Genomic DNA, 63,252 nt, shown 5'->3' with positions numbered 1-63,252 from the left:
AAATGTTGAATGTTGAGTCTCTGTAGTGTTGCATGTGAAATGGACATTATTCAATCTGCAAATGATTGATGCGATCACATCAGATGGCATCTAAAAATCTATTATCATTGTTATTATTTTTAGCAGTCGTATTGTTATAATTATATTATTATCACCATAATAGTGGTATTATTAACAGAACTGTTTAAGGTGTTAATCTGCATGTCTACGTTCTCTCTCCACTAGATGTCACTATGAGCCTTGTTTGATGGTCCCTGGTGAAAGTAATCTTACTGCATGTCCTGGCTCTTCAGGCTTGCATTGAAAACATCTAATTCAACCGATCAGCTACATTTTCTGATGAAAGGGACTAACGCTGCTGGACTGTGGTTGGATCCTGTAACATGTTGGCTATGGTTGTTATTATGAAGTACAACCAAAAGTGCCCGATGGTGTGAAACGTTCCTACGCAGACATGCACACAATTTCTACAAATTTATCTCACGAAAAATAAAAAGTAAAATTGCAGGTGCGCCTCATGAACACGGATATGGGCTCAAAATCACGTAACCAGCACGCGGGGAGGCCAGCGTTCTTCTGAAGCTCCAGGTAGGTGATCCCGCATGTGTTCTTACCAAAAATAACACGTTTTAATGAACACAATTATTTACGTGTGTAAAGAGGGTTTGCTAATGGAAATCTCATCACCTCACCGACGCTCACAGGGCCTGACGTAGGCGGCTAAATAAATACGGAGGATCCCCGACCTGGTTTTACAGGCGGGGACTCCCCACAGGCAGAGGCATTTCCCAGGCAAATGGAGGGGCTGTGGAAAAGCCGTTTGGCAGTCTTCAGGAGAGGTGAAAGGACCCCCCACGAACGTACCCTTCCCTCATACACACGCACACACACACACACACACACGCACGACGCCTAAAGCCACAGGCTTTCACCCGGACCAACGCATATTTGTACACGGATCTAATGAGACGAGGAATTATGTACAAGCAGCACGGACAGGCATGTTTTCGGGGAGATTCTTGAGCCGTGTGTGTTGTTTTGGGTGACAGCATGTGTTTGGACCGCCGGGGGGGGGGGTCAGATCCCAGTCGTGTAACCTCCTCATCCTACTCAGATGTACATTTGGACACTGCAGCGGCTACCTGAGCAGGCCTGGGAGCCTTCACCTGCAACGGTTGACCCGAGGTGCGGAGGAACAGCTGCTGACGGCCCGGCGGGAGAGCGGGGAGCTCATTAACGCCCCGGGGAGCTGGCTTATGGGAGCGCGATGACCGCAAGCATCCAGCGTGACAGCGTGTGGGAAATTAGGGCGGGGAATAAGAGCAGAGGGCTTCGGTGTTTCCGACAACTCGCGGATTCTCCATTCCCAGGGCGAGAAACCGGTGCCAGCGCCGTGAGTGATACCTTGTGCTGTGCGTGTCAGTGGCTGCGTTTAATTGCTCGGCGTGTAAACCCCGCCGCTGTTTTGCAGCTACCGGTGAAGGAGAGTTATTAGCGGTGGGGTGTTCCCTGGAAACTTCCTGCTCTCCAGATGAGCCGGCGGCTGCCTGCGTTTCTTACGGTCAAACGGCTGGCTCACTGTGCCTCGTGTGACATAACGTCCGCGTTTCCTGTGACAACTGTGGTTTTTCAGACCTTCTGAGGGTCATTCTGTCAAAGTCACCAACATCCTTTCAATATTTCAATCAGCTGGAACTTTTCTGGTGAAATTGGTGGAGTTTAACATTCGCCACAGATTAATATATCATGATGAATAGTTGATCTGGTCTCATCTCAACTAAAAACCTTTCTTGCTGATGGCATTTCAAATCTGTGTCCTCCTTATAGACCAACTGCAACATCACCTATGAACCAGAAGACCCAGGTTCAAATCCCGCTTACTACCATTGTGTCCCTGAGCAAGACACTTAACCCTAAGTTGTTCTAGGGGGGGACTGTCCCTGTAACTACTGACTGTAAGTTGCTCTGGATAAGGGCGTCTGATAAATGCTGTAAATGTTAATTAAAACCACCACCAATTGAACAGCAGGGACATCACAAATGGATCAGAAACGGATCAGGAGTGCTTTGAAAGGTGTGAAAGTGATTGTCTATGTCACTGTGAAACACAGCACACGGTGACCCAACAAAACGTGTCCTCTGCTTCTAACCATCGTCCTTGGTGAGCAGTGGGCTCACAGTGTGTACCTTGCTCAAGGGGACCCCAGTGGCACCTTGGTGATTCAGGATTGGAACCCTCAACCCTTCAGTTATGAGTCCGCCTCCTTAACCTCTAGGCCTGGCAGGTCCGATCAATTATCTATGGGATGTGCAAGAAAATCATGCCTTGGGCCCCTACTCACAATTTACCACACGCCTTGACGGACCGGCACGAAGGGGACTGAACATAAGTAAGACCACAAGTAAGCCTTCATTATGCGTACATTTAAAATTTCTTTACTCTCCTAAATGAAAATAAGGCAAACTAATGTCCTTGGGAACACTCTTGGTGTTTAGCTTCATGTATTTATGCATAATTACATTACTCTAAAGGTACAAAAGAGTACATCATAAAGTACATAAAGTACATCATAGCAGATGAAATGCGCAATTAGTATTCCAAAAAGAGAGCAAATCTAAAACGAATGAAAAAAAAAAACCGGAGGGACTGTCGCTAAATGAGGGTAGAAAAGAAGGTGGGTTTATCACAGCCGTCATTAGACGGCCGCTCCGCACCTGCACACGTCTCCTCCAATCAGAGGCCGGCCTGCGTCCCCTGACTCCGCCCCCCCCAGCTGACCGCGGTCCCGTTATTTTAAATCCAGCCTTGCGCTCCGCTGGCAGACCGCGCAAGAAGGACCTCCATCTGGCAGGATGCGGGCCCGGCTTCTGTGGATTAGTCCGGCGCTGCTGACGCTGCTGCTGCTGACGCTGCTGCTGCTGGCCTGTGGGAGCGTCGGCGCGGCGCGGCGGCGGGAGAAGACGTCCCCGTCCCCGTCCTCGTCCCCGTCCTCACTGGGCACCTTATTCCGGACGAGGTGCGCGGCGCGCTGCCTCAGCCTCCACAGCGCCCGCATCTCCACCTCCTCCAGCAGCCGCCTGCAGGTAAATCTGCGCAACTTTCACACGGAGACCTGAGCAATAAACTTGATGAGTAAACAGAGTTCCGATTCAGGGGGTAAATATTGATATATTCATACACCGGCATCATCTTAAACACTACGCACCGTCCGCACGCACGCAGAAGTTTACCTGTATGAAGGTAGAAAAATCATTGACCTATAAAAACATGCTGAAAAGTTGCGACTATTTTGATTTATTATTGTTGATGAGGAGATTTCCAACTCCTCTTTGCCCCCTTCCTGCCCCCCCAGCAGACGGATCGGACTGTAAACACCCCCCCCCCTTTTTTTTTTTTTTAATCCTGATGAGCGTTTATAGGCAGATCCAGCACACTTTCTGCAGGCTTTATATCTCCAATCTGTCTAGATAGTAAGCATTCCATGTACTATAATGTGTATCCTTCAAACCGATCATAGCTGATCATTTGCTGAGCCTTGACCTTGGCAGAGACTTGGACACCAAAAGGAAGGGACCTTTTTGGACTGTGGTTTATGAGGCTTTAAAATGCAAAGGGAATATAAAGCGTTCAAAATAAATCCGATTAAATCTCTTCAAATCATCATATACCTCATTACATTGCTTCGAATTAAGGAATGTCTATAGCACAGTGCTTGTGCGGCTTGGAAGCCCTTTGTGTGAGTCAGTGTGCTGTCAGAGGCTCAGAAGATGTTATCAAAATTGACACTTGTGTCTTCGGGGCTCTTCATTGTGAGGGTGCCTGAAAACGGCAGTGTTCACATCAGCCAGGAAGCCTTTTGGCTACAAAAAGCCAGCTGTGCAGGGGAGCAGACACCCCTCCTCCACCAGTCGCTCAAAATATCTTTGATATCCACCCATCTGCCGCCTGGGGTCCACATCGTCCACGCCCACGTCCGGGTGACCGCCAATAATTTGATATTGAAATGAAGCATTGATGCCTGGATAATGGTGTCACTTTCCGTCTGACCGATTGCTCAAAATGACTAGAGGTATCGGTGGTTAGGGCCACTCTGTGGTCTGTGGCATTCCGAGTCAAAGCTCCTTCAAAGGTCATTGTGTCTGGCCATTTGGTGGCAACTTCACAAGTGGCGAACAATTTCTGTCACTTCCGCTTCTGGATTCCTTCCTGGAACGTAGAAAGGTTGTCATTGGGATGAGACGGTTACTCTGTCTCTGAAAAACACAGGCTTTTTTTTTTTTTTTTTGTCACTCTGTGCTAAATTTGGCCTCTGTGCTGTGATACTTAATCCATGGGTTCAGCGGAACTGGAGTTTAGCTTTGTAGGCAGTAACGTGCTTGCAGCGTATGCTGGCCACCTTGCACCTTCAGGCGGATAATTCGACGTATGATTTTTTTCCAGAGGCTTTAAAAAGATGTCACTTTTTAAAAAGGGAAGGTCAAACATTGCTTTTGGTGTTTTAAGTGGGTAGGATTGGCTGTGCAGAATCCGAAGTCGTTCTGACATTTTATTTCCTCTGTTTCTCTCCTCCTGCAGATCAATGGATCCCTGGGCTGGTGTCAGAGCCATAAACAGTGTGCAAAGGTATTTTCAGCTTGTGCCACATTAAAATTACATTAAAGCCCTCAGACCTGGTGGAGCGCTGTGCTTTTGGACCAGTAATCCCATAGCTCAGTGCAAAAGCATTGTTCCCTCCATCTGCACCATCTATCTGTTTTTTTCCCCTACTTGGATAAAAATTCGTCTCACACGCTTCTCTTTCTCAACACAAATTTCAGCAAAAAGTTGAACATATTTTTGAGTGATGAGGATATTAATATGCTCCAGCAGCCCTTTAATTAAACTGCAATACCACACCCACAGCAAGGGAAATACAGCTGATGTGTCACTATTCTGCATTTAATATGGTATTGATTAGTGATCTTTGCAGCCTGGGTTTTAATTAGTCGACTAGATGCACACTATGACTTTTAGAGTTCAGTCCTTTGTCGTTTCTACATCCTTCGGATTATAATTTTTTTTTGTAATTTATTACAGCATAATACTCACAGACATAAGATCGATATGTCCCCCCTTTTGCCGTAACTTAGCAGGGTTTGCTGTCTGTCAGAACAACCCGTTGGTTGTTCGCTTGCAGGATCCGACCCTTCTCCTGTGACCCATGAAAACATTTTTGCCAGCAGACAGGCGGGCAGGCTTTTACCGAGATCTCAGGAGGAAGCCTTCAGATTTGAAAAGAGACTCGGTCCCTTTACAGAGCCACAATGGCAGCTGGCCACTTGATTTTATTTGGCCTGCATGCAGCATGCTCTTAAAAGCCTCAGTGTCAAATACTAACACCGTTAGTGCTGTGATTTGGATGGAGCTCACCTATTGGGGGGCCCTCAATTTCCTTACTTAATTCATTTAGTGGCATCCACAACTGTGAAATAAAAAGGCCTGTATTGGTCATTAGGAAGAGTCTTACTCTTATTAAGTGGCTCTTTATGTCGGCCATTGGCTTTTAAAGCTCCCCTTGGAGTGATTCACGTCTAGGTGCAGGCTGATTGCTAGAGAGGCCTGGAAGGTTTTCAGGAAAGGTCAGGTGATGTGAATAGCATCAGTGGTTTCCAGTGTGTTGTGCCTTGAGTAATGTTTGCCATTAATGTGAATGCCACCCAAACAGCTTGGAAGTCAACGAAGAACAGAATACTCTTTCCCTTCTGGGTTTTCAAAAATAAGTAGATTTTTATGAAAAAGTAGCTTATAAAAATAGTCTGTAGATAGTACTGGAGTAATAATCAAGGATTTGCCAGCACGCCCCTTCTGCAGAGTCTTATTTAAACATGGCAATGGCAGAGGAGGCCATAATAATGTATTTATTAAGAAGTAGGCGACGTGACATCCCACACACGCACACAAACCTCGCTTTCTCACTTGATCATGATCTTTCATCCCGTGAAAGATTCTAGTCACATCTCCAATGAAGGGTCAAAAGGATGACTGACATGAGGCGCATTCATTGATTAGTTTGCAAGAACGGTGTTCCATCACGGCTAAAAATGCCAGGTGGGTGATTGGAATACCATGACTATGCTTCTGTGTCTTTTGTCCACTGAGAATCATTCATATTCAGGCACTATAGCTGGCGTCATTGTCGATCCATGACCACAAAACCACTGTTGTTAGCGCTCCACTGTTTGCACAACTGGGTCCACTTCAACTGAATTACCCAAAACTGGAGAGCACAAAATTTCTTGGCCCCCAACCCTGTGCAAAATTGAATCTGGAAGACCCCTTGAAAAAGCCAGTGCAATCTGTAGTAAGAAGAGGCATGCACTCGCACTCCCCATTCCTCCAGGGCTCACTCTGGGCAGTGTATTAAAGAGTGGAGTGCACTACACATTTCGCCCAGTGCAATTTTATGCGTGGTCAGCACCGCAGACAGTCTCCTCATAATAAAAAAATTATGGCACATGGGTTTCACTCACGAATCAGGCTCCATTCAATGTCTGCACACAGTGACCCAGCCTTTTCTTACAAAAACAGGTCATTTGTTTCGCTGTGTCTAAAAATTTACCATAAAGGCATGTCTGACCTTTAGTTTAGCTCATCAAATAGAAATATATAAATATATCATCTGCAGAAAAAGAAGAGCCGCCCTTTCCTCAACCAATGGGAAAGGAGCCAAGTCGACCTCTTGCGCTTAGAATCTGTCAGCCTCTCTTAAGCAACGGGATGCTTGATTTGAGCTGAAATGGGGCGGAAAAGCAACCAATGACGAGGTACAATAATAACTTGGAGAGCGGAAGCCTCTGAAAAGTTTGGGAAAGACTGGGTCTGGCATGAAGGAGAATTCGTAAGTAGGGAACATTTTGAAAGAGCAGTATTGTTTTAAATGAGACGGATGAGAATCTTTTTTCTAAGTAAGAGGCATGCAGTGCTTTCCTCAGACCCTGAGGTAATGGGGACAATAAATGGATCTGAGGGCCTTTATGTAAACGCGTACATAAGGGTGGTGAATACACAGATTTGTGTCCATATTTATCAGCTATTTATTAAGGGTACTGTTCAATGTGTCTCCTCATGTGGTTTTGCTTTATTTAGTGCTTGAACAATAGATCATTGTAAAAGGTCCATACAGTACTCGATGCATATGCATAATTGATACTCAGTACGCAGTGCAGTAAATTGTTGGTATTTACTGCCTGGCCTTACAAAACTTGCCGAAACTAACTCTGTGCACCCAAGCTGTTTGTACAGAAAACAATGCAGTGTATGCGCTCATAAGTGTAGGAAACGGGGCACTGGCTGTACGTTCTTGGTGATGGGGCTTGGTGTGTAGCGCTCGGAAGCCCGAGGGCTCTCTCAGCAGGGTGCTGGCAGTCACAACTCCATAAAGCCGGTGCCTCTGCTGGGTTTGAGTGTTGTGGGCTTTCTCCACAATTATTCATAGTTTCCATCATTTCACCAAACAACCTCAAAATAACCATATGTGAAAGGTGTGTTGCTTTTTTACAGAGACACTGCAACTAGACAAAATGTGTTTCCCACTCTCAAGTGGAAACTTTGCCTCAGGAGAAGCTCAACTCCCATCCGTATGCAAGACCCCGCCACCCACCGACTATCAGGGTCCCTGTCCGAAGGCTATAGTGGCTGGGCAGCGTGTAGTGTAGCGGAATGAGTTGATCACCTGACAGGCCGTGAATTAGTGAGCTGGTAGTTGACCATCTGTGGGAGCAGATTGCTTGAGCAACTTATTCTCCCATCTATGCAGATAAACATGTTATTTTCACATCTCCCTGCCACCACACCCCACTCACACCCAACCCGGCAATGAGTTTCATTACGGCATGAAATTGGAAATGTGAATTCCCCTTGGGCAGCTCTGTTCAGTCAAGCAGGATGTGTCTCATCTGGGGATAGAGGACACGGGAAGTGAAGGAGAAAGTGACAGCAAAAAAAAAAAAAAGACAGTGGGTGGATGGAAAGAGGGGAGGGAGGTAAAGGTCAGAAGATCAGAGAAAGAGAGAGATTTGGTCAATGGTATTTCCCATGTCCTGCAGAAACAAACAAAACAAACAGCAGGCCAAGACCGAAATTGAGTCTGTTTCTAGTATTGGGATTAAACCTTGCAGAATATTGCATATATCGTCAGCCTCACAGATGCTAAAATAAGCTTCAAGATTAATGTTTTGGGATATTATCACAACAGCTAAATATGGATTAATGTTACTTCTCATGGTAGGACAGGAAACACTGTACTAAAAGGGTATGTAGGAACTAAGCTACAGTCACTCTTGTTTTATGGTTTGGAATGTTGCCCACTCATAAACCACTGATGTGTTCACAGTGTCTGGAACCATGCAAAGACTCCTGGGAACTGGAGGACCGATCATGCCGTGACCTGTGCGAGGTACATGACGTTTCCTCTGCTGTTCTCACTACAGCCTAGACGACTTTCTGCATGGTTGAGATTTTATGACGTACGTGCTGTGTAGTATTGATTGTACTCGGCGTGTGGTGCAGGGTTGCAGTGTTTACAAATGTTCACCACAACTTTGCTTAATATCCGATTTCACCATTATCCTCCCCCTTTAATCCAAGAAAGCAGGTAAATATGTGTTCCAAAGCAAGGGCAGAGGAACGCATCAAAAATAGAAGACAAGCTTTTCCTCAGTGGACCAAGTTGCCTATTATTTACCAGAGGTTGCATTGTACTTGGAGATGTTTCAAGTCTCCATTTATCTCCTCTGTGCAGGTCATTGGTGCTTTGATTGATTTCCTGATGGCCTTCCCATTTACAGGTGTCATTTCCCAGGAAGCATGGAGAGTGTGTGACCAGCTGCGACTTCCTACGGTCAGTAATGGTCACAAAGCAAGGAGACTGTCCTTCCCCGGAGAAGGCCAGTGGCTTCGCTGCAGCCTGTGTGGAGAGCTGTGAGGAAGATGGAGATTGCTCTGGCCAAAAGAAGTGCTGTCCCAATGGGTGCGGACACACATGTCAGCCCCCCAAGAACCTTTACAGAGGTAAACGAGCCCCATACATGTACTAAACCCACCGTCTCGGGCAACAGGGGCAGTGGTGGCTTAGCGGTTAAGGATCCACCAAGGTACCACTGAGGTGCCACTGAGCAAAGCACCGTCCCCACACACAGCTCCCTGGGCGCCGGTCATGGCTGCCCACTGCTCACTCAGGGTGATGGGTTAAATGCAGAGGACAAATTTCACTGTGTGCACCGTGTGCTGTGCTGCTGTGTATCACATGTGACAATCACTTCACTTTATTTATTATTTATTATTAACTGTGTTAATCTACCAATGGAACTACCGATGCCTAGAATGCAAAAAGTTGGCCCTACATCAAAAAATAGGGCACATGTTTGTATTTTTTTGCACTGTATGTATAGTACCCAGCTGAGTAAAATCATTCACTCTTTATTGAAATTCCTCCCTGTGCGGTACATATATCACATGTATTTTCCAGGAGCCCCCTTGAAGCCCAGGAAAGAGGTGATCTTTGAGGAGTTCCTGGCAGGAGTTCTGGAGGTCCGCTGGTCTTCTCGGTTCAATGTGTCAGCAGAGCCGGTGGTGTACCTACTCCAGCGACGGTGGAATTATGGCATCCATCCCAACGAGGATGATGCTACAGAGTGGGAGGTGGTGGCACAGGTACCCATAAGTTGTAGAATTAATATTTGTTTATTAGAGTTGTATGGTGTTTATTACCTGGTGGCCTAGTGGCGAAGGAAGTGGACCCATAATCGGAAGGTTGTGGATTCAAATCATGAACTGCCAAGGTGCCACTGAGGTGCCACTGAGGTCCCCACACACAAGGCTGCCCATTGATGGGTTAAAAGCAGTGGACACATTTCGCTGCGTGCTGCACTGTTTCACAACGACAATCACTTCACTTTCACAATGGCAGATCTCTTTCTATTTCTGCTTATTCACTTAGACCACAGAAGAACATGCAAGACTGACAGATATACGCTCTGGGCGATGGTATCAGTTCAGAATGGCTGCAGTCAATGTTCACGGAACTAGAGGCTACAGCACTCCCACTAAACACTACCGCACCACTAAAGGTAAGTAAACAGAGATTTCCTTTTGAAACAGCCACTGGAATTATTGAGATGTGATGATGGGATAATCATGACAGCGAATAAAAAAGGAAAAAAGTGCACCTCTTGCATCCTCTTAACTGCAGTATATCATTCTTCCAGATGCTTGCTAGCGACTTGCCAGCAGCAATTACCTGCAATTGCAGATTTGTGATGTTAAGATAGTGCAGACACACTAACCATGTATAAGACTATAGCCTAATACTAGGATGTAGTGTCCATGTGGCAGAAGGCATGGCATACGACTGAAAATCCCATCATCATCTGCTGGCTACACCCTGACATTACGTGGACCAGGAGACAGTTACGGCCTCCACGTTTGGCCAATTATGTTAATGTGCACAGTAGAGCCTGAGAATTAGAAAGGAGCATGTGTGTGCAGTTCAGGTGTGCTTGCCAGAATGCACATAACATTTTTGGAACATTATAAATGTGTCCCGAATTATTATGCGTTTTTGTTTTTATAGCTTATTTACATGATATGTTTCATATTATTATCACTGTGGTATGGACGTTGTCCTATTATTTATGACAACTGTCTGCAATTAACACTTCTAGAGTTAATTGTAGCATATCTGCAGAGGAAAAGATGTAGAGCTGTCCTTTGGGAAATGTGCTGTCTGTTTATGATTGACCTTGCTGAAGGAGTGACTGATGTTCCCTCCACAGATCCCTCACCTCCTCCCAGGCCCACTAATCTCAGGGTCACTAACCTGACCTTTGGGGCAGACTCAGCAGTCACTGCCCAATTGAATTGGACCCTGCCTGCGGACCCAGACCTGTTAGTGCACCATTATAAAGTCTCCTGGAGCTGGTCTGTCACCAGTGGATCGGTCGTGCGACCCAAGGTGAAGAGGAGAAAGAACGCCAATGGGGTAAATCCCTTCTGCAGTTTAAAGACCCAGAGCCTGTTTCATTCGACAAGCCACAACAAATGAGAAATCTCTGCTCTGGGGACTGTAAATAGACCCAGAGTGTTTCCATGGTGCTTTAAACTTAACAAAGCGCAGACTCTGAAATTCTCTTGTAGGAATTGCATCATTCCTTTTTGCAAATTGAGGCATGCAAGGAGCTCTGATGAACCAACCACAGCATGTCATTTCTGTTCAATTTAGAAAGGGAAACCCAAAATATTTGAGAATTGGATCATTTTGAGATCATTTTAGGTTATGACAGCTACACTGTTTATGATTAAGGGGCTTTGTTTTCAAGAGGTGGCAAACGTAATAGTTTTGGATGAATTTCAGCCCGTTCCATTTTGGGTACAGGGAGACCTTCGTGTAGACAGTGTTAGCAAGTTTCTTTCAATGTTCAGCTGGCTATTGCCAGAGGTTAAAGTTTTCGGGATCTTCTTCCTTGCCTTGATCAGGACTCCAGCTCTGTGGACCTGGATGGCCTACGGGCCAACAGGAGCTACACTGTGGAACTACAGGCTGTGTCCTACTGGGGCGACATGCCCCTGAAAGGCCAAAAGGCATCTCTGCACTTCACCACGACCCGCAAAGACCCGCAAAGTATGTGTGACAATACCAGCATGATCTAGTTCGTCTTCCTCTCATTTGCAGGATCTCATTTTCTCTTTGCACCAAGTTGATAGAGATTAGTGATAGATGTTTGCTACAGTTTTCACATTTCTTTTGCATGAGATGGGATGAATAAAAAAACATATAAACAAAATATTTTCTGCTTTTACAGAAGAGGACTCCGCCCTGAGCTCTGGAGCCGGAAAACGAATATCAGACATCATGGATGTAGGCACGCCGTTCTACCAGGATGGCCAGCTGCAAGTGAGGGTGTACTGGAAGAGGAAAGGTGTGTTTTAGCTCAAAACGAAGCCCTAGGCTCATATCTAATTAAAACTGTGAACAATAAAGAACTGAACAGAGAATGTACTTGGGAATATTATAGAAATACGTAATTGTGTAACTTGTTCAGACATGAATAAAGCAATTTGCATCTCTTCCACAAATGACTATCAGCAATAAATGACCAAATATGATTTCTCACGTATTATTATTACATTGTAATTCTGTTTTCTACACTCAATGAAAAAACCGTGGCTACATAAATGAACTTCTTTTCCAGATATTTCTGTGAGTTATTACCGTGTCCAGTGGGCGCCTGAGATATGCACTCACAATGGAACACGGAGCACAGAGAAAATGGTAACCCAGGTAACCACCTCATACGACAACATCGCCATCTGTTTTCTGTTAAATGCCACCCGTCCTTCTGCATGAATTGATCACTTACTGTACAGGTAGACTGTGCTCATGAAGCTCAAGACGCACACCAGAGCGCCTCATTTCTGCTTATCTTGGTGTGCGCTGCAATTTATTTTGAAATGCTTTTTTTTATTGCGCAGGAAAATTATGCCAGCCTCCCCAACCTGCAGTTCTCATGTAAATACAAGGTCATGATTCAGCCTATGGGCACAAGGGGCCACACCCTGTCTGAGAGCACCAGCTTTTTTACCCCGTCCTGTGCAACTATTAGGAGCAAAAGCAGCAAGCACATCCCTTGCCCTGGAGATACAGGTGAGTTTGGATCTAATATAAACAAACCATTCGAACTCTGTGTGTCTAAAATGAAAATTTTATGTGTGTATATTCTAACATAATTCAAAAGCAAATTACCATATTCATGAAGATTGCAGTTGTTGTTTTTGCCCCTTTAGTTGTCACTCAATCAAAAACATCGGCCAGAGCGGAGAACCTGACAGCATCCTTCTCAGTACATCAGGGGAACATCACAGCACTCTTCACCTGGAATGTAGCCAAGGCCCCGGCTCTGCCTCAGGTCACAGGGTTTCAGGTGACATGGACAGAGGTCACAACTGAGAGCAGGACGAACAGTCTTCCTAACAGCCTGGTCTCCCAGTCCCAGATCCTGCCTCCTGTAAGTCACCAATCTACAAATTCTCAAATGCAATTCTTGGCATTTTTGAAAGTTAGACATTTATTTGAATTATATACACTCAAAAACACACAAAAATAAGACATCCTAGATCTGAATGAATAAAACATTTTTATTATGATTAATATTCTTAAATGATTTTGTTAAGCTATCAACAAAATCACACAAAAATGATCGATGGAAATCAAATTGATCAACCCATATAGGTCTAGATTTGGAGTATAGCATAAATGTCTTCATGAGGCTAGAGTTGTCTTGCATTAGGAGAAACCCAGGGACAACCACACCAGCATATTGTCTCACAAGGGGTCTAAGGATCTCATGTCGGTACCTAATGGCTGTCAGGCCACCTCTGGTCCCCAAAAGAAATGCCACCCCAGACCATTACTGACCCACTGCCAAATCTGTCATGTTGAAGGATATTGCAGGCAGCAGAATGTTCTCCATAGCATCTCAAGACTCTGTCACATCTGTCACATGTGTTTAGTATGAACCTGCTTTCATCTGTGAAGAGCACAGGGCGTCGAATTTGTGACTCTGGCAAATGGCAACTGTTCTACACAGTGTTGGGCTGCTCACAATCCTGGCATCCAATGTTCCACCAGTTCAATCCAAAGGGGGGGTGTCGGCTGATAAGACCACTGCCCCAAGCCGATGCCCTGCTCATTGCCCCCGAACCAAGCCACACCCATGCAGCACCAAGCTATGCCCATGCCAAATCAGGCCACGCCCACAAAACCCCTCCCCGGGGGGTCCTCTGGGATCTTCTGAACTTCTTTGTGGCCCTGGAGGACCAAGAACTTGGTGTACATCCAGGAAGCATGTTGTCTCAACCCCCAACAAGCCAGGACGGCGCTGTTCTTCTCTCAATTTGAGTACATACTCTCCTACTGCCAAGGGTCCCGAAACACCAAAGCAAATGTACTGCCCCATTTGCACATTAAGGACAACCAAATATTCCCACCAGAACCTGTCATCCCTTCTGCTCAGGTCCACTGGACCTTGCTTCAGGAGGTCGTGGCAGGCCACCCCACCAGAATGCCTATAGGTACTCTCTGTTATCCGACCATGAGTGCTGCACTGGAGCCACCACAACTCGTTGGTTGGACAACCCCAAGAACTGCCCACAAGGTTGACATGCAGAGACCCCAAGGCCTCCTGGTGCCCCTGCAACAACCACACTGCTCATCTTCTTGGACTTCATCATTGGCCTACCCTCATCCCAGGGCAACACCATTGTCTTAATCCTTATCCACCGCTTCACCAAGGACGCATGTTTGATTGCTCTGTCTGACCTGTCTGCGGCAGCTCAGACCCCAACCCATGTCATCTGGGAAGTCATTCGACAGCATAGCCTTCCCGCGGAACTGCTGTCAGACCGAGGGCCCTAGTTCCTCAAGAGGTTCTGGCGATAACTCTGGGGGCAGTTAGGGATGTCCATCAACCTAACGTCCACCCCGAAACGAACGGCTAAACTGAGCGGATAAACCAAGCGCTCAAGATGTACCTCTGGTACCTGCATGTAATCAGCATATGTCCTCATCCACCAGACTCTCCCCTTTTGAGGCTCCTGCAGCAGAGGGTCTGGTCCCTGCCATAAACCTCCCTCACCGCCAACTCCACACCACGTGGGCCATCATGCATCAAGCCCTGGACTGCACAGCAAAAAGTCCATGAAGTGGCAGACCAACCAGAGACGATGCTCCGCCCTCATTCTCCATCCCGGTCTTACCAGTGCCCTCTCCTGTTGCCTGTCGCCCATTGTCCACCGCCTCCCCAGCTTGTGGATGGTCTCCCGACCTACACTGTCCGCTGGATACTCGACATCTGCCGATGTGGCTTGGCTTTGAGTACCTTGAGTACGCCTCCACTTCTGGCCTAAACCACGCCCATCCGACACGATTACGTTCTGCTGCCTTCTCCTACCAGAACCGCACTTGCACCCCAGGCCCAAGTGATAATATTCATAACAACATGCAAGTCCTGGCCTTTGTTATTGGCACTCAGTAAATAATAAAATGCCTTTATTTCTGTCTAAGTGAAATTGTTCCCCTCTTTGTTTTAGAAATGAACAAATTTTAATTGATGTTCTCTGAATTAACATATGCAAAAATAAATAAATAAATAGGTCCCACTAGTGTTGACCACGACTGTAAATGGAGTATTAATTCTGAAATTTCTTGCTTGATGACTTGAATGTTTTACCTTCTCATCTTATTTTAGGATCACAATCTCCTGCTTGTGTCAGGGCTGCAACCATCTACCCAGTACAGGCTAGAGGTTCAGGTGATTACTGGTGCAGGGGAAGGACCAGCCACCTTTAGGACCTTCCAGACACCTGCTTTTCTCAATACAGCCCCATCATATCGTAAGCAAATGTTTTCTTATTGGAAATATATCTATATATTTACATGCAGACACCTATTAAAATAACAAAAGTATGAAAATCCATGTATTCAAAATCAAGTTTTAATCAGGTTTAACACATTTCACATTTTTAAATCTATCACAGGGCCCCGGCTGAAGAAACACCATGCAAAAGCAGTTGTGCAAAGGCACTGAGAACAAAGTCGAATTGATGCCACAAGTGTAAAGAAAACAGGATGCACTGCCTCAGGTTAAAAAAAGAAGAAGACGAAAAGAGCCAAAGATTCTGCAATCAAGTCGAGCTCTAGGCTCCATCCATGACTCCAACAGAGACCAAGCTGAAGGTCTTGGACTAGACTAGATGGACTAGATGTGAACCTGAAACCATTTGGAGTGAAAATGGAAGGATTTAATAGAAGGAAACGCTAAACTTTTAGTGGTTTGTAGTTGTTGCTCTGGTAAAATGAAACACAGATTCAGCCAATGTGATTCCTGCCTAACCTGATGTAATTGTTAATGGTTGTGCATGATTAAATTCCAGTCTCTGTTGGCATGGCAACTAACCCCTCCCACTCCTTACCATACCAGATAAATATTCAACCAAATGACTGTGATTCAGTCAAAAATTTGAGTAAAAATTAATTTAGTCTGAATTATTGTACTAAACTTGCTGTAAAATACGTGTTGCTATGCATTCATGTAATAATTCCTGTATATACAATATGTGTATATTTATTGCTGTGTGCAGTACAGTGTTTGATGTAATTGTCGGTGTTGTGTATGTGTGATCCACTTTTTTAATAACTGACTACCCTGTGGAGGTGACTTTTGTATATATAATAATGCAGTAGTAAATTTTGTCTTAACATATGTATGGTGTTTTTTGTTATTTTATTATTAAAATGTCCCTGCTTTATTGTCAGCTTTAACATCATATGATGTAAGAGCATATTTACTGCTGCAGATTATTGTGTTGCGGTATTCATGGGTCAATATAAGGGGGCTGTGGTGGTGGTCTCTGTTGAAGTAAGTCTTTTGTTCATTTATTTATTCATTTTGGCATGGTGGCTCAGCATCAACGCAAAAAACAAAGCAGAGCCAAATCCAGAGGCTCATGGGATTTATGAGGCTTCATAACCTGAGCCCAGGCACTGACATTCTCATCAGTGCCGCTCCCACATTTGCACTCCACACTTTTGTGACAGTTAATGTGTTTATGTACATACTCACTCTGCAGTTCTCTGACAATAAGATGGAATTTAGAGGATTGTGGGTGCCCCAGGGGAGCATGGGAAACAGGTTACAGACACTGAGCTCTGAGCAATGTGCAAAAATCTGTGATGTGATGCATATTGCACATAACATTCTTTGAAATGTAAATGGTTAAAATAGGGATGGTAGGTTAATGTATGGTTGTAGTGTACTAGATAGCTTGTGAAGTCTGTGGCGAGTGTGAAAAGGAAGAAAAATGAAAGAATAATAGTTTATATTTGTGTCATGCAAGAACATGTGTGCAACTGGGCTATTGTGAACTGTTGTGTAAGTACAATAGTGGGGGGATTATCCCCCCCAACGCCCCCTATACAGGATTTATGGATCCTTCTAGGATCCAGGGGCCCTGGTTAGGAGGAACAGGAGACAACCTCTACCGGCTGCAACACGTTTATGACACTCCTGAGAGATGGAGAGAAAGATAGGTGGGGGTGGGGGGCAGCAGGGAAGGGGAGAAAGGAACAAGTGATGAGAGAGTAAGCATACATGATTTATATGAATATGGTTCACGCTCAGCGGGGAAATAGTATCACCTCCTTCCTCCGGTTGAAGATCTTTAATGAGATTCTTTGCCACAGTTGGACCCACAAGGAGCATTTATACTCAGTGACAACTAATGGGGATATTAAACTGTTATCTAAAACTGTATCAATTGCTGATTACTACTGAGACAGTAAAACTACTGGGAGGACCTTGATGCCAGTAAAGGTTCTGGTGTAAATAGTTAATTTTATTGTATTGCTGCTGAGTGAAGTGGAACCCACACCAGAGAGCTGTTGAGTTTAGCTCTCAGATGGTGCTTTCTGTGAAAAGATGAAATCTTGTGTGGTTTGGGGGAGTTTTTATTTAAACCAGCTCTTCTGTAACAACTTCAAAGAGCATCTGGCATATGCAGTAATGGCCAATGTGAAATGCATGTTCAAATGAAGCAACATGAACTGACAATGCACAGAAAGCCTGCCAGAGCCGTGCAGGGAAGGGGCAAGTATTTGTTTGTAGGAAGGGATCATTCGATTGCTCCTTAGCAGCAGAAATGTGTGCGTCATGAATGCAGATTTATGAACATTATCTCCGCATCATGCTCAACTGCTGTTTGGGATAAAAACTAATTCACAGAGATTTAATATATTCCAAGGAATATAATTTTCTGAAGCAGAATTCCACATTAGCACTGTACGTTTTTAAATTCTATGGTGTGCTGGAGTGTTTAAACAAGCAGTGGCATAAGGTCAATGATAATCCACATAACAAGGTGTGTATTTGAGGATTTTACACCAGAACACTGAGGCAAAGAACCACCCAACATGCATCTGAAGCTGGGAAATTGATGTTAACAGTGGGCAAGAGATAACAAAAGCATTAAAGACGGGTAGAAATCCACCTGCATATAAAGTTACCAAAATAGAACTTAATACCATATTTACCTTGATTACACAAGGAAAAGCATTGTCTGATAAGGATGTGCATCCATAGTGACTGACACAAAGAGGATGGATCAGAATAAAGAAAGTATTCTGCTGTCTTAATGAATTCAGAGACCCTGAAACGGAAGGTAATTTAAGCACAGCCAAATAAAATGCCCTGTGGATTGGGAATTAACCTCTGGACTGCAATGGGAAATTTTTGCTGCAAAAAAATTGACTCTTAGTAATCATTGCCTCAGCTGACCTGATTTGTATTATTATTATTTTTAAAAAATGGCAAATAATAAAATAAGTAATGTAATACTGCAATATACATGTTTTATGCTTGACAGTGCTGGACATTGCAGGGAGATTTGTGAATTAGCCAAGTCTTTAAAAACATGATGAATGCATTTAAAATTAGAACAGAACTTTTTTTTTTTAAAGAACATGCATTTTTTTATTCTTATTTTTCTAGTCTTCAGCATTGTTTCTAATCACAAAAATACAAAGCAGATCAGTTGAAATATCGGGACACAGCACTGCCTTTGTAACAAGTTGTCTGAGAATTTAACACATTTGAAAGCTCAGAATTGTTTTAATTATGTTCAGGCCTGAATTTTGATTATTATTCATATAAAAAAAATTTTTATTTATAGAATTCTAGAATATAATTTATTTCTGGGGCAACAGCATTTCTCTCTGAACCAACTGATCCAGGGGGCTGGCTGTGTTTGGAGATGCCCAGTGGAGGTAGTGAGTGACAGGAGAATAGAGGCTAAGCTGTCATCACTGTTGGGTTACATCGCCCATCCCAAACATAAAGCTCTGAGCTGAGCTGCTCCTTCAGTAACATGCTGCTGCACCCACTGTGTGACAGAAATCTCCTTCTTTTCAACGGTCGTCAGAGTCTGTGATCACACACACACACACACACACACACACACAAACAAACAAACACACACATGCACACACACACACACACACACACACACACACACACACACACACAAACAAACAAACACACACATGCACACACACACACACACACACACACACACACACACACACACACACACACAAACAAACAAACACACACATGCACATACCTACAGCACATCTGGGTCCTGATGCAACTCTGAAATGAAACTGAGTTGCTATTAGATCATGAGTCTATAATTATATGTGTGCATACGTGTGTGTGTGTGTGCGTGTTGTGCATATGTGCCAGAAAGCAGGACAAATAGGCACTTCAGTGACATGTCAACTGCCCATCAAGCTGCTCTGGCCAAATTAATCTTCGACTGTGTGAGGAGATTTAGCTTTATTTGCATCCATTAAGATTAGTGTGAGTATTTGCATCTTTTGTCTTCGCCCATGTTTTTGTTTTTGGCTCGTCTGAGGCCTTGCGTTTTGTAAAACGCTAATCCTGTTTAGTTTGGATTATGCATCGCATCTGACGGCAGATTAATGAGATGTCTCTGCAAGCTGTGGTCTGGTAAGTGATTTGTTTTTCTGCTGGGTTCTCCCCTGACACAGTGTTCATGGATAGGATATGACAAACTCTATCACTGTGCCAGAGGAAGGAGGTCAAGGTGGAGTCTCGAAACGATAATGATCTTTGAGATCAAAAGTAGCCATAAAATAAAGTGATTAAATACCTTGGCATGACTGCAGCAAACAATCTGCATGATTACCTGCACAATCAACACACACACACACAATCACACACACATATGGACTGTATAGAATTTTAATCTGATTTATATAACAGACTATAATAAGGTAAACATCAGGAACTCTGTTAAGCGGAGAATAAAAGTGGTCACGCTCAGTTAAGAAGCTGCAGAATGAAAGTTGAAAATGATCCTGAATTGGCTGCCTGGCCCTTCGCTTGCATTGTTTTAAATGTCATGTCAACAGTGATCTATTTCCCTGGTCGTGCTGCACTAGTGTTCACAAACAATGGCACACCGAGTACAGCCAGGAGAGCATATATTACGTCACGCAGAGAGACAGACAGGAGGGGAGGAAGGGGAGAGAGACGGACAGATGGGACAGAGTGGACAGAAAAAAGCACGAGAGAGAAAGAGAGAGAGAGAGATGCTGACAGCTTGTGAGATTGGCCAGATAGTGCTGATGAAGCACATATCTTCACTTAATCAAAAACAGGGCAACTGAAATCACTGGCGAGGAGAAGAGGTTTTTTGAGGTAATAAATTAGCAAAGAATCTCCTCAGCCTGTGCTGCCCACAGCACTGCCAGGGGCATTTAATCCTGGCTGCAGGATGAACCCTGTGCTCACTACAGTTGCAACAATGGCAGGTGCACATTACAATACATATATACCTTTTATCAAGTGCAGTAACACAATAACAACAGTTATTATATTAAATGTGCCGTATAATGTAGATGCTGTAGAACTGTGAAGTAGTGGGGAGTCAAGTCCTCACTATAATGATACAGTAATGGAGGTAATGCAAAGGAAAAGATCAGAAAGCACTAAAAGGTTTCATAAGATACAAAAATAGAAGTATAAACATAACATAGAATATAAATGCCAAAAATACAGTATGTATGATATATAAGATAAAACGTCTACAAATGTAATTATAGTGTCAAATTAAATGCAGAATATACATTAAATGTAGAGATATGTGAATTGAAGATTAAAGAATTTAATTTAAAATTTAAAATGAATGCTGTCTATAAAATGTAACCGTGTTGCATTAAAACAAATTATGCAACAGGATTTTTCATTAAACAACTTTATTATTTCATCCTAATGGATGGCTACTCCTATGATATGCACAGATGGATAATCAATATTTAATCAAGTGTACATTTCAGCCACTGCAGAACGTCACATCTGACAGTGATTGACTTCAAATGATATGTCAATCAATTTCAACCATATCTGCAAACCTAATTATTTCACATCACTACCCGTGTCAGCACCATAGTAGAATAGGCTTCATTAAACCTTCATATATATTCATAAACCTTCATATATATATTTGAAAAGATCTCCTGTTGCCAGGATGTTAGAAAAATGGATTCTAGAACACTTTAACAAGGATTTTTAAATAAACAATATATATCCACTCTTTTCTGAAGTGATATTCAATGAAGTGATGCTGAAGTGATGCTTCTATGTTTATTTTGTAGCGCTATATAAACAGCTGCATGTTGGGTCAGTGTACAGAGTGAGAACGCAAGTGACAGATGACAGATTTTATTAATAAATATGGACATGGCCTGGAATGAAAAAAACAAGGAAAGCCAATTCAATAACAACAATTTTTATGACAACATATATGTTATACTGGGTACAGATTAATGTAACATTAAGTATTTTCAAAGATCTAAGTGGGGGAAGAACTATAGCAGCACATGGCAAGTGTTACAAATAATGATTATGAATAATGATGAAATAGGTTCCATCTCGAATTGGAAGTACTGTCACACACAAAGATAACAGCCAGTAGTGATGCTTGTCACTGCAAAATTGCGAGAGCTACTGTGAGGTGACTCTCATGGAAGAGAGTCAATAGCAAACTATAAAAATGAAAGCATGCCATATGACTTGGATAAAAGAGGCTTGACGTTGTGGCCTGCGGTTAGAACCTCATCAAAAGGTCGATAGCACCTTTTCCACCACTGTGGCATTTCCCCTCACCCTTCATATAGACTTCTGTCGATCCCTGCATGGCTTTTGTGTAGATTTAACAGTATTGCTTTCTAGGGGCATTAGTACTTTTTCATGAATGTAGATTTCAACACACATGTATTTAACATTTAATTTAATGTTTGATGTCAAAGAAGTGGATGTTCTTTGAAATATAGTTTTTTTGTGGTAAACTTGGTTATTAACGTATTAATGCTGTGCTGTGGTATGTTTTTATTTTTCGTTTTATTCTCTGTGGTATTTTCCTCGCTCCTACGTCAATGGATCTAGTGTACTGAAATGTACAGTCGTGAAAGTCACAGTTTTGACAGTGACAACATGTTAATGGAAGCACGTTTTATGTACAGCGCCTTTCTTATGCGCACTGGCTGACTGGTCTACTGTGCTGTTCCTGGAATTTGAATGGCCAGTTGCTCAAGTCTTCCCACTGAGGGGAACCGCTAGTGAGATTTGTGGTTCTAGCTGAAACGTTAGGCTTCATATCTGAATGCTATCCCAGCCCTGAGATGTTCAATATCACATAGCATAAATAAAACATTTGACACGGGGATAAACCACCTGATACGTTTTCCATCGTCTCCTCCACCCTGTGGGCTCCACCAGAAACACTCCTACAGATGGTCGAGGGATAAAAAGCACAACATTAGTCTCAAACCTGCATGATCAAATGCAGGCACAAACACACACAGACACACACACACACATGGAAATTTGAATGCATACATACAGCACAGAACTGCAAACATAAGCCTACACACTCCGTTACAAGCAAACGCTGCCCGCTACGGTTCTACAGCGAGAAATGGCTGCTTTGAATTGGCCCTTTGGCAGTTTCTTGATGGTTGATATATACGCCATGGCAGGACCAGTCAAAGCATTCCTCTGGAGAGGGAGTGTGTAACTTCGACCTCTCCGAATGGGGGGGCTACTCCCGCTGGAGATCTGCCTGCGAAAGGAGATGAACCCAGATAGGGGAGCCACGAGAAGGCTCTGGTGTGGGGGCGTCTGGCAGTTAGCACCCATATCAGCTTAGTTTGAGCCCAGTACTGTGTGCCACACTGATCTGGGTATTGATTTATGCTAATATACCAGCATGCAGCAGTGAAAATGCTCATACGACTCCTGGCTAAAATGATTTGCTGTGTCAAACAGCTTCTTAACTGCAGTGATATGGATAGCAAGCTGTCACAGCGTAATTGCAGACTTTTACTTCGATCTGCCTTCACTTCCCTGCTCAAAATAGCAGCAGTGTTAAGACATCTGCAACAATGAGAAGAGGCACTTTTTTTTTTGCATCTAACATATTAGATCTGTGACAAGGAATCGTAACACATTTTCTCAGCCCTTCATTAGGACCTTATGAATATAATTGCACTTGACACTAGAAACAATGGAATTCATATTTAAATGGCTTACAGGTTGAAAATGAATTACAGGTTCTTGACACAGCCTATTGAATCCTTGCCTTCCTCAGTACCCCCTGACATTGCCCTCTGATGCCCACGGCCCGTGGGGTTGAGCGGCTGGCCTTGTTCCAGAGGGCCATGGGCTCAAATCCCAGTTGTGCCTCTCTTGGCCGTCTCTGAGCAGGATTGGCAATCGACTCCTTTTGAGCCGTGGGTGGAGTGGAGAACATGCACTGGTGCTATTCCAGGATGAGCAGTAACTCAGACCATCAGACCATCCATCAGACGAGGCATGTGCTCGCCCTCCCTGGCGAAACCAACAGGGGTTTGCGCCACTGGCGGGGATCTAATGAATCTAATTCAGCCCACGATGAGCTGCAGCACGCATTAAAATGCACCGCGGCATAATTCCCCACTGGCTGGGAGCATTAATAATTACACAGCCAGCACAGCACAGGTGCGGGAGCAGAGCTGAGTCGGCCTACACCATGTGCGTTAGGAGTAGCCCAGAAGATCGCCAGCAGCGCTGTATTCTTGTTTGAATGCAGACAAAAACTGGGCAACACAGAGATCTCCGCAGACACTCCAGTTTTTGATGAGTCTTTGCAAAGGCCCATCAAATGATCAGATTATCAGTGTGACTATCCAGATGTTGTCAGGATTGCCTGAATGTAAAACAATTAGTTTGTGTTTATGCCTGAAGTACTCAAACTGTGCTGAACAGTAACAGTGCAGAAAATGGCCAGTTTTCCTCGACCAAGGCACCAGTATTTTCAAGGACTTAATGTGTCATATTTGCGTCTTGCAAAAATTCAGCAATGTTAAATAATATTCAAATATGTTTCAATGAGTTTCAAATGGGAGGAACTCAATGATTGACAGCTCTCAAGAATCCTACTACCTCATTCTGGATGATTTTAAAAAACGTGCCCATCAGTGCCCTTTTTGTACCAGTTTGAAAATAGTGCCCATTATCTTAAATTCTCTCGGACTGCCAGTTTGTGGAAAAATTCATTGTTTGAATGTAACTGAATTTAAAACGAAATACACACTAGTGTGTTCGGGTTATGCTGAGAAATGTGGTAGGACCTTGTCCTCAGCAACTCCCACCCTAGTAAGTGACACCTGGGTGTGAAGACGCTGGATATCATCTGATAAACGACTTCCTATCAAGTATTAAGACCATAAAGACCTTCTGCATTCCAATCAATGCCAACTGTCATAATTATTGACAGCGCCATAATTCATCCGTCAAGACGTAATGGTTCGTACATTTCAGAGAGGAGGACCCAGTCAGCACTTTCATCCTGCTGAATTTTAGAGCCTGCCATGAGTTAAAGGCTAAGACTTGATGGACTGTAAAACTGTTAAATACGGATGCCCAGAACCTTTCATAACCGCGTACATGGTCAAAATGGTCTGGAGACATCTGGTACATTCTTTTCAATTGGACACTCAATTTTCCAGAACCTCAGCATCTTTCAAAATAATGTTCCTAAAACCTGGGGGGAATACTGCACAGCACACTTAGGACGCGAAAATGTTTGCTTTAAGCAAGCGGTTTGTCACAGAAAAAGCGAGTTCCTTATTCCAGGTACCGTCTGCAAGCCAACAGGAAAATGCTTTTCCTGTAGTGCCACTGGCCAACTGAATTGGTTGGACCGGAATCCTTCAGGAAGTCCAGGCACGTATCGGCGAGTGACGACACCATTGATGCTCCTCTCCTCCACACCTGTAGGTGTGTTTACACCATCCGGGCTTCCCACACGCACTAAGAGACCTCGGATGGGGAAAGCAGGATGCGAAAGTGTCAAAGCAGGTGTCCTTCATCTGTCCGAACGTCCTTCGTCAGTCCTCTTCGCCAGTTAGCGAGAGGCGCCCTGAGGCTCATTCTACTCCATGCATCTAGTCTTTCCGCACAGCGTTATTAGTCCCAAAGAAAGATGTGTATTCACCGGCTGTGACTGACAGGCTGAATGTAAACAGCGATGCTTTAATGCAGCTCCAACCGCTCCCAGCAACATCATCTATTCTGCAACAGCAGTCTTTTCCGAATCTCTTCCAAACAAGCACTTTCACTCTTGAAAAGACGCTCAGTTTGTGTAATTATGTAAAAAAAACCAACAATGCATCCATTCAGCTTGGGGAAAAAACATCACTTCACACTTATAATTTTTTTCCAATTAGCAGATCAGGCATTTTAAACGGTGCAGATTTCCTCCAGTCAATCAGCCAGTCCCCCACTACTGCAGCTCTCCACATTAAAGACAAGCAGGATCTCCATCTCGCTGGGATCATTCCATAAACAGACGTCCCTCTGAGCAAACGAACAATCCGCACCTTCAACTGCAACGCATGGGCTGCTTATCGAGGAGATCAGAGCAGGATCCAAAACTGATTTCCCCTGCCGGCTCTACAAACGAATCCATTATTAACAACGCCTGAGAGTTTCTCAATCAATTCTTCATTACATCTACTTACCAAGCGCATGAGTAATGTCTGCAACAATGGGACAGCTTTCGCTTTTATTTCTTTTTAAGTGAACGTCTTGAGCAAAGGCAGAGGAGGATGAAGGGGACTTTGACGCGGCATCACTTGGGACAAATATGTCAGAGGAGCCGTGACACCACGGCATGACAAGCTATGCTCACCAGATTTTTCTTGTTGTAGAAGAATAATAGAAAATGTCACCACCCGCTGTGTTAATGTCCTCCATTTGTTAGACATTACAGCGCTGGGACTGCGGCCTGAGACGGCGTGGTAGGAATGTCGGGAATCAAACCACTTTGTTTTCTAAATTGGTGTGTGAGATTCGTCACCACACATTAACCAGTTTTTTTGTTTTATTGAAGGGTGCACTATTGATTTTGGTGTGTGTGTGTGTGTGGCCATTTTTTTGTCCACACAGTTTGCCCTTAATTCTGTTGACAAGTTCATTTTCATTCAGCCCTGAGCTGTGTGTCTCTTTCTGGCCTTGACCCTCCTGGGCTTCAGAGAATAATGAGATTTTACTTTCGCCGTGCTGCCTTATGACCACATCATAACCGCGTCCCTGACAGTGTATCCACAAGGCAGACTGGCTCAGTAATAACACACCTATCTCATTTTATATAAGCCTTCCTTCCCACGATACAGGCATTTATTAATCATGAGAGATATTGACTTGGCTTACGTCCCAATTAAATTGCATGGCATAGATCAAGGGAGCTATTTACAAACAGAACATGTGCCCTTATTCATTAATATTCGAAGGTTAAGGAGTCGTACGCTCTGCAGAAATGGTGGTGTTGGTGGTGGGGGAAGGGGTTCAGGGTACATAAATGGTGTTTGCAATTAAGCTTTAATTGTTGCACTGATTACTACTGCCGCACAGCATGGAGCGCTTCTAGGGCTCAAGGTAGACTAGGCTCTTAAAATGACATCATCATAGAATGTGACTACCTGTGCATGGACATTAACAAGCTTTCAGCTCAAGGCTGCTGGATCTTTACAGCCTACACCCTTCCTTGACTGGATTTGACCACACTGGATTTGACCAATCGTTGTATGCCTTGTGGGTCCCACTTGATGTGAGCACGCAGGAAACCACTACGAAATGCAAGGTGAGGCCATTTTTAGTTGTGAAAACTGGTAATTGGTCAAATCCCCAATGGTCTGCAGGTTGCATATTCATGAATCCATTAGGGAGATATTCTTCCCAACAGAGTCCAGAGGAAATCGGGCGTGATCCTCCTCTATGGCTCTCCACTGAGCTCTTTGTAACCACAGAGAACACGTTTAGCACTGGTTCCACGCACATGCGCAAGAAGATTCCATCTTACCCCATCCCATTATTTCACTCAGCGACCCAGCAGAACAGGCGGTTGCAGCTGCTCTTGGAATGGCGCACAAAACCGACAGCATTAGCTGTCTGTTGTGGTTTCCGCACCACTAGAGGGTAGTTGGCAATTTATGCGTCACGTCAAAGTGCTCGCTGGCTGGCGTGACATCAATTGTATCTGAAGTTTCTTGACTTGCCAGTTGCTGTCCCTATTGAGAAAGGTGCAAAACCACTTGAGAGACACTGACTTGCATCTTCAGTCTCATGCACATAAACAGGAAGATCAGCTCTTGGAACCAGTCCAGGGTGTTCTCTGCCTGTAAGGACAGCATAGATATAGAAAAAAAGGGCACTGAATAATTGGTATGTGGCAAAATAGCATAGAATGAATTTTTCCAACACATATTTAAAGCACTGATGTATTAATATGAGCTGACATGACAGCTTGACAATATTTCCCTGTTTATTCAGTTCACCATCTGCTCAGTGTAGTCTGAAACCGGAAGGAGGTGATAATGAAATAGATTTTCAATTTTAATTTCAAATTATCAGTTAACTCGTCAACTCATTTGCAAGTTCATAATCATGCCGCTCTATCTTCCTGATAGAATTCTGAATACCAACAATGGCAACGGACAGTTATGGTTTGTGGTTCATGGTTTGTAATACTGCATTTTAATATGTCACACATTCTGTACAATACAATAATAAAGTTATTATTATAAGTGGTTTGGGCTTTATTAACCAAATATTTAAGCCACTAATTATCCAACAATGTGTGTTCTTTAAAATAAAGAGGTAACAACATGTATCATATAGCCATGTTGTATTCAACACATGTTAATCGGTTCAAATAATGCCCGTCAGAAATTTTGTCTCTGACTTATAGCACTCTGGGAGGAAAATGTCCATTTCTTGTAAAGAATTCTACACTAGAGAGGACAGAAGAGGGAAAAATAATACAACAAAATGTTGCCCGGAGTTCATGCTGGCAGTTTAAAAGAAGGATGTTTTTTCGTTAGGATCTCTGCCAGACAGGAATAAGTGCTGTTTACATTTTTCACAAAATTCTAAAGCGTCCCCCGACTCACATTGTACAAAGGGGCGCAGTGAAGTTGTGGAAGATGGAGACACAGCAAGGTTTACGGATTTTCAAAATCCAGAGAGCACGCAGGGAAATGTCTGAGTCGGTGTGACTGACTGAGCCGTGATCGTTTTAAAGTGCCATTGTCCAGGTCCCGGTTGCCTGGGAACTGTGGGAAACTGTTCCAGGGTGATAAGACTCTCTGAACGTTCTTTACATAACTCTTCTGGAGTTATATCAAATTCTACACATTTTTCATTTGCCCCCAGTTCTATAGTTACGGCACATAGGACGACCGAAATGGAAAAAAAGGACAATTCAGCAGCAATGGACTCTTTCATCTGACCTCAGAACATAGAGCTGCCTTTCTTCCTGGTATACACTTGCTCAGTTATTGATCCCATATCTTTTTCTTCCCATAAACACCCTATTCTTCCTCCCCAGCAAAGACTCAAAAAGACATGGCCATTCTGCCCATGCTGTCATTTCCTCGCTGCAGAAAGCGATCACCCCCGAGGTCGTTCATTCATGTTTGACAAATTGCCGTTATTCCACTGGCAAACAGCGGCGTGTGGCCCTGCCCCTGCACAGATGTACTGGGCTAAGAAGCAGCCAAGTAGAGATGCTCAGCGGCGAAATAAGCGAAGTGTTGGATAGATGCGTCTTCTGGTGCGCCAAAAACCTCTCTACCTAGTCATGGCTATTGTCTGGGCTAGACGGGATTTACAGAATTTGGCACGCACAGTGATGTCTTTTTCAGGCCAGGAGGTATATATAATATGTGGTCTGCTGAATGGATGGAGTCAGTTGCATAAGTCTGCATGTGGGTCAACGATTTCACATTCTGTCTCTTATCTTGAACAGAAACAGCTTGTTAATGCGCTCTCACCAAAAGGCTCTCTTTCCACATACCTGGACTCCAACTAACTAACCACCCCCCCATCACCTGATGTTACCGAGGGGGTGGGGGGGCTGCCTTTCCCATGCCCAGCTGCCCAGGTGTGCTGTCTGTCAGAAACCTCTCTGATAAGATCAGCTCTGTGGGGGTAGAGAGAAGAGTGCAGGGCCCTAACCTGATACCCTTAGGTGGGTTCCTCTGGGTGGGCTGGCCTCCGCATTAGGCCCAGGGGGGCAGCCGGTTCATATGAGAGCTGGTGATGGTGATAAGAGTGCCCCATCCGACCCCAGTGTTGAGTGAATATGTCCTGACCCCACAGGTCCGGGGTCTCCCTTAAAGTCAGCGAAAGGCGTTCCTCCTCAGTGAGCTGCATTGTCTTGCGAGAAATGAGCTGATGAAATTGTTTCGGGAGGTACCAACGCTGAAAGAAAAAGGTTCATCTTGTTCATCAATTTTTTAAGTTTCAGCCCATGCAAACATGCATCACACCTTTTCTATTGTTGGTCTTACAGCAGTCAGCAAACTGGTTGGTAAAGGCTGTAATCTTCACAAAACATGAATAAACATGAACACATTCAGGTTTATATATTAACACTCTTCAATGGTCCTGACCCTGAGAAGAATGCATCTTCTTCATAAGTCTGGGTTCAGAGCAAACCTCTGTGAGGTAAGCCTGCCCCCTCCTGGCAGAGAATTCACACTGATAATATCTACAACAGAGGACCCAACTTGCTGGCCTCAAGGTTCTTCTCACGGGCTTTTCCCTAATGTAACTTAATTCAAGTCCATAAGTTACTTGGATCTGACAACACGTACTGTGCGATTACGTAATTACTGTTGTGCATTAAAGACAGTTGCATATGAGATAAAAAGTCGACAAAATGATTTCTGCTACTTGAATGAAATGTCAAGCCATGCAGAAAGAATGGCTCTGCTTAAGAGGTTGGGCTTGCATGGCAGCTTCTGGAACAGGTTGTCTCTGGCATTCAGTCTCATCCCAGTAGTCTCAGAAGACGTCTTATAATTAATCTGCAAAGTGACTGCAGCAACAGTAGGATCTCTCCAAACCTCTCGACAAAGGCCACACAATCTGCCCAGGCATACTTTTACTCGTCTATTCCTGACTTTTGTTTGGCACAGTTTGCAGTCTTTGGCACTGCTCCACAGAGAAGTGGGGGGACAGGGTCAGTTTGAGCCAGGAACCCTCTCTCTCTCTCTCTATTATAGATCTAAAGGTTCATCATGATTTGTAACGTCAGTCATTCCAGTGGCCATGTTGGTGTTGTGCCTTCTCTGATTCAGCAGACCTGTCCCTCAACACCTTGATCAATGCTCCGGTCCAGAGTGTCAGTCCCCTGGTGCAATTGAAATCTCCATCAACCGCCGAGTGACATTTTAGCCTCTAATGCCTCCAATTTGGCAGTAATTTTGTCCCATTATATTTCATCAGCTTGTTTATTCCTTGTTGGAAAAGCTGTCCGTGCGAGCCTGTAAAAATGATGGACAGGTTCCCATCCCGGCTGCTGTGATTTTATCACAGAATGGATGGGGAGCGGTGGGAAAAAAAAAAATAGAAATAATCATGCAGATGGCTGCAGTTTGCGGAATGTGTGGAAGTGTAAGGTGAGAAGTTTGTTTATGCGATGGCTGTATAAATACTCACTGAATCATGTAATACAGATGATGGGATCAGATGGCATGTTTATGGCTGCGGGGCTCAGCAGAATCAGTGCCACGGATCTGCAAAAACACCCCTGCACCAAACCGCCATCTAGTAAATTACAATTTTTGCTTTATGATTCTTGTTTTTTCGTGAGACCAGGTGATTGTAAGCCTACACACACACACGCACATACGACACACACACAACTACACGGCCTTTTACCTGCATTTACCACACACCTGGGACAACAAAGTTGTTGTTGTTCTAACAACACTGCTTTGTGTGCCTCAGGGGAATACACTGCCATTTTACTTCAGTCTGTGTTGTGTGTGTGTGTGTGTGGCCTGTAAGTGATAGTCTCATTCAGATCTGCCAGGAGTAAAGGATATTTCCGATGCACCATCAGTAGTCTGCGAGCTTGATCTGCAATTGGTGCCGAAAGGCTGCATTTCCCCCGGGCCTCCAGCTCACACTGTGGAGGGCAGACATCAAAGAGAGCAAGGCCTGAATCAACTCCCAGTCACGCAGCTCAGCCGGCGGTTCTCTTCTGGGATGCGTCAGCATCGCTGCCCTGAAGTCCTGTTCAATATGAATACAAAATAAACCCAGAATAAATCCCATTACTGTTAATAAGAGCACACTAGTCTAATTGAGCTTAATAAATGGGCTGACACAGATACACGTTACTGTGTTAGCGTCCTGAGAATTCATGATTGAATCAGTGACCTGCAGTGAGAGCGTGTGCTGAGCTGACAAAATGACATTTTGATGAATGCTTGGCGTGGCGATGGAAGGGATTTGTTTTTAAATCAATTTTTAATTGAGGAGAGATCGGGAGGCAGATAAAAGGATAAAACCTGATCCACTCATCCAACACTCATCCAGCCCTCCCCACGGGGAGAATTAAATGCATCCAGACCCAAGGTTTATGCTGCTCAGTTGAAAGTCTATAGAGGTCAGATGTTCCACACAGATTCCCATACAACAAGGACAATAACGTAAGTATTAGTGTAAATCATTTGCTTTTTGCTATGTATATTGTTAGCAGGAAGATGAAGTTACATTTTGCTCTGTCCTTTCAATTTATGTTGTTTGAATAAAATTAAGATTTCTCTGGCTTCTTACGATTTCTACAACTAATTATTGAGAAACTGATGGGCCTCTTTCTAAGCTTCCGAAGGTGCAGCTGCAGCAAGGATGTGCCCTGTGAAATGTGGAGCATGTGGAATAAACATCAGCGATGTAGAACTGTCGAAGGCGCCCCAGACGGACGTGGGGAGCGTGCAAGGCGCCTGCGCGCCAGTAGGGGGCAGTGTTTGCCCGCGCAGACGCCCGTGATATCACCCGATATCAGTTTTATATAGGAATAGCCGATAATAAGCAAAATGTTTGTTTGAAATGGGAAAAGACCGGTTGTGCAGGGTAAAAGGCACTTCGACGAATGAAAGAACACAGGACGGAAGCGCATTAGAAAGACGTGCGCGCTTCGGGGGATCAATTCCGGAGAAAATAGCCCGCACCGCGAAGCCGGGTGATGCGGCTCCCAACAAAATAGTTTTTTTTTTCTCCCCCCTTCCTTTGGTAAACAGGCGAGACTTTGTCCTTTTTCTCGCGGCTCGGTGAGAAAACGTGACTTTCCTCCGGGGAGCGGCGGAGGCATCAGGATTCAAATGTGGAGCACATTACTCAGCCGGATCGATACAGGAGCCGCGCTCCTCGTTGATGGGAACAAGTGCAGGTCCACGCACTTTCTGAGCCAAATGCCCACCTGGACACATCTTTATGCGGCCTATTTCGAGAGACCCTGTGTGTTTAATAACACTTGGCTGCAAATTTGCCAAAAAAAAAAAAAAAAAAAAGATTGCCAAATATTTGCTGAGGTTTTCGAACGATGGCTGCAGCGACCGAGGGCAGGTGGAGGAACCTGGCATGAGAACTATAAAGCGCCACAGCCTGCTGTAAAATTCGGTCCATTTACAGTACAGGCCATAAGTTTGGACGCACCTTCTCATTCAATGGGTTTTCTCATGACCATTTACGTTGGTAGATTCTCACTGAAGGCATCAAAACTATGAATGAACACATGTGGAGTTATGTGGAGACCTGACCTCCACAGTCACCGGACCTGAACCCAATTGAGATGGTTTGGGGTGAGCTGGACCGCAGAGTGAAGGCAAAGGGGCCAAAAAGTGCTAAACACCTCTGGGAACTCGAGACTGTTGGAAAACCATTTCAGGTGACGACCTCTTGAAGCTCATCGAGAGAATGCCAAGAGTGTTCAAAGCAGTAATCAGAGCAAAGAAACTAGAATATAAAACATGTTTTCAGTTATTTCACCTTTTTTGTTAAGTACAGAACTCCACACGTGTTCATTCATAGTTTTGATGGTACACATTGGTAGTGAGAATCTACTAATGTAAATGGACATGAAAATAAAGACAACACATTGAATGAGAAGATGTGTCCAAACTTTTGGCCCGTACTGTACATGTAGCCGATTTTCTAATACAGAGTGACTGGGTGCAGGGACAGGGTCGAGTCTCAAGGACAAAGTTGACTAAATGACAACGATATTATTGTCCAGTTGTATGCTGGCTGGTACCAGCCCAGTGGTTGAACCAGAAGACTTACTACCATTGTGTCCCTGAGCAAGACACTTAACCCTGACTGTCTCCAGGGGGGCTGTCCCTGTAAGTCGCTCTGGATCAGGACGTCGGATGAATGTAAATGCTGCTCTTTGATCCCAACACACGCGTGTTCGTCAGGTCACGTGACAAACTTCCTGGTTCCTCTCGGCTGAGGCCACCAGCCGCTCCTGGAAGAACTTCACTTCGGAGAGGAGGTCGCGGAGAAAGCCTCGGCGGCGCGCTACCCACGCCAGGTACGTTCCCGGGTGGCGTACGTAAGGTCTCCGCTCGACCCAACGTTTACCCAGCATGCACGGTGTCCGGCGGTGACGCGCGAAGACCTGCCGCGTGCAGCGCGCGTTACGTCACGTGGGTCGGAATGTAATTATTGCAGTTATAGCGGAGGTGTGGAATGAGGCATTATTTCTCGGACCCCGAGTAGGAATGCTCCCCATTACGACAGGTCATTGCCACGTGACATCCAGTACAGCCCATAAGTTTGGACACACCTTGTCATTCATTGTGTTTTCTTTATTTTCATGACCATTTACATTGGTAGATTCTCACTGAAGGCATCAAAACTATGAATGAACACATGTGGAGTTATGCACTTAACAAAAAGTGGAGACCTGGCCCCCACAGTCACCAGACCTGAACCCAATAGTGATGGTTTGGGGTGAGCTGGACCGCAGAGTGAAGCCGAAGGGGCCAACAAGTGCTAAACACCTCTGGGAACTCCTTCAAGACTGTTGGAAAACCATTTCCGGTGACGACCTCTTTGAAGCTCATCGAGAGAATGCCAAGAGTGTGCAAAGCAGTAATCAGAGCAAAGGTGGATATAAACTAGGATATATAACATGTGTTTTCAGTTATTTTACCTTTTTTTGTTAAGTACATAACTCCACATGTGTTCATTCATAGTTTTGATGCCTTCATTGAGAATCTACCAATGTAAATGGTCATGAAAATAAAGAAAACACAATGAATGACAAGGTGTGTCCAAACTTTTGGCCTGTACCCCATGCACAGATAACATCCTCATACGATTTTAATACATTGTGCTGCATGACCAGTATAATGAAAACCAATTTTTACATATAATTTGTAGAATTTTGCAGTTTAGATAAGTGCTGATTCACCAGAATTTCAACCCCTACCCCAGAATGTATAATCTTCTCTCGTAAAGAGGTTTACAATTATTGCTGAAGGCAGGACAATAGGTGAAGTTGCACCCTGTGAGATGTAATAAAAAGGCGCTGTATAATTTGTAATAACAACAGCTTTTTTTATTCTATATTCTATTTTTTTTTGCTGTTACTCTCCTCATTTTATGTGTTGTGTTAATTGGAGTCTGGTTATGCACTTTTGAATTGCCTATGAAATTAAACCACAGCATTTTTTACCAACTCAAAACTACAAAAATCAGCACAAATATAAATGTCTTTATATGCCTTTTAATCCTTTTATTGGGGTCCTTTAGGTTTGTTATTTGAATTGACACTGTATGTTTTTGTATTCTTTATTAGAATGATATCAGTACGGGTCCTGTGCCTCGGCTTGCTGTTAGTTATGCCTTGTTGCTCTACGCTTGAGCAGAAAAGACCTAATTTTGTCCTCATGATGGTGGACGATCTGGGAATCGGGGACCTGGGGTGCTACGGAAACAGAACTCTGAAGTAGGCCTCCCACATTTCTTCCCTCTGCACTCAACACTGGCTCTCACATGTCATTTTAGCCATTTCAGCCATTTGTCATAAAATTGTCCTCATTTGTCATAAATTCATTCAATCACAATGGCAGTAATTGAGTCATCACAACTTTGTGTAAAATGTAAAAAAAAGAAAATGCATGTGCTAGATAGATTACAATGGCGCCATATACAGGAATGCCAGTTCGTTTAATAAGCTTAATTATTTCTGCAGAACTCCAAGTATTGACCGTTTGGCTGAGACAGGAGTGAGGCTTACCCAGCACATCGCTGCAGCCCCACTCTGCACCCCAAGCCGAGCAGCTTTCTTGACTGGCCGGTACCCCATTCGCTCCGGTAAACTGGCTCATTTTAAATTATTAAACTTGATCTTGGTTTGATTAATATAAGTCACATGCATAGATAAAGCAGTACAACACACAGTGAAATGCATCCTGTACTACTCTGTTTTGACTATGCAAAGTTAATTAATAGTTTTCAAATTAAATAAAATAGAATATAGGAGAAAGTAATACAATACAAGGGGAATAAGGCTAGTAGAAATTAGTAAAAAAGTAGGCAAGCAAGGTATTATGTTCAATGAGACCATAACACACAGACGTCATGTTCTGCTGTACATATGCCATATGCATATGCATCTTGAACTATACTTTTTTTATTATCCCAAAATGTTCTACTTAAGAGACAAGCACCCCAGCATTAACATGAGGATGTGTGTTAGAAAAATGTAAATGTAAATAGTTACCTCAGTTTTTATTCCAACAGTTCCAGTACAATCCAATAAGATCCTGATGCGATGTTGTGTTTGTTGGCAGGTATGGGCGGTTTCCACAAATTGGGGATATACATTATCTCTGCAGCGTCTGGTGGACTCCCTGTTGAGGAAATCACATTTGCCAGGCTTGCCAAGGAGCAGGGATATGATACTGCACTCATAGGTACTCCGCATCCCACAAAACTTCCCTGAATCTGCAAAAAATGGGGCAATCGTAGATGTCTTTGTTGTGCTTTTCAGCTGTCCTGGAACACCTTGTTCCTCTCATTCTATTCCTGCAGAAACAGAATGGCATTAAAATGGAGCTGTGGGCCACATATTACGACATCAGATTTTGCTATAGCCCTGTCATCCTGTTTGGAATTTTTACAAAAGTTCAGTGATTTTTCTGCAGGAGTGGTGCAGTGGGAGTCAGATCCTTACATAATGGACTTGAATCCAAATAGTGTTTATGGGAGTGCCTGAGAAATTCACATTCAGGCTCTAGTTTTGAGGATGGTGCAATTTTAGTTGATGTTGATGTTATTTTTTCTTTTTTAAGGCACAGGTGGTTATTGCTGCTGCGGGATACCAAGGAGATGTGGGTTAAAGTTTGAGAGTTCTCTCTGAACGGATTTATCATGTTCTTCTTGTGATCATCAGGGTCAGAATAGATCAGTCGGTGTTGGTAAATCAGCTCTGGTGTTTCCCCAGTGATTGGAGTCAAGGGTTGTTTCTTCCTTGAGGCTGAGGAAGATTGGCTTAGGCCAATTTGTGTGTGTGTGTGTGTGTGTGTGTGTGAGTGTATGTGTGTGTGTGTGTGTGTGTGTGTGTGTGTGTGTGTGTGTGTGTGTGTGTGTGTGTGTGTGTGTGTGTGTATATATATATATATATATATATATATATATATATATATATATAGTTAAAATGGTTGGAAACTAATTTCATTAATTGCCTAGTTGACCTTTTACAAAAAAAGGAAACAAACAAAAAAACTTTTTTTTGTCCTTGCCTGCAGTATTGGTGTCATTTTTTATTTCATTTAAATTACTACCATTTATTAAAATGTTTATTAAAATATCTAAAAACAATTATTTGTGGTATTTGATTTTTTAACTCCAAGTGCTGGAGTTAAATCTATTCTTTAATAATAGCACAACTAATAAAAAAACATATTAACCGATCTTCAAAATTGTCTGTTGGAGGCCAAGATAAATTACATAAGGTCATTTTAGTTATGCAATGTGTAAGGTGTTTTAATGGGGAGTTTTTAACAAGACCAAATCAACACTAAAAGTGGCACACAATTTGGAACCCAGAAGAGATTCATTTAAGTGCATGCACTCTTGAAAGTGGACTGACAGAGACAGGGAGAGACCAGTGAACCTGGCCTGTGCCGGCGGATTAATATTTTTCCTGTTTTTTTTAAAACGCAAATGCTGAATTGATGATGCGGAAAGCAGCTTGGGTACCGAACAACAGACTAACCTCAAATAATTTCTGGGCTCCTCTCTTATTACTGAGAGAATGTTAAAATACTTTGTTGTAGGTTTTCAGTATTTACGCAGGACAAGGTTTTGAAATGATGTGACTCAACATTGCCCCTTGAGGCACACAGTGGAATTACAACACAGGATAGGCTACTGTTAGCTATTAATCATGCTAGCTTCAGTAAATATCTTTACAACACAATACACAGATAGATAATATTAGTAATTTTTTTAAAAGTTGGCACCTTTAACAGTGTTTATGTAAAGCAAACCATTGTCTGTGTTTTTATGACAGGCAAATGGCATCAAGGACTGAACTGTGAACGAAGCGATGACCACTGCCACCACCCTAGAGCTCATGGCTTCAATCACTTTTATGGCATCACCATGACCAACCTGCGGGACTGCCAGCCAGGCCATGGCACTTTATTAGTAAATGTTCATGCCCACATTCCCTACGGCACGTTGGGGGCTGGTGTTGCCACACTGGCATTCCTGCATTTGAAGGGGGTCGTGCGCGTGCCTCGTAGGTTGACTTTGGCAGCGGCCATATTACTGGCTTTGCTGGTGTCCTCTTTCGCAGCTTTTGTTTTTGTGTTTCCAAACTTCAACTGCATTCTCATGAGAAATGAGGAGATTGTGGAGCAGCCTTTCAACTCCGAAAACCTCACACAGAGGATGACCAGCGAAGCCATAGAGTTTTTAGAGAAGTGAGTTATGAAGAAAAGCTACATGTTGAGTTTGTCACCAGCCTTCACTACACTATTCCCTGTAAGTGATGAGGATTCATTGTAATGGAATATATGCGGCCCCCTCATTCCTTAAGACATTGTTCATTAGTGGACTGTTTTTTACAATTACATTAGTAATACCCAATACCACATTTTGTGTCATAACCAGTATTCTTCAGTTCTTCATCCAATCTGTCTGACTCTTGCAGGAACTCTGCAAGGCCCTTCCTCTTGTTCTTTTCTTTTATCCAGGTACACACAGCTCTGTTCGCTTCTCCATACTTCCGGGGTCGTAGTCAGCATGGACTTTATGGAGATGCAGTGATGGAAGTGGACTGGAGTGTAGGTACTGTATTATACCAGAGACAGGATATGAAATCATTTTATGTGAAATTATACTTTTCATACAATGGGGAAAAAAAGGTTCTCAGAAACCTTCATGGCCTGTTGGCTGTATTTAGTACTGTGAAGGCAAAGCCAGAGCTGTGGGTGTTTCTGGAGGAGCTGTAGGACTGCAGATGGCTTTGATGACAAATTCAAGAGGAAGACTTACATATAAGAGCATCTTTTTTATGTTTGATGAATAGAAATGCACCGTTTGATGAAAATGCTGGAGTGGTGACATTCAAATGAGTCATTCGCTTCAATTCACTTTAACCGGCTCTCCAAACTGTGTGTGTCATTAATGTTAAGAAAACCTTCCTTGACCCAGATAGCCCTAACAAAGAATAATATAAAAAGGTGAATTCTGGTTGCAAACTTTGATCGAAAAATTAATCTCTTATTATTGGAATTTCACCTTACAGGAATTTGGAGGCAAAGTCATCACTTTTCCTCAAACAATTAGAGAATACTGTTGTCACGAAGGGGTCCACTTGTTCAAGAACCTAGTCCAGAAAGCCACCAGCATACCTTCCTCCCATAGTTCCTACTGCTTCCTTCTCCTTCTGTAGTACCCACCTCCTACACAATCTAAAAGAACACCTTCCATTGGACCATGGTGCAGTTCTGAAGCATGTGCCTGTTGCATTTCAGTGTGGATTTTTCTGTCAGATTGTATTTGAAGGGTTAACACTCAGTTCCCATGCACCACCTTGGCTGATCCTGTTAACATTTCACCGGCTGTACTTCCTAGGGTCAAGTTAGTATCTAACCATAGTGTACTGGGAACTTCTCACAAACCCTGTAATTTTAGAGATGCCCTGTTTCAGTCGCAGTTTGACCCTGGTCCTTGGTTGCGCAGGTCTTTTAGCAGTACTGTCTGTTCACTTGCTGCCTAAATAATCCACATTTAGATAATCCAAACTATATTAACATATTTAAAATTTCATGTATATAAACACTTAACTAGCCAAATAATATTTTTTTATTAATTAAAGGCAATCAAATTTATTGAATACCTGCATTTATTGATGTCAGGACAGTAAACCCACTGTGTGTCAGTAACTTTTTTCAGATTTTTTTTTTTGTGTAAATTACAGAGCAAATCACATTATTGCTATCAGAATAATACTGTATGTGCCTTTCAACTTATTGACCCCTTATTGCCTTTCAACTTATTGACCCCTTGTTAGTTGTGTGCATGCATAGTGTGCTAGTGTAATTATCCTTTTGTTAAAAATTGCACCTCTTTCATTTCATCATTTCTGAAACAACTTCCTTAACACATGCATGAAGTCCAGCACTTCTTTTTTTTTTCTTGCAGTTCATCCAGCGCTTTCCTTCCAGTGGTGCTAATGCATTTTTGTACCCAAAGGAAAACATTAGAAAAAAGTTGTCATGATTCATCCAACAGCCAGCAACGTCCTACACACACACACACACACACACACACACACACACACACACACACACACACATATGCACAAACACATCAATTATGAGGTACATTTATCTTTTCTGTGCTTTGAAGAAGCCATTATAGTGTGAAATTCTTCAAGAACCAAACTTGTGTAGTTAAAGGTTTTCCTCTGTTTACATTAAAACCAGCTATTACAGACAATCCTGAACTTCCTTCAGGATTCTCCACACATACCTGAGGCTTTCCGGAAATACATTGCACATTGTAATGAGTTGTTCTTTTTTCCTGTGCTTCTGACTTTTATTTCTGTGTGAATGCGTTCAGGTCAGATCATGCAGACCCTGGAGCGTTTAAATCTGCAGGATAACACCCTGGTGTACCTGACCTCAGATCAGGGACCTCATCTGGAGGAGATCTCAATCCACGGAGAGGTGCACCGGGGCTGGAGTGGCATCTACAAAGGTTTGTTCTGTTCATTTCATTGCAGGAGAATGAACAGGGGGGTCTGACACAGAATAAACGTTAAACATCAAAAATGTCATAGTGAACGGTTAGGCTGAACTAATTAGAAGAAGAGTGACAGACATAGAGAGAGAGAGAAAGAGATGGCTGAGAGTGTCTGACTGGGATAAACCCACAGACGTCTGAGAAATGCTCTGAGCCGAGAAAACCGCTCAGGCTGTTCACAACATCCCCTGATGATGCTCTGTGATAAAGGAGCCCCATCCAGTTTTGGCAATCCCCGTGCACTGAATGCAATTACAGCTGAATCCCACCCAATGCACACGAGGGTGCTCCAGCCAATTCACTCATGCAAGTGTGGCTCACATTTAGGATCTCAGTAGTTCTGTGCAGGAAATTCATGTCAAGAAGTCACTGCGGGGCCACTTAAGCACCGGCTGCAGTCAGTGAGGCAAGCAGACGGTGCTGAGGTGATGTGTGGACCTCTGGAATATGTCTGGGACTGAAACATATTGAATTGGCACATATGAGCAGCCGGTGAATGTGGCATTCCAGGTGCCTTCAGCATCTTAAAAGATCAGACTGATTCATCAGAAGTGTTTACACCTGAAAGAAGGAACCAAATCACGGTGACATTCATACACTACATCAACACCACTAAATGAAGGCTTCCGAAGAGCTATGAAATATGATTAGTTACATCTAAAAACCAGCAAGTGTTTAATAGTCAAGATTACATTTTAACATGAAAACGGCAACAGTACAAGGACGTCACAGAGCGACTGCTAACAAATGTTGGACATTGGACTCATTAGAACAGCACAACTGGCAGCGGGGTGCCATGGTCTACTGTGAAGTTTGCATTCAGCCACATTTGGAGCCGATCCAGTCGGTTTTATTAAAAGGCTCCACTTCATCGCCAGGGAAATGCTGCAAGATTCTGCATCTGGGATGTCATCACAGAGAGGAAGCTCGATTCCACAAATGAGACCGTTTTCCATGAAAAATTCAGTGAAAGGCTGATGTGCGAATAGCTTCTTGTCACCATTTCACTTTCCACTGCAGGAATGACACACAATGAGCTCTACCTGTAGGCTGAAGCCTACAAATAAAAGCCCATGGAAGGATTTTGACAATTTATTTGTCAGTTTATTTATCTGTGTTGTCCTGAAATTAGTGTCACTATTGCTCTAATTTGGTCACTACGGTAACTATGTTAAATTTAGCTATTGAAGTGTTGTTATATTTAACTAGTTTGTATATTATGAACTGGAAATGTTACATTTAAATATGCACATTAACATGACGTGGTTTAGTGAACACTGACTGATTTCATTATCAGCTCACAATCCCTCTTTTTGTCATCTGCTGGCCACACCATGATTTTACACGATCAATTGAATGGTCACAATTGGTACACACCCTGCAGAGGGCATGCTGCTTATGAAACATGCATTCAGCTGGAAAAATTCTACGTTCATATTATAGTCATTAAAGTGCTGATATGGGGCACTTACGCTAGATACCATGCTGACAGTGAAGAAAATGTCACACATAAATGGTTAGATGTGTTGGCTGTGTCTCTGAGTTCATTTGTGTGTGAAATGAAACACTTTCTGAAATTTCATAACAAATGTCCATTGAGGCAGATCTGAGGTATCAGCAAAAATTCACCAGCTAAGAGAATCAAAATAAGACTGTATTGCATTGACACTTTATGAAATCGTGTCGGGCTCCTTCAACATAGTTTTCTGTATTAAGAGGTTGTACTGCTGTCACAACACTGATGGAGCAAAGCGAGATACGGAAACACAAATCCCCCACCCGCCCAAGATTTGTGTTTAAAACCAGCCTGACATGAGAGAATGCAGTATTTTATTTGGATGTGGAGATTTAAACATGCCCTTTTAGTCAGATTTCAATTTTGGCTTTGATAAAATATTAAAATATGTCAGACAAGCCCTGACTCACTGGACAAAAAAAAAAAAAAAAACACTCATGGGGCTTTTGGCTGTCAGTCACTACTGTAGAGTTTACTCTTTAACTGAATTTATTATTATTTATTTATTTGACCTACTTCTTTCCAAAAGCAGAACAGCATCATGTCAAAATGTCCAAATGTGTGGTACTGAGAGACATTAATTAAGTGACACTGATGTGCAGTCATTTATCAGAGGCCAGACTTCAAAGGCTTATGCTGTAGGTTTAATATTGTCAATGTTTTAAACTGACAAAACAGTCCCCTTTTTATAGGAAATATACAGCTATATGTCTAGTTTTTTCCTCCTTGTGGATCAGGTGGATTTTTGGAAGGCATTGTGTAGAGTATGTAGTGGATATTAAATTAATATTTTCTGCAAATTTGGACAGCTGGCAAATCAACCAATTGGGAAGGCGGAATTCGTGTTCCAGGGATTCTGCGGTGGCCCGGCTTGTTGCCTGCTGGAAAAGTCATCGATGAACCTACCAGCAACATGGACGTCTTCCCCACTGTGGCGCAGTTAACTGGTGCAGGAATTCCGAAGGACAGGTGAGCAAAGTTCCAGTCGTTACGAGGGTGTATATCTGATGAAGTGTGTCTGCTTTATTCGCCTGTCACCACACAGCGACGGACCTGTTATTATCGTCCTGTTTGGTTTTTGTAGTCTAGTGCCACACAGCAGCTATTTCTTGGATATTTTTACTGCTCTGACTTCCAGTGTCTGTCTCCTGGGGTGTGAAATGTCACTTTGACTTGTGCGGCTCATGCACCTTTCAATAAACCAAAAACAATTCAAGGCTTTATGTGTCGAGGTTTGTGGTATATAGAGGAAAATAACATTTGGGACCTGAAACTCATTTTAGGAATGACATTTGAGGAAAATGATTCCATATAACTCAAAAGGACAAAGTTGCATAATATAAATGTGTGTGTGCAGGCTCTTGTATTGCCAACTAAATATGAACTAGTCTTCATAAAAAAAAAATATATATATTTTACTTACTGAGGTAAATACATAAGTTGTATAAATGGGTATTTACTAATTTATAATTCGTAGAAATAAGTTAAAATCTGCAGAACAATAAATGTCTGAATGTGTATATTTTCCAATGGCAATTTTAAGTGAGACAATAGGCATCCAGATGGGAGACCTTTGATGTTTGTAAGGGATGTAAAATTTTAATCAATGTTTATTGTTCTATTAGGCATTGGACAAATAGACAATCATTATACATATACAGTTACATATAAAGTGTTTCCATGTTATTTTGTATATTATGTGATAATAGAATAATAGACGGCCAGGACCTGATGCCTCTGCTGCGGGGAGAGGTGGAACGCTCCCAGCATGAGTTCCTATTTCACTACTGCAATGGCTACCTAAACGCTGTACGCTGGCACCCAGACAACGGTGAGAGGAACCTTTTCCATTGGCCACATAGCTCTATATCTGTGACTTTCAGGATACAGTAGTGAGGATACACTAGACTGTGGATTATTCCTTGGAAGTCCTGTGTAATTCCCCATTTGAATATGGTGAGTTTATTATTATGAACTACATCTACAGAAGACACTAAATATGGTTAGTGGTCCTTGTTTCTGAATATGATTAATAATATATGTTATTTAATTATAACTAAGGACCACATAATAGACATAGTGATACATTATTCAGAAATATCTGGTTTATGTCTTGGCTCATGTTTATGGAATCGGTTTGAAATTTGCAAAAATCTCTTAATTTTGCAAGAAAATTAACATTTAACTACATCATGATTTTTGAATTTGTGGCAAGATATGAAATGAAACACAGATGAAACATATTGTTTATTGATGTCCACGGTAGTCTGGGCATTCAAATTGGATTAAATCATGATTAAATCTGTCTACAATTTCATTTAATTTTTACACTGTGCTAAAGGTGTATTTTCTGTTGTGTTAATGTCTTTTAGGCTCTTCAGTCTGGAAGGTCTTTTTCTTCACTCCAAATTTTTACCCGGAGAATGAGACCGCCTGCTTTCACACTCATGCCTGCTTCTGCACCAGGGAATATGTGACGTACCACAATCCTCCGCTGCTTTTTGATCTGTCAAGGGACCCCTCTGAGACCACCCCTCTAACTCCAGCCACTGAGCCCTCCTTCCATCACATCCAGGAAGTTGTGAGGGACGCAGTAGCCCGCCACATCCAGACCCTGAAACCTGTCCCAGAGCAGCTCTCCCGAGCAAATATGGTATGGAAACCATGGCTGCAGCAGTGCTGCTCCTCCCTGACCAACCTGTGCAGGTGTGAGCGGGACCATCAGCAAGGTTCCCACTTCCCTACTCAGCAGTCTCAGTAGGCTACGACCTAGTCTCCACCACATTAACCACTACAGCCATTCTGCCCATATCTATGGGGGAATCTTTGATGTTTCGGTTTGTGGAGTAATGTAAACACTGAAGGTGCTCTTTGGATCCAAGGCGTAGACAACAAATAAGAGGAGTCAAGGCCTTTATTGATTCTTCCCTCAGATCAACCAAGGTGCTTTTTACAAGATATGACTGGTGACTTTACTGCTTACTGAAATATATACCCATTCAGAATACTCGTTAAATTAATTCATTAGCTGGTTACAGTAATCAACTGTAATCTACAGTAATCAACTGTAATGGTTTGCTCTATTTTGTGTTTTGTAATTAAACAACCAAGCATATTACTCTTAAATGTGGATTAATGAACAAAATTGAATAGTTCTCAATTAACCATTATTCACAATTTATAACAATGGAATTATTAATTCAATATAAACAAAATTAAGGTTGCTGGTTTAAATGGACAAAGGGATACTCTGAACATCCTATAATGCAATAATTTGCAGATATCGTGGCAGATATTATTGCTTGCGTTGATTGTAGGCAAAATACTTTATATGTGATTTAAAAAAAAAAAAACTTATCCAAGTTTAAAATGTATACTTTATGCCTCATGCACAGAGTTTCCACAATTCTTTTACATATTTATGTGACCAGAGGTCACCAGAGGTCACACACATATTTCTCACCTGTAGAATGTATGCAAGAAGTCATGATTCTCCAATGAGGTCACATTAGAAGTATTACTATTGGATAGTCTTTTGTCTAATGGGAAATGTTGACTGTTGTTAATATCCAGAGCTCTGTAACCATGCATGTTTATTTAATGAATTAGTGTCCCAGCTAGATTAATAAATGAATTGTCAGTGACATTAGTGGCTTTTCTTTCTTTTGTTGGTTGAAATTTTGATTTATTTGCAGTGTGGTCCACCTTGCTGTAAATTCATCCTTCATTATGATTGAAACACTGTGCTCAGGGCCCGACCGCTAGTGGCTTTTTGCCAGTGCACCGTGACTGCAATGATGATCTTAATATTACACAATTGCCATGGAAACAATTAGTTACAACAAATTCTGCGAATGCAGATCTCTGCCATCATCCGATTGAGTTTCTTACTCTGTGTTTACTCCCTGCACATGCCACCCTGGAAAATGCTCGCTGGAGTGGAGCCCAGCATTGTAGACAATGTTATTCAGGGCATCTGGCACTGGTGAGGCAGGCTAGACGAGACTTTTCTGACCATCCAGCTGTCCTGCCGCCTGAAGGTCAGCGATTAGTCTCAGAAAAATGGGCCTGTGTGATTAAGACATTTGTCATATTTTCACTTCAGTTGGGAACATTTTTTTTTGCCATTCTCCCCAGAAATGGCAGACCTCAGGAAAACTGTGCTGGCACAGAGCACTGGTTCTCGATAAGAACATATGCTAAAGCAAACTGATAATATTGGCAGGTTGTTCTGGCAGGAGAGCGTCTGGCATTGAGTTGGGGTGTACTTTACATTTAGAAGACGGTGTCTCTCTCTCTTTCACACCGCCCGACTTGCTGACTCAATAACACCGTCAGTGCTCTCTCAGATATTGGCATCAGCCTGTCACATGATCTGATCTAAAACACCGCCTCTTACAGATTACCGCTTTCACCAAACAAAAACATCCCTCTCACCCACGGCTGGCAGTTTATGTGATAGATGCTCATATCATATAGCCTGTGACTCCAAGCATTCACATCAAAGGTCATTTAGCCGCTTTAATTCCACACTTGTCAATTAATGTAACGTATTGTTATTATTTTAGTCCATCAGTATCTGTCGCCTGTGCTTAATCGGTACTGTGCAGGCATCGAACTGCAGGCCTGTAAACCAGAGGCCAGAAAATAGAGTCAATTATTGTACTCTGCTTGTATGGTGCTGGTTAAAAAAATAAAAAAACAGACATCCTCTTTGAGATTATCCCGATTTTACACAATTTTTCACCAATTGCAACTGATAAAAAACTATGTTATTATAAATTACAGCGGCATCAGACAAACAAATGAATCCTTTCCGGCAAAACCTATTATTAGAAGAACATGTGAAGCCCCTTTTTATCATTCACACATTCATGAGCATCTTGTGAAGCGACTTTTGATTATGACAGTAGTGAACAAAGTAGTCATGAAGGTAAAAAGAGGCAAACATACTTCACATTCTGCTGCTGTAAAGGGTGATAAACAGTTTTTTCTTTGCATTGGATTATGCAAAATGGTCTCTATTTTAGTCTCCATAACCACCACAGAGTAGGTGTGTCCATACTTTTTACTGTTTTTTTGTGTGTGTTGGTGTGTGTGTGTGTGTGTGTGTGATATATATATATATATATATATATATAATTAATCACTCACAGTATTGGAACACTTCAATATAGAACAAAAAGTAGGCTATGACCTAAAAGCATTATATGTGCATTATGCACAGTAAGGGAAGGAAGTGTAGTGCAGTAAATCATGACAGTGACAGCAAAATATTGCTATTTAGTCTAAAATGTATTATTTACTTGTCACTAGTAAAGTACTAATTATTATACTACTATTTTTGCAGCCAGAAAAACAAATAGGTCAAGTTATTGTTTTAGTCATATTCCAAACACATAAGAATTTTCTGTAAAATACTGTGGATTTCTTGTAGTTCACAGTAAATTGCATGAAACTGGAATTGTGCGAGATGGCCTGTTTACAATTTCAAAGCAGCAAAATGTCAGATTAATACCATGCTGTTAAATGCATCCACCGAAGCAGCTGAGATTCAGGTAACCAACCCCACCACCACACTGCAGACAATCATTCGTCATCATCATCATCATCACCTTGACCTTTGAGCACCAAAATCTAATCAGTTCAGCCAATCAGTCCATGTGCACATTTGTGCCAAATTTGAAAAAAGTCCCTTGAGGCATTCCTGATTTGTCTGGTCCAGATAAATGAGGTCAAAGTGACCTTGACCATTGGTCACCAAATTTGAATAATTTAATTTTTGAAAAGAAAGTGAAGAATTTTGCTCAGTGTGTTGTTGAGATATTGTGTTCACAATAATGCCCATGTATGTGTGGGCAGACAACCTGCAAACACAATGCGTCAATGAAGCAGAAGCATTTAAAGAAGAAGAAGAAGAAGAAAGGAAAAAACATAGGAGGATGCATGGACCCCTGACAGCCTCTGGGATTCACTTGTCACAACATTAATGGTCACGCCAGTGTCTTGCGCTGTTCACTTTAAAAATTAATATAGCTTTACTCTCACAAACAATTCATTTATTGTCTTAATTATCTTTTTATTACAGAGAAATGAACATTCGTGATGTGTAGAATTTAATGAGGATAATACATTATGTTGATATTAATTGCCTTTAGATTCATTTCTCTGATCTCACCAGTCACTGAGTTTGATGGTCAGTGATGATGGCGTGGACAGATATGTGGCAGAGTGCTGTGTGTGTGTGTGTGTACTGTGTGTTGGAGGTGATAAAAGCCAACTGTTTATCCTCCTGCTGACCCTCTGTTGACTCCTGTTCCATCTTGCACCCCCCGCATCCCTCCCTGTGCCGCGCATTGGGGAGGAAACGGCCGTTTGGCTCGGGCTGTCCAGGAAGGGGAACGTGTGCGCTGGAGATATCTGCTGAGTGACACCACACTGTTTACACCTCCACACACAGCTCTGGGTGCAGCAGAGGTGGAGACAGGGAATTGTCTTGCTGAACCATGGCGAGAGCGCCACAACAGATTATGGATGGTTTGTTTGATGGACTCATTTCACAGCTCATATAAGTGCAACACTTTGCATCGCACATTCAAATGTTTTTTTTTCCATTTCTAATCATTCTATATTACTACATTATGTACATTTAATAATAGACTAACTATTTAGATTATTGTGGAAATAAATGATGCATCTACACAATTTCTTCCCCTTTTGCTGTTTTTGATCATATCAGTAAATGTTTGATTTGGTACACTGACTGCAGCACTGTTTAATATCTTGTAACACTGACATGACCAAAGCTTCCAGGCATTCACATTTTAATTAAAGATCGTCATTAATCAAGTTATAGAAGTAGAGTTGTCACACAGTATCTGTGGTGGTGTGATTTTACGACTCATTGTGTTTGAATCCACTGTTGAGGATCCTGCAGATGTGTACAGCTCACTAATTCATCCTATACAGACAGCGGTGAGACTGGTTTAGGAATGAGTGAGCTGCATCTGTCGTTCCTGCCTGAACGAGAGTGTGTAAAGCTTGTGTGTGGTTGTGCGTGATCATATCTAATCTTGCATTTCCTATAACTACTTAATGCACGTTTTGGGTTGTAGTTGCTGGAGCCATTCACAACAGCCTCATGCATATGAATAACATTTGAAAAATGGTGGCATGGCAACAGAGGAGGACATGGTGCATTTATCTCCAGAAAGGCCCCACAATGAGCAAATATGACGATGAGTGAGGATCATCTGAGGACCAGTGAGGCCATACAAAGGATCTGAGTTTGTGGAAGTGCATCTGTTATCGATAATTCTGCTCGTGTATGTAAATCCTGATCAGAGGAACTAATTTCACACTTGCGTTTGGAGCACCTGTAATCTTCCACTGCCCCACTTGTGCTGCCCATTAGTCATTTTGTGGGCAAGGAAATAAAGAGTGATTAATCTGTAAACACAGTGTGCCGTCCCAGTTTGTTACAGGGGACATTTTCCAGCGTGGATTTTATTACATGACGGCATCATCTTTTCTCCAGACTGATGATCATGCGATGTTGTTGAGGCATGAGAAGAAAGCATCCATCAGAATCAAGTTAATGGTACCCAATAACTAATCTGCCAAAGATTTCTAACGAAGACTAATTGAAATGCCTGTGCATTTCTAACGTAAATGAGTCCATAATGTTCCTTGTCAAGACTAAGAGTAAGATGCTGGATTGAAGTCAATCAAACGAGGCTGTTTTTCAGGCGCCACTGGATCACAAATAGGCATGAAGCAGCTTCTGAGGAGCGCTGGAGAGCTCTCTGAGGCGCTACCGCACACACCCGTTCAGCCGGCTGAAAATGATTTTAAAGCAGAGCACATCTTGAGGTGCCGGGGTGGGTAAAACACGCCGCTTCTGAGTGGAGAACCTCGTGTGGAGTTCAAACATCCATTTCTATGGCAACACTTCAAAAGGGCTACTTCCATCTCCAGTCCCGAAGGATCTCCGGCCGCACAACGCCGATATGTACTGCTCTGATATCCACCGGAGTCAGCCATGGCCAGGGGAGACTAGGCCCAGCAGGAAACCTGCAGTGATCTTTCCTTTCCCCACACTTAGCAGCGTTTAACCAAAACAGGACAATTATGTACGGTTGACTACTTATCGCATTACGCTGTGTGCGATATTGATTCAGGGAGCATGGTGTGAATTTCCAATGAAGATCCAGAACTGTAGCCATGACACATTATTACAATTTTAATAGTGTACTAAAGCTAAAATGAGATTAAACACCATGGAAAATGTTTCCCTCACTAACAAGACTGTATTAGTCATCCATTTAAATTATAACAATTGAACACATTCTAATAAATGAGCTATAATACATGACTTTTTAATATATATACAAATAGTGAATACAAGCAGGATCTATTTTAGACCATCAGTTATGAATACAGACATCTGATATCTCTAGTCAGTCCATTTCTCCCTTCTGAGGAACTGAAGGGCATCCTCATATCCTTCATGATGGAACATTTTCATTCTGTGTAGAGAAGGTGGGAATAAAGCCTGGTTGAACCTGATGAGGTTTTCTTTGGAAACCTGTGGAACAAGAGAAGAGAAAGGACAAACAAGATACAGATTCACTACAGCTACCTTTATCTGTAATATCTGAAGAGGATCATACATGAGGCAAATGGTTCATTGCCTGAATGAAGTTGGTATGAAATTATATGATGTTTTAACAACTGAAACATGGACATCTGGGAAAAGTAATAAGATGGTGGAACATGTATGTATGTATGTTTCATTCACCAAGTTTTTGCTGCACTGGGAGTGTTAACTAATGTAACAGCAACATGTCGTTTGTTGATTGTTGATTTACAGAAAAAATATATTCAAAACAAGAAATGACATATTTGTGCAACTGCAGTTCTGTAATAAAAAACCTGCAACATCACATTTCTGCATTTAATAGCCATTGGCTGAGATAAAAAAAATTAAAATAATAAAAAAAAAAACTTTTTTCACTCCAAAATGACTAATAAATTATCTACAGGTAAGATACGATGGCATTGCTAATTTCTATAAGTTTGTGGTCACAAAAGCTTTACTCTGAAATTGTTTCTTAGCAGTGTGTTGATATACAAACTCAACTATGTTTTAAAAATCTTTGGCATTTTGAACCCACATTCACAGTCATGTTGGCAACTTTAAGCTGGAGGTTGCTGCGGCCAGTGTGCCGTGGGCAAACGTCTTGGGAGCCACTGAACGGCGATATGGTGACTGTGCGTCCTACTGGAAAAACAGGGAGGCTGTCAGTGAAGCCGCCATCAATCCATTTCTGTCAAGGCAATGAGACATCAGACAGTCAATTTTCATGCAATCAAGAGCGAGACACTCTGCTCTACTCTGGCCAAAACCAACCAATTATGGCAAACATCATGATAAGTTAACTATTGATCCAAAAGATTGTGTCCCATCAATCAATCATCAGCTATGAAATGCATAGAATTGCTAGCAATCTCTTTTTCAAAATGGCCTTTTTTAAAGGGTGCTTTTGTATTTTTCAGTCTGTGGGTAACACACAGAGTAACATATAAGCAGATAAACACCAACAGGCAGACCTTTCTGTCATTTTAAATCAGTGAATCTGCACTGTGCTGCAGTGTGGTAGAGGAGAGGCTTTTACCTGCCCTTGAAATTCCACTGAGCGAATTCCTGCATATATGGGCACAAAGCTGCTGGCCAGGAGAACCTTTATTGGAACAAACACCAGTTTTTCATCAACCTGAGAAATACTCTCCCCCAAGTGGCCTCCAGGGCTTGAAAAAAGCATTTGTTGTTTTTCCCTCAACGCTACCATAAAAATACATTTATTTGTGTGGGCTTGTGGGCATTATACCTTAATTAGGTCTTCCCTGGATGCAAAGCTTGACACCATGTGGTTTCTGCCCGTCCTGGAGTGTGTTATTGAGATGTGGAGGTGCTCATTTGCTACCTGGTGGGCATTTGGGGGGAGCACCTCCTCGATCCCCTCCCTGGAGGGGCAAAGGGGACAGATGCCCATTTGTCATGTTAAATAATTAACAACCTTGCAGGCTGGAAGAATTTTCCCAGACATCATGCTATAATTACACAATCTGTCGACCAAGTAATGAAGTAAAGCGAGCAGAAACTGGGGTCCAGATATTTCTGCAGAATGGATGGACTCTGTGCTGTGCTGCTATTGCTGTGTCAGGATGATCTACAGGCCTTTTCCCAGCAAGTTTGTGACTGCAGATATTAATTTCATCCCTTAAATGCTTCGCATCAGACACTCACCTGACACTATCTAAAATGGGAACTATTATGGAGTCCGAGACACCTTTGCGCATCAGTGTGGCACTATAAGAAAAACCCCTCACCCCGTGTTCATGTTCACAATTTATGTGTTGCCACTGAGCACACGGGATAAAGTAAGCAGGATTTTAATGTTGAGCCATGTTTAATTTTTTTTTAATTATCAGCAGTTAACTTGGAGACCATTTAACACAGTCAGCTTTATACAATATAATATTTGAACCCCTGCTGATTTTGTAAGTTTGGCAAAATGACCAGTCAATGGTAAGTTTATTTAAAGAGTGACAGAAAAGCCTAGTCAGTCTCCAGACCTAAATCCCACAGAAAATCTGTTGAGATTTTCTGAAGGTTTGAGTTGAACCAGCAACAAAACATTAATGCAAAAAGGAGCGCCATAAAAAAAAAAATTATTTCTGAAATAAATTTGAATTAATTTCTATATATTTTTTTGTTCTGGCACTCACTCAAATAAACCTACCGTTGAAATGAGTGACATATAGACATTTCTTTGTTAGTGGGCAAACTTAAAAAAAATGAGCAGGGGTTCGAACCATTTTTGCAGCTGGCTGTATGTCATGCAGTTCCTTGAATCAAGCATGCGTGCGTGTACACATACACACAGTCTAATAACCCTTTACCAATCTCCCGTCCTCTCTGGCGGGGAAACACCTCCCTGTGGAAAAAAGGGGGTGGGGGTATTCCGTGCCCCTTAGTCTGCTATGAATCCTGACAGCTGCAGAATATTTATGAACCCCGCAGTTTTTACAGCGATTGGAAAAAAAAATAGAATAAGGACCTGAGCCAAAAAACACGAGGGGCGGAAATGGATGTGCAGAGAACTGCAAATGGAAGTTTCATTAGGCGGCTCAGCAGATTAGACTAATTTACAAGCACATTTTATTCTGTTTTTACGAGGCTGCCTCAGCGGCAGGGAAAAACAGGAATAATAAAAGAGGCATGGCAGAGGTGCTGCGGTGCATTACGCATTTTGACTTTACAGACTAAACATGCATTACGTATGACGAGCCATCTATGTAGAGGCCTGCTGTTATGCTTGTAAAAAGTGTAGAGGGCTGCTAGTCAGGTGGTCCAAAGACGGTTTTCTTTTTCCTGACAGCGAAAAAGTTCATCTTAAACCTGTCTGTGATTGTTTGCAGGGCTTTAACTGTACTTGAAAAGAGAAAAATATGAAGTAGAATTTCAGCCTGTGGTATTCACGACAACAGGCACAATGAGTCCAGCATCCCCGATCTCCTGCAATGACCCAGTCCTTCAGGTCTTGACAGAATTACCTCAGCTCCAGCATGAAGTCGTACCCCGGCGTCATGGCCCCCAGCCTCTGCCTGCGGACGTTGTCAGCAAACTTGTAGGTAAATTCCTTGCAATGCTGAAAGGGGGAAGTTAATGACGGGCAAGTAAGACAATGAAGATGCAGCATTAACATTCAAATAGCATTAATGCTGATCAATAGAACACAGCACTCATCCTAATTCCTCAAAAATCTATTTACAATTCAGGAAGGTCAAGCCTTTATTGGCATGTGATTGATGCCTGTGCAGACTTAATGATTCACATGGGCTGGTTAAATGAGTTTGTATCTGCACAGAACCCATTATTAATTTACAATTGCCTGGGAGGGAAAAAAAAAAAAAAAACTTTAGGCATGGCTTCTTTAAATGAAAACTAAAAAGCCATCATTCTAGTTCCATATCTGAAACAGACCTTGTGGCAGTCAATTTACTGATATAACTTGATTTGTCTATGTCTGTGTTGTCTATGTGGCACACTGGGTTTAGGGGATTTATGTGTGCCCAGCTCATGAGATGATTGGTCCCACGTACAGCTGAGTGGCTGCAGATATGCAGCCCTGCAGAAAAAGAAAAGACATCATACTATGTTGAGAGGCATAATAAAAGCATTATTCAAAGTCATGAGGCTGTCAGCCCACTATACTTCACAGTAATTGCTAAAGAAATTTGTGCCAACGTGCATTAGCCTGCTTGTGGGGGGGAGGGAGAAAAAAAAAACAAAAAACCAAAAAAACACACAGACACACAACCTCAAGCTTATCAGGGGCAGTGACCAACACAGCAGCTACCAGGGCTCCAGCCGAGGCTCCAGCACACGCCTTCACTGTAGCCAGCAGCTTCTCCCCATGTCTCAGCAAGGCTCCGACCGCGCCCAGCTGGTAGATGCCCAGGAAGCCACATGCAGCAAATGACAGATTCAGGACTGTCATCGCTGCCCTGCACAGAACAATAGAGGGAGAAGGTGTGAGTGTGTGATAAACGCAGGCAGAAAAAGTCTACTTAGGGTTTTATTCACACTCGTTGTCCACTTTATTACAGACACCACTACGTTATCTGGCAGAAGCAACCATCGTTCCTTACCATACCATATTTATTTATAAAGCACTTTAACACTGTACATTAAAATAAAAAAAAAAAAACAGTTCAACAGAATAAAATAAAAGAAATACGCAGCAATTTGAATTAAACAAGGGGTTAAATAACACAGAAAATATTTAAAACAGCATATTAAAGGGGTTAAGAAAGGACTGCATAAGAATCCACACAAAACATGGCAAAAGCCAGGGTGTTAAAGCGAGTTTTTAACGAGATTTAAACACAGTAACTCACTGAGATATTTTTTAAGAAATAAAAATATAATAAAAACATGATCACAAGGCCATCCCAACAACGCCAGTGTCACCACACCTAAATACTACGTACTGAGCAGCAGTATGAAGAGGGAAGCTGGTGGATGAACGCTTGGAGGCGCGTCAATCAAACAGCATCGAGCTCTTGCTGTGCGCTGATAAGTCAGGTCGTAAATGTGGGGCAGCCTAGTAGCCTAGAGGGGAACACACTCGCCTGTCAAATCCCACTTACTACCATTGTCTCCCTGAGCAGGACACTTAACCCTAAGTTAAGGGGGGGGGGGGTCTGTCCACTGTAACTACTGATTGTAAGTCGCTCTAGATCAGGGCGTCTTATAAATGCTGTAAATGTAATCAAACCGCGTGAAACGGACTGGCCAGGCAAGGCAGAATATGCTGATTGTCCAATGTTCAGACAACGGAGTGTAAAGAATAATGCTACATTTCCTCAAATTGACACCTGTGTTTGCATTTACTGCATCTGACTGGTTATTTCACTGCCACAGATATAACAACTCCCGTGTACAGCACTGCATAGTTGAATTCCTGTCACGTCAGCGAGTTGAAAAAGTAGCCATTGAATACACACAAACAACAACAACAAAAACCCCAATTCCTACCGTCACATTACTAACGTCGTTTAAAGTGCAAAACGCTTCACGCATAACAAACACGCAGCTGCTCTGCAGCGCGCGACTTCCGCTGGACGTTCGTTTCAAAATAAAAGTTGTGGCTGTTTGTGAAAAGTCTGGCCAGCTTTCTTCACAACTTCTATTGCGCTTTTATTTATTTAGACTACGAAGGGTGTTGAAACAAATACGTGCCAACATGGAATGCCCAATGACAGCAGAACGTGTATACAAGTTGTCTGGAAAACCAGTGACATACAAATAAAGGTGGTATTGTATGTCACACACATTGGACCTGGACCTCCTCTCCTCAGTATAGGAGTGAAATCAGGACGCCTCAACAACCGCTAACACCCCACTTTGCTGAAACTGTAACCACATGTTGATGTTATTAACAGAAATGGTTTGGATTTAGTGTCAGATGACAGCTCTACCGGTATGAATGCTTTGTATGTGCACAGATGGCATGTTCTTTCCCCAAAGTGGAAAGGCAACCAAACAATATTCATCAAACACAATGTACACTTAGTAAAAGGCAGTGATGTCAGCTAGCCAGCTATGTCAGGAGGCCTGTGCTGGTTCAGCGGGTTCAGTGAGAGTCCTGGCCTAACCAGTCTAACCAGCCTCAGATGCACAAAAACGTGTGCAGGAGTTGACTCCTCCGTCTGTGTACACCAAACAAACTAAATCAAATTCATATTTTGAGAACAAGTCAAAACTAGTTAATACATAAGTATGCCATTTATATTTCAGTTAATAATAAAAATGATATTTAAGCCTAAAAACACTGGGTCCTGTTTGCAAATTGCTTTCCTGGCATTAAAGGTTAAAAGATGTGTGGATGGATGGCTGTTTGGACATTTTTGGCCTGAGCCCATCCCAGTCTAAAAGTTGCTGTGGTGTGGCTGCAGCCAAGATGCAGAGCTCTAATTTCAGTACATTAAACCATGTTTTTGTCACCATTATAAAATCTTAACTTCAAGCTAAACAGATGCGTAAGCGCCTCATGTGTCCCTTGAGACCTTGTGACAAGTCATTTGTTGTTGGGAGCTGAAGCTCAGTCGAGATTGATTGGGCGGGTGCAGTTTAATTGCTGTGCCCTGACTATGCTTCAGCTCAATGGCTCAGCATCATCAGAGAGCCCAGCAAGTGCATGAGTCCCGATCCATCTTCTGCATATACCCAGACACTTAGTTTAGAGACCCCCATGCAGGTGGGGGTGGGGGACCAAATACATGCCAGAATTAGAATAGCACTTATGACCTGTTAGAGCCTATTTGTTAAAACCCCCAATATTATAAGGTTTGGGTAAATTAAGAGTAATTTCCATGAATATTTGGTGGGTGAATAGTTCATTTCCAAATTCATGCCATTATCAGCACAACATTAGGCTAATTTATTCGAAAATTGAAGCTTAGGCCCTTTATCTCTTTGGGGATTAGACAGCCATATCAAACTTTGTCTAAAATGAGGCATGAGTCTTCATGCCTTTTTTGCTGTATTGCTTTTGTCTCTCACCTTTACCTCTCTTTACCATAGTCCTCTGTGTGCAATTTGTGCAACACATCCACTTAAGTCCGCTCTTAGTTCCCAAGGAGCAGGAATATTGGGAATACTCAAGTCTCCCCATCCTTACCACAGGTCATTCTTGCTTATAGATTTGTGTAATGTGTTTTCTGTCGGAAAATCCCAGCTCTGTGTTTGGAATGTGTGGGTGACAGAGTGTTCAAATTATGGGAAAAGGAAAATGCATTTGTTGTGGTAGAGTGTGGAGATGTCATTAATAATTTCAGCAGTAAACATCTTTCTTTGGTGTCATGCCTGGAACACAAGAGAAAAATCACATTTGACTTGAATGCTTATGCAGTCCTTTGAAGTGCAGCACGGAGATTTGACGTGTCTTCATAAGAACCTTTTCCTGCAACCTCATTAAAAATGAATTTAAGGCAAACTGTTAGATCAACACCTTACCCCCCCCATCTCCTCCGCTCCGTTGCAACCCAAAATAAAACCAGTGTGACTCAACTGACGCTAAAGATCATTATTATCGCATTAGAGGTTTAAACAGCTTTTGTCTGTGTGAATTTCTGGGATTAAAATGAACTGCTGACTTTGTCTTGTTCAATATCGCATGAAGCCCATGACTATGGGATATGTTTGGCCTTGCAATGGCTGTTTTTGTGGCTGAAGCCCGAAGAAGCACTGAGTTTCTGTAATGCGCAGTTACACGCGACATTCCACTCCTGTATGGCACGCTGTGAGTGTGAAACCAACATCACACTTTTGAAGTCAAGTTATAGTTTAGACTGGTCATGGTGCATTTGAATCTCGAACTGCCAATGTATCACTGAGCAAAGCACCGTCCCCACACAATGCTCACCAAGGGTGATGGTTAAAAGCAGAGGACACATTTTGTTGTGTCACCATGTGAAGTGCTGCAGTGTTTCACAATGACAATCACTTCACTTTTCACTTTCATATGGGACATTAGATCCTGGTGGCAAGTGTTGCTGAGCACTTAACACCACGAAACTGTACCCTACCACAAGGTAACACGTTATCATAGAATGAGTCTATGAGTGTTAAAACGTCCCATGGCCTATTCATTCACTCGTACACACTGTATTCAGAATTCAAAGGAATATTTACAACCATGGCTGTAACTGTTTATATGGTGTTGTATAGGTGAATGGGAGGTTCTGCATCAGAGATCAGCCCGTGATTTTATAGCTGTCACCCACTTCAGGTGTGGATAATAATCCATTAAACATAGCAAGTACAGAGGCTGCACAGGGTGCAGTGGGGTCATGGCACCCAATTAGAAAAGGGACCATGTGTATGCTCTCTCACAGTTACACTCATGGAGGCCACCACATGAAAATTGGAATCTGGAATTCCCTATGCTGCAATATACATTCAGACTGCAGCTCTGGCCAGGCAGCACACTGCATTCAAATCCTCTTCTTCCATCTGAGAAATAAACTGAGGGCTGGGAAATATAAACTATTCACAAGGACAAAAAACAAATATTCATCCTCATTGCTTCACACAAAGTGCCAGAATGCACTGCATCTTTATAGAGGCACCCAACCAAACACGGTGTCCTTCCAGTGGCCGTTCATTAACCAGTTGCCATTGTGTGGCCAGGGGTTCCGTGTCACAGAGCCAGGCAATCATCTATACCTCATAATTTGATGCTATATCTGTGTTCTCTTTCAGTTCACCAGGGTGCTGATGTTATGTAAGTGGATAACTTTATTAAATAGTCATTATTTCCTTGCAAGTTTATTTCCACATTGGAATTTCTCTGGGATGATGTTGTAATGAAGTAGTTCAATTTTGAGATACCGGTCTAATAAAGAGAAAAAGCATAATTAAGATAAGCTGTTCTGAGAAATGTGCAAAGAAAACATTGCCTGAACTCTGTCTGTCTTCTCAAGACATGAGATGATTGTGTTTATACCAGATGTATTACTGAGTTTTAGTGCAATACACTTTAGACAGTATACAGGGCCCTTTTTAATATATATTTTTTGGAATTTATTTCTGTACCACATTAAACACTGGGGAATAGTGTTTGCGTAACAGCAAAATCAGTGCAAGGTCATGTAGATAAAAATAAATAAGATCAAATGCTTCCTGCAGATCCAAGTGGAAATCCAATTCAAGGACTGCAGATGAAAAGAGGAAATCAAAGAGGGGAGGCGGTATGGGGAGCAAAGGGCAAGGTGTCAGAATGACTGGTGGATATAAAAGATGGTATGTGACACGGAATTACGAAGAGACGATGGCACCTTTCAAAGACACGTCAACCACAATATTTTACACGTGTAAGACCAGTGCAGTCATATTAAGATATACTTTTGTTGAAGACAGTGTAACATTTGTGAAAACACATAGAATGTGGGGGAGAATAATGGCACGTTTTCAGATTTACAAAGAACGAAGAAATTTGTAATTTTATATCTAAGGTACACCTAAACTGTAAAAAACTAAATCTAAAAGAATGTTGAGAATTGTATGATTTTTATATCATTATTTTGCATTTTATTACATGAAATGTGTATTTGATCCAAAAGAAAAATAAAACGTAATATTCTGAACAGGAGATCAGACACCTCCTTTAGTTCCTGACCAAGTTGTACAACTGCAGCAGGGATTTTGGGCTACTTCTCCACACAGATCTTCTCCAGATCTTCTCCAGATCAATTTTCTGGACTGTTGCTGGGCAACACAAAGTTTCCATTGGGTTCAGGTCTGGAGACTGGCTAGGCCACTCCAGGACTCCATACTTTTTATGGAGCCACTACTTAATTGCCCTGGCTATGTCTTGGGTCATGACCCATCTTCGATGCTTTGAAGGAGATGGTTGGCAAAAAATCTCGAGATTTTTGGTCACAAGACTTTATTCCCCCATTTTCCCCCAGTCGTCCTGTCCCCATGACAGAAAACCATGATGCATGATGTTTCCACCACCATGTCTCACGGTTGGGATGGTGTTCTTAGAATTGTACTCATCCTTCTTCTTCCTCCAAACATGATCTTCTCACATGCCTACACTGGAACATCCAGATTGTCTTTGGCAGACTTCAGATGGGCCTGGAGATGTGCTGGCTTGAGCAGGGGGATCTTTTGTGCATGCTGCAGGATTTTGCTGTGGTCCCAGCTCTCTTCAGATCATTGACCAGGTCCTCCTCTGTTTTTCCTGACTGATCCCTCACTGTTCTTGTGATCGTTGACACTCCACAAGGTGAGATCTTGCATGGAGCCCCAGTCAAACGGAGATTGACAGTCATCTTGAGTTTCTTCCATTTACGAATAATTTAGCCAATAGTGCAGGTCTACAATTTTCTCCCTGGTGCAGCTCTTGCTGCTCTTTCGTCTAGCCTATAGTGGAGAGGTTTGAGTCTGATTGTTTGAGTGTGTGGACAGGTGACGTTTATACAAGTAGTGAGATCAAATAGGTGCAATTAATACAGGTAAGGAGTAGAGAAAGACAAACAGGTCTGTGAGAGTCAAAATTCTGGTTGGTAGGATAATAAATTATTATTTTAAGAACAGATAATGTGATTTTCTCATGCTGTCTCTCACAGTTTAATTTTTCGGTAAGTGGGAAAACTTCTTCCAAATACCTTTTTCCCACTTTAGTTTGTAAATAAAAAATACAATAATATTAATTTAATATAATCTTAATTTGTATTTCTAACTTGAATACAGGTTAAGGGGAGCAACTGAACACGTCTCTATAGAACTGATGCATGTCTCTCTGGATTTTCAGTGTGCAAAAGGTGAAATCCTATCCCTTTTATCATTCCTTTAGGGACAAACCTGGGTAACCTTGAATATCTGTAAGAGAAATGGCAAGGAAAGAAATACCGCAGACAGCACGTGGATGAGCACTCAGTAAAATACGCTGTCATGAAAAGCCTTGCCTGGATGACATCAGAAAGACATACTGTAGGAGCCTCTAGGAGCAAAACTATTTTAGAATTCTGAGAGATAAAATGAGGACAAACTCTTTACTGAAGGGGAAATTGGAGATGCGTCTGAGTAATTGTGATTGTCCAAATGGACGCTCGGTGATGGACACAGGTTCTGTATCAAATTTTGACCTTGACTGAATCATTCACCGAAATGTGAAGACGATGCAGAAAATAGGAAATAAGAAAGTCCCCTGTAAACAGCACTTCGAATTTCAAGTGTGACATTTCTAAGCAGCAGCACCCATCCAGAAATCACCTGTTCATTCATTTTTTTTCTGAAGCAATCCTAAGATGACTGGCAACCCAGGACCAGGTTAATGCTTAGCTAGCTAGGATGGTTTTTAGAGTCAGGAACTGGGGGAAGGAAGCACAGAGTCGGGACATAGTAGAAACAAGGATTTGTTAAGAAACACAAATAAACAAGGTGCGATGCCCGAAAACGGGGAATAAAGGGGAAAACCCAAATTTGCCTGCAGGTGTGTGGCGATTGCCAGAACTCAAAAACTACACAAAGTAGCCAGGTCAAGTTCACATCAAGTTCACCAAATGTCGCCGCTGCAGAGGGGCAGTGTCACATGCTTTTAACAGCTGTCCGGATTGGGCACAGGTGATGTGTCCAGGTGCCGTCAATCCTGACAAAAACACATTGAATGAGAAGTTGTGTCCAAACTTTTGGCCTGTACTGTATAGTAATTCCATCTAAAAGCATATAGTAAGTCTTCATTATAAAAATAACACAAAATCAACTTGTTCTACATAAATTAATGGGTCATGACCTAGCAGCACACTGTTCCATCTTTTAGCAATTTTGTTCTGTGTTACATTGAAAAGAAGGTTCTTTTTACTGTGTACAATTTTCTCACCTTTTGAACTCAAATTTACAGTCAAGTCACAGAGGCACATCTCCTTTTAGAGCCCAGCGGATGAAACACGGCTCAGTGGAGCATTCTGATCATGTCTGCAAAATGGGCAACCTTGAAATGGGCTTTAACCAACATTTTGGGGTTTAAATGTTCCTCTTGAAAAATTATAAACAAATCTAGCTTTAGAAATGATTGGATCCACCGTCCAAATGTAGAAGCATTGGATGGTGGAAAAGAGATGACATTCTGAATTTGATTGTGCTCAACTCACTGTAACAAGCCGAGCTAAAATGATAAGGCCCCACTCTACACTTATAACAACAATTTTCACTGTTGAGCTTCAGAGGGAAACTCACACACATTTTTATGCATACGTCATTTTAGGATGGACCATTCATATTTGTTTCACAGAGCACTGAGGTCAAGTTTGGATTAATTCTTGTTGTGAATTTGTACATTGGATTAATTTTTAATTAAATTTCACAGCCTGATTATGATTTTAAACATAATACACAAAACAAGCTACAAGGCCTTGTTAACAGCCACAAACCAACAATCAATGCTCCACAAAGGTGCTGAGAACTAAACCAACATAATTGGGTGTGATAAATGAGTGTGATAAACAGAAAGCATGGGTGAAGGACAGTGGCGGAGTCAGGAAATGTTCAGTGGTGTGTTCCAGATAGATCTGTGATCATTTTGGGGTGGGGTTGACAATACAGTGATTTGACTAATCAATTACACAATTTACAGATTTAAATATAATATTTATAATAAATATTTAGACTCAGAATTCATAAATATCTATGCAATGGCTAATTTATAGATGGCAAAAAGGATGTTCACTTGCTTGATGGCAATTTGAGTAGAAGGCCTAAAAAGCCTTGAAAAGACAAATGACGAAATGGAAGATAGGAATTGGACTCCCATAGCAGAGCATGATGATGTTTGTTATTGTCCAAAGTTTCCAGTAGATGATTCTACAGAAATGGTGCTATTTGTGATTGAGATGGATGGTGAAAAGTGCATTAAAAATGTAATTTTTTTATTATTTGATAATCCCTGATAATAACAGTACTGTATAAATACTTTTTCTCACCTAAATATGGATAAGTTGTTTTTTTGCATATCTGTCTGACACAACTCACATTTTAACTCAACCCTATCACAGACTGTTTGTAATTCAGCTATTATAAAACAAAAACACATTTGTGAAATGCAAACTATTAATAAATATAAAAAAACAGCTATCAATGGAAGAAAAATCCATGTATTTTTAAAATGCTTTCTAATTTTAATTGATAGTTTTTAATCTATGTAAAAAGATGTGTTTTAAACTGCACCAACCGAAAGTTCACACTACTTGACGGAGCCTACCACCATACATCCTTCTTTATCTCCATGTATTGAGAAGTGACTGATTTAGGAGGGTCAGTTTTTTCCAAGACATCCTCAAATGAATACCACAGGATGTCATCATGAAGAGGCCAGAAGTAA

General features: G+C 42.3%; 3 protein-coding genes across 7 annotated transcripts; 2 read left to right on the top strand and 1 right to left on the bottom strand.

Moving 5' to 3' along the window:
• The first annotated feature begins 2,823 nt into the window (after positions 1-2,823).
• On the top strand, positions 2,824-16,360 carry anos1a (anosmin 1a). Of its 2 annotated transcripts, none has more exons than XM_028980050.1 (14): positions 2,824-3,084; positions 4,577-4,624; positions 8,373-8,435; positions 8,827-9,049; positions 9,507-9,691; positions 9,978-10,107; positions 10,813-11,018; positions 11,513-11,657; positions 11,839-11,955; positions 12,229-12,317; positions 12,509-12,680; positions 12,821-13,041; positions 15,283-15,427; positions 15,572-16,360. In XM_028980050.1, exons 1-14 carry the CDS (start codon positions 2,854-2,856, stop codon positions 15,619-15,621), a joined length of 2,025 nt encoding a protein of 674 aa, XP_028835883.1. In that variant the 5' UTR covers positions 2,824-2,853; the 3' UTR covers positions 15,622-16,360. The 2 variants fall into 2 exon arrangements, with proteins under 2 accessions (XP_028835883.1, XP_028835882.1); XM_028980049.1 differs by having other exon boundaries at positions 12,800-13,041.
• A 17,074-nt stretch (positions 16,361-33,434) lies between these two features.
• Positions 33,435-45,403, top strand: sts (steroid sulfatase (microsomal), isozyme S). The gene is made up of 10 exons (XM_028980007.1): positions 33,435-33,541; positions 34,814-34,963; positions 35,210-35,331; positions 35,811-35,933; positions 37,535-37,949; positions 38,180-38,316; positions 40,096-40,233; positions 42,604-42,763; positions 43,504-43,625; positions 44,167-45,403. Exons 2-10 carry the CDS (start codon positions 34,815-34,817, stop codon positions 44,553-44,555), a joined length of 1,755 nt encoding a protein of 584 aa, XP_028835840.1. The 5' UTR covers positions 33,435-33,541; position 34,814; the 3' UTR covers positions 44,556-45,403.
• Positions 45,404-50,151: 4,748 nt separating this feature from the next.
• Positions 50,152-55,495, bottom strand: pnpla4 (patatin-like phospholipase domain containing 4). 4 transcript variants are annotated; one of them, XM_028980519.1, is made up of 8 exons: positions 55,401-55,461; positions 54,854-54,974; positions 54,181-54,367; positions 53,414-53,508; positions 51,685-51,820; positions 51,472-51,537; positions 50,971-51,123; positions 50,152-50,381 (listed from the first exon to the last, which is right to left on the bottom strand). In XM_028980519.1, the coding sequence occupies exons 3-8, from the start codon at positions 54,358-54,360 to the stop codon at positions 50,250-50,252; spliced, it is 762 nt and encodes a 253-aa protein (XP_028836352.1). In that variant the 5' UTR covers positions 54,361-54,367; positions 54,854-54,974; positions 55,401-55,461; the 3' UTR covers positions 50,152-50,249. The 4 variants fall into 4 exon arrangements, with proteins under 4 accessions (XP_028836352.1, XP_028836351.1, XP_028836353.1 ...); XM_028980518.1 differs by lacking the exon at positions 54,854-54,974 and having other exon boundaries at positions 55,401-55,495; XM_028980520.1 differs by lacking the exon at positions 54,854-54,974 and having other exon boundaries at positions 54,220-54,367; positions 55,401-55,495.
• Positions 55,496-63,252: the final 7,757 nt, after the last annotated feature.

Source organism: Denticeps clupeoides, chromosome 5 (genome assembly GCF_900700375.1).
Source record: "Denticeps clupeoides chromosome 5, fDenClu1.1, whole genome shotgun sequence".
Taxonomy (NCBI): Eukaryota; Metazoa; Chordata; class Actinopteri; order Clupeiformes; family Denticipitidae; genus Denticeps; species Denticeps clupeoides.
This window is presented reverse-complemented; position numbering and strand designations above follow the sequence as displayed.

Excerpts from the sequence above, each read along its gene's own strand:
- pnpla4 (XM_028980518.1), bottom strand. The coding sequence starts at position 54,360 with ATGACAGTCCTGAATCTGTCATTTGCTGCATGTGGCTTCCTGGGCATC. Across the intron at positions 51,538-51,684 it reads CCAGGGAAGACCTAATTAAG|GTTCTCCTGGCCAGCAGCTT; the intron begins GTATAATGCCCA and ends GTTCCAATAAAG. Across the intron at positions 50,382-50,970 it reads TTGCCAACATGACTGTGAAT|GTTTCCAAAGAAAACCTCAT; the intron begins GTGGGTTCAAAA and ends CTTGTTCCACAG.
- sts (XM_028980007.1), top strand. The coding sequence starts at position 34,815 with ATGATATCAGTACGGGTCCTGTGCCTCGGCTTGCTGTTAGTTATGCCT. Across the intron at positions 34,964-35,209 it reads TACGGAAACAGAACTCTGAA|AACTCCAAGTATTGACCGTT; the intron begins GTAGGCCTCCCA and ends TTATTTCTGCAG. Across the intron at positions 42,764-43,503 it reads GCAGGAATTCCGAAGGACAG|AATAATAGACGGCCAGGACC; the intron begins GTGAGCAAAGTT and ends ATGTGATAATAG.
- anos1a (XM_028980049.1), top strand. The coding sequence starts at position 2,854 with ATGCGGGCCCGGCTTCTGTGGATTAGTCCGGCGCTGCTGACGCTGCTG. Across the intron at positions 11,956-12,228 it reads GGTGTACTGGAAGAGGAAAG|ATATTTCTGTGAGTTATTAC; the intron begins GTGTGTTTTAGC and ends CTTCTTTTCCAG. Across the intron at positions 12,318-12,508 it reads CAGAGAAAATGGTAACCCAG|GAAAATTATGCCAGCCTCCC; the intron begins GTAACCACCTCA and ends TTTATTGCGCAG.